Source organism: Lithobates pipiens, unplaced genomic scaffold, assembly GCF_037356315.1.
Source record: "Lithobates pipiens isolate NorthernLeopardFrog02 unplaced genomic scaffold, aLitPip1_a1.2 Scaffold_3, whole genome shotgun sequence".
Classification (NCBI taxonomy): domain Eukaryota; kingdom Metazoa; phylum Chordata; class Amphibia; order Anura; family Ranidae; genus Lithobates; species Lithobates pipiens.
This window is the reverse complement of record NW_027507790.1, coordinates 551916-613719: the sequence shown is the minus strand read 5'-3', so window position 1 is coordinate 613719 and position 61804 is coordinate 551916. Positions and strand designations below refer to the sequence as shown.

General features: G+C 42.3%; 2 protein-coding genes across 2 annotated transcripts; both read right to left on the bottom strand.

Annotated features, from left to right (window-relative positions):
* Positions 1-13031: 13031 nt before the first annotated feature.
* LOC143940080 (olfactory receptor 6B1-like) lies at positions 13032-42096 on the bottom strand. The gene is made up of 2 exons (XM_077461127.1): positions 41932-42096; positions 13032-15216 (listed from the first exon to the last, which is right to left on the bottom strand). The coding sequence occupies exon 2, from the start codon at positions 15214-15216 to the stop codon at positions 14269-14271; it is 948 nt and encodes a 315-aa protein (XP_077317253.1). The 5' UTR covers positions 41932-42096; the 3' UTR covers positions 13032-14268.
* An 18339-nt stretch (positions 42097-60435) lies between these two features.
* Positions 60436-61383, bottom strand: LOC143939927 (olfactory receptor 6B1-like). Its single transcript, XM_077461018.1, has one exon. The coding sequence runs from the start codon at positions 61381-61383 to the stop codon at positions 60436-60438; it is 948 nt and encodes a 315-aa protein (XP_077317144.1).
* Between the last annotated feature and the right edge of the window lie 421 nt (positions 61384-61804).

Here is a 61804-nt window from a genome sequence, read left to right as displayed (position 1 = left end):
GCCAGGCTCAGATGATTCCTCTACCCCACATGCAGTGAAGAGTCCTAAATAGGGTGGGGATGGGCCTACCTACGAGTTCTCAGAGCATCGCTGTCACAACATCCAAGGGCTCTCAGCCAACTGATACACCGCGGGAACAAAATAAAATGGTTCACCCGCTCAACAACCAGTCAGAAGCCACCAGTGTAGAGAAATCACCCACATGTCCCGCACCTCCACGAGGAGAAGCTCCACCCACGCACCAAAAGGTAGAGTCAAATAACCTGGGCCTCAAGCAGAGAGGAGGGCTAAGCCATGGAAACACAGATGTGTCCACCGAAGTTGGCCCGCTATGCAGCCCAAACAGGTTACCACACTATCAACCAACCCAGGATGGATCCCCACACATCACCCACATGAACAGACCCATAAATTGAAGAGGGAAATGATCAGGAACATAGGCTGTGCAAAAGCACTCACATGTAATTATATATATAAATATATATGCAGAAAATTGAAGACCTGCCAATCTCCACAAGAGGGCAGTGGCTGGCTGTTTACACATTGAGAACTCCTCATATGTCCATATGTATCCTTACAAGGGCAAAGAATCTAACACTATGAGGGTTTTTATTGTGTTTCCACATTCCACTTCTTCCATTAGGAGACATGATATCACCCCCTTGATGGCGGATACATGGTCATAGATCAATTGACAGAAATGATGTTTAGTCTTACCGACATAGTAGCTACTGCATACACTTGTCAAAAGATAGACGATACCCATTGTCTGGCAATTTGTAAAGTGCTTGGCTTGATGGCATTGATGGCATATACCATTTGGTAAGGTATGTGTCTTTCCGGGCCACAAGAATTTGCAGTATGAGCAGCTGCCACACTTATGGGTTACATAATATTTGCATTTGCACTGTCTGCCTTCCCTATTAAAGTGACTCTGTACCAATTGGTCCCGTTTTGAGGTGTTCCTACGGTAGACAATCTCAGCTTTATCCTTGATACAGTTTACTACCTGGGGGTCAGCTTTCAAAAAGTGCCAGTATTTATAAATACAGGCATACCCCACTTTTAAATACACAATGGGGTTGATTTACTAAAGCTGGAAAGTGCAAAATCAGGCTAATTTTTGCATAGAAACCAATGAGCTTCCAGGTTTTATTACCAAAGCTTAATTGAACAAGCCGAGGTTAGAAGCTCATTGGTTTCTATGCAGAAATTTTTTAAACATACTTTACTTTCTACATTTTACATGTATTGCACATATTATCTTGTTTAATGGTTGAATGGAAACAGGAAACAACAAACAATGCGTGAAAATCAAACATTATTCAATTTAAATCCTTTGAAAAAAGAAAGACTATCAAACCTTTAACAAAGTCTATCAAAATGTCTGGATACATTATTAAGTGCTTTAGGACTAGTAGCTGTGCATTCCTTATGATCCAGATCATTTTTACAAAAAACTATTGACCTATTGGTCTGCCAACAATTTTGTCATTATTTGTGTCAAAGTGATTTTTTTATATTTCAGGGGTGTGAAAAACTTTGCATTTCAGGAATGATTTCATTTTGCATTCATGTTACAGACAATCTAATAAGTAACATAAAATGTATTGATTTTTAAATCCTGACAAGTTATAAAACAATAAGTTGTTAAAACAATTAGCGTTACTGCAATTACAAAGCACACAAAGGACCCACTAATCATGGGGTGCTTTGTCGCAGTAAGTGGGCTTAAGCACCATATAACAATATGGTGTGACCAAATCCCCATATTTTTTGAAAACGTTCAGGTGTTTAAAATAGCCTTGCAGGAGTTAAATGTCATTTTTTTTGCATGTGTGCACTGTAATATTTTGTTCAACTTTATTTCTTTTCACACAAGAATATGAATCAAAGGAATTGATAAAATATAAAAAATACAACATTCATATATTAGCCTTAACATGGTTAGCAGGGGAAGGAATTATTCTGTAGCCAATTAGAGATAATATGGGGTTATATAGGAGGTTAATTACTCAAAAGAGTATTTATTTAAAAACAAAAAATAAAATAAAAATTATATTTTTTTACTTTACAGGCTTGCTGCAGCCCAGTTTGAGATTATATCAGAGAACAAATATGTGATCTGCACTAAAAGGGCTGCATATCTGTAACAAAGTTAGGCCTCATTCACACTGGCATACTATAGCAGGACACCTGTGCATCCTCGTGCATGCAGTCCCATTCATGTTAATTTTGATGCAGTGGCTGCATAGATACAGTCAGTTCTCCCAATTTGACTGCTGTGCGGGCAAACACAGCTCTCCAAAGAGCATTCGCTAAAATACTAGCGTGTGAATAAGGCCTAACTCTAATGATCACTGCACAAGGCTTATGCAGGGACCACGGAGGCACCATCTGCTCTGACTGGATCCTTAAGGACTTGTTCCCATGTGCGGTGACCTGTGTTTTTCCACACTGAATAAATGCAGGTCACCCTAGAAAACATAGAAAACAATTGTTTTTTATGTGCCCCATTGAAGCCATGATGCTGATGTGATATGCAGTGAGGTGCACTGTGGAGAAATGTAACATGTCACTGCATTGCAGCACAACACATAAGACACTATGGGGGTTATTTACTAAAGGAAAATACACTTTGCACTGCGAGTGCACTTGGAAGTAAATTCACTATAGATCCGAGGGGGACATGCAAGGAAAATAAAAAACAGCATTTTAGCTTACACATGATTAGATGATAAAATCAGCAGAGGTTCGTTTTGAAAGAGTATACATGCTAATTGATTGTTGATCATCAAAATAATCACAATAATACATATATAAAACATAAATATAAACAAGAACTATGTAAAACATTGCTATAAAACACAAATGTAAAATAGTTTTTGCTTGAACAGCTTATACAGCTTATATTATTTGCATGACACATCTATACAGTTTTCTTACCTGTCATGAATATTACTTAAAATATTTTTAAGCAAAATACCAATGCATTTGAGAGTTTGCTTGTGTGAACAGTTAATAAAATGTAATTATCTAGTATTCTTCCTACCACACTGAAGTAATAAAAAGGATATATGTAGAAATGATGAGATATAACTGTTCATTTAATAACAGAATCAACTAATTTCTGGCTTATGTTATATAGCAGCTATAGACTCCCATTGTGCATAACATGCCATCTAGTTTATCTCCAACAATCCAGCCATGCAAGGTCTTATGGGGTACTTTTATAATCACACAAACCATCTCTTTCTGAAGTTATTGTGCTGACTTTTCCCAATTGACCAAGTCTCAGCTGAATAACTTAGCCTTTTAAACTTTATTCTCATAATATATTAAAAGTAAATTTAAAACTTTAGTGTTCACAAATATGGCCATGTATTGACACAGGTATAATTTTTACTACATTCTTAGAAAGTTTAACTTCACTACTTTAAAATTTGCATGCATCCAAAAAACAGAATGGTGGCTTCAAATGAAAGCTTCTCAAGCAGGTATTTTTTTTTCTTTGAGAAAAGCTCCTTTATTGTGATTATACAATTTTTTCTTAATATGATGTTCACTGTAGTTTAAGATATTATCTATAGCAATGCCTTTCCTATAAGGCTTTCTATATTTGTTGGTATTCCACAGTCTCAGGACTTGTAGGAAATTAGTAACATGCTGTACAATTCCTACACCAGCCACTAAGTCCTGTAAATTTCCTCTAAATAGTGAATAAAATCTGTTTGCTGGAAAACTTTCTCCTAAAAGAAATTTGGTATTCTGATGTCACAAAAATATTATCATTTAAGAACTAAAAATGTATAGTCCAACAAGAATCTTAAACCAACCTATCATTTAATAAACAGCCCCAGATGCACGCCATTCCTAAATCATGAAAAAATAAATAAGCTGGGAAATCCATCTCTCTTAATTTTGGGAAGTCTAAAGTGTATGCATACCATGTAGCATTATGTCTAATACACCATGACACAGACTGAAGACCACCATTAAATACCTAGAACAGGGTCATATACAATCCTTGTCAACGGACTTCCTTAAGTTGAGATCTCTGAGGATGAGCTTCTCCAAGTGTATTTTCCAATTCTGCCATGGAGGAATATGACATATGAACAGAAGCCTTCACGGCACACATAACGGTACTGTCTAAACTGGACAAGGACTTCACATGCTGTGGAAGTCATAGACCAATATGCTTTCTCAACCTAGATATAAAACTTTACATCAGGGTACAGAATGCTAAATGCCTTACCTTCCTCCCATGATGGACCTCTCCTGATCAGGTGGGTTTAATCCCTGGTAGGACACCTACTACCTAGTAAAACATTCCTTTAGACACTCTACCCTAGCTTATGTACACAAACAACCTTAGCCTAAGTTACTCTTGTTACCGGAGGCCACTGCGAGTAAGCTGAAGCCAGTACTAGAGCAGTCTTCTCGCCAGTCGGGGACGATGAAGTGGGAAAAATTTCCAAGTCAGGGACCCAGCAGGACAGCAGAGGGGATGCTTGCGGAGCATCAGTGGGTGCCAAGCCAGGGACTCAGCAGGGAAGCGGGGGTGATGTTTGAGGAAGATACTGAGCACTATAGTGGAAGAACACAGGGGATCCAGTGGCTATTGGATATGAAGTCTAGTGAAATACTGGGAGTTCATTGAGTAAAGACCCACAGTGAGTGACTGTGGAGTAAGTGAACTGTTGTGTTGCCAATAGTTGAATACAAGTACCGTTAGTAACTGCTAGAAGATTGTTGCCAAGGGAGAAATTGATCCTACCTATACAGAAGTGGTGTCCGGCTGGAGGCCTTCACCTGTATAGCTGTTTTCCTATAGAAGTCTCGCAGTCTGCCAATTATCATTGCATCTACTTAGGGGTGTCCTGGTCCTAACCCTCTCTCCCTGTCACGTACCTGGTGGTAGAGTCTGGTATGCAGAGGAATGCCTCTCTTACACCTCTGACTCGAGGCGCCTGATAGAGCAGACAGGAGGCGCAGGAGTGCAGAGTCGCACGAGTGCCTGGGAAGGTTGCTAGTAGACGAGCTGGACTGGAACTACAGCAGGAACTGGAATGGACTCAGGAACAACTGTCAGACAGGAAGCTGAAGCTCAGGCAGGTGCAGACAGATGGACTGGAAGCATCGGCAAACAAGTCCAAGCAGGTGAACACTGGAGCAGGGTCAGGTGCAGGGAGGCTCGGCAACAGGCAGGCAGCGAGGTAGCAGAAGGAACAGGCAGGAACATGGTCTTGGGTACAGGCAGGTTTGGCAGCAGGCTGGCAGCGAGGTAGCAGAAGGAGCAGCCGGGAGCATAGGTAAACAGGCTGAGGTAAGATGCAGGCAGATAGCAGGGGTTGCCAGGAGCAAGTTGGGTAGGGTCAATTGGAGCAGGATACAGGCAGACGACAATCAGGAATCTCAGGTAAATGCTGTAGCCCAGACAGCACTGATGTAAGGGAACAAGGAGTTTAAATAGACTATTAGCACCAGAAGCGTCGGCGTGCGCTCGCACCTGTGCGCACATGTCAGAATTTTGTGCAACACTAGTGAACAGGCGCGTGAGCATAGGTGCGTGTGCACGTGCTTGCACAGCCCTTTTCAGTGGAGCATGAAGAACAGGGGACGTCTAAGGTCGCCATCTTGATTGCTGGCGTGCCCTTCCTAACACTCCCACAGTTCTGTTCAAGAGACAATAAATCTCTTTGCATTCAAAAAGTGTCTGGAACCCACCTTTTCATCTTGCAGTACACCCACCATGCCTTGTAACCCACTCTACACAGAAGGATGTCAGCTGTCCCTGACTCTGGAGGTCACCATTAGGCCTCTACAGGTCCCAGACTTTGGTACATTTATATCAAGTGGCTGGTGCTATTTTTTTAATGCTTTACTTTTCAAGCTCATATCGTAAATTTAATTATAAAATGGTGGTCTCATTTTTTTTATACTTTGTTAATTGTTTTTCGGCTACCAATGCACATAAATGAAACAAAATATGGATATGCAGAATTTTCAGTGCACCACAATACATAGTAGTGCATTACTGTGCCGTGTATTGTCTTGGTGATTGCGATCACAAAACTGTGTTTTCTGCACTTTACTGGAACTTTTTTGGAACAATACGATGTTAGTACAGTGATCTCCTCTGCTGTGCTATTGTGTTCTGACAGGGAGCCCCCCCGGCAGAAAACTTTGGTCAGCAGGTCAACAGATCTTTTTTGGCCTCCGTATACCCTGGCTGAATGTCCACCGATTCTATTGGACTGGGTGGCATTCAAACTTTGTTTACTAGGCTTAAGTGTCAGGTGTATGATTAACCAATTATAGCATGCAGGTGCTAATGACCATCAATTTCATATGTAGATTGAAACACAGTCATTAACTGAAACATACACATCTGTGCAGGAGGCTTAAAACTAGGTGAGGAACAGCTAAACTCTGCTATTAAGGTGAGGTTGTGGAAGACAGTTTCATGTCACAGGTCATACACAATGGAAAGACTGAGCACTGCAACAAGAAACAGCATTATAAGGTAGTTAACTCAATCAACAAGGTTTCTCCCAGGCAAAGATTTCCAAGCAGACTGGGGTTTCAGGATGGTTTCAGGATTCAAGCTCTTTTGAAGAACTGTAAATGCAGTGGTCAACCAAGGAAACCTAATGCAGAAGATGAAAGACAGATCATGCTTACTTTCTTTCAACATTGGAAGGTGTCCAGCGGTGCCATCAGAAAAGAACTGGAGGAAACCAGTGGGACCCAGGTGCACTCATTTACTGTCTAAAGAAGCCAGAAATTATATGTGTTGACTCATATGCTGATCTCTTTTAGAATAATGTGATCCTTTTGTGATAAGTTCCCCTGATGAAAGGACGTACCCAGTCTCGAAGTGCGTTGAACCCCTTGGACCACTACACGGAACCAGCTACAGTCTTTTACATACGCTCTTTTTATTGGTCTTTTTATTGTCTCAAATGTTGCCGTTATAGTCCCAATTGTACCAGGGGGTACTATTTGCGCTATAGAGAAGCCATAAGTGGTCTTCATGGAAGAATTGTAGCCAAAAAGCCATACCTCCAACGTAGAAACAAGGCTAAGTGACTCAACTACGCACGAAAACATAGAAACGGAGATGGCGGTTCCTTGCAAGTTTGGAACTGCATTTATGCAGATGGAGTTGGGGATTTGATCAGGATCAATGGTATCCTCAATGCTGAGAAATATAGGCAGATAGATATTCATCATGCCATACAATTAGTAAGGTGTGTGATTGTCCCTAAATGTATTCTTCAGCAGGGAAACAACCCCAAACATACAGTCAACCTCATTAGGACCTATCTTCAGCATAAAGAAGGATAAGGAGTCCTAGAAGTTTGGCCCCCACAGAGCCCCAATCTCAGCATCATGAAGTCTGCCTGGGAATACATGAAGAGACAGAACCATTTGAGGCGGCAGCCTACATCCATAAAAGATTTGTGGTTAGTTCTTCAAGATTTTTAGAACAACCTACCTTCCAAGTTCCTTGTGCACGTATACCAAGAAGAACTGATGCTGAAGGCAAAGGGTGGTCTCTCCAAATGTTGATTTGATTTGGATTTCTCTTCTATTCAATTTCCACGTCCTGTTTTGGCTATAAGACAGGAAGGGAAGGGGAATCTCCCCAATGAGGCGCAGATGGCAAAAAAATAAAGAGGTTATAACCCTCCCTTACTCAATCCAAAATGAAAAAAAAATAGCATTTAGCTACACTTTAAGGATCAATTAGCACTCAGAACTTTATATATATACAGTAGCGCTACAGCAGGGGTGTTCAAACTTTTTTCGAAGAGGGCCAGATTTGTGAACATGCACAAGGGCCGACCATTGAACCATTAAAATTCGGTCTGTGTGTTCGTCCGAACACTAATACACTGCCCAGCAAGAATTTTCTCGCCGTTGTCCTGCTCGTTACCGACACACAGATGAATGCTCTGCTCTTTAGGAGTACCATTAATTCTTAATGGTACCCCACACATTGGAAAACATGGGGTGCTTTTGGTGCAGTGCAATTTAAAAAAAAAAAGCTCGGGAACTTCTTTCCCTGCATTTTTGTGGGTAGGGAAGCCCATTGAAATGAATGGGCTGCCCTACATGCAGCATGCAGCCACACAGATGTGAACCAAGGGCTTGTTCACATGTCAGGTTGAAGAGGCAGTAAAATTACATGGTTAAGCTGTTTTTACCACCTCCAACTTCTCCCCCTTTAGCTGCAGAGGGAGCAGCTGGGGGTGTACACATGGTGTGGCTGCAGCTGGAGGTATACCCAGGGTGAATGGGCCTGCACTCCAACTACCCCGCAACTGTGTGGATTGCACAGTTGTGGTATTGTGATGCTGCATTTACAGGCTTAAAACAGGTGGTGAGGAGGCAACACAATGCCTCTTTACCGCCTTTCAAATGCCTCTCAAAAGCGATCTGTACATAGATTGCTTTGTAGAGGAGCAGCAGTCCTGGCTGCTATCCCACACAAGCCCTACAAAAGCAGTTTTGATGGTACAGGAATGGGGGGGAGGTCCGGATTAAAAGTAACATACACACAGACAAATGCAAGCACACACATACAGAGAGATGCATACACATACACACAGACATACATACAGACACATGCACACACATACAGACACATGCACACACATACATACAGACACATGCAGACACATGCACACACATACAGACATGTGCACACACATACAGACACAAGCACACACATACAGACACATGCACGCACATACAGACATGTGCACACACATACAGACACAAGCACACACATACAGACACATGCACGCACATACAGACACATACAGACACATGCACACACATACATACAGACACATGCACACACATACAGACACATGCACACACATACAGACACATGCATACACATACATACAGATACACGCACACACATACAGACACATGCACACACATACATACAGACACATGCACACGCATACACATACAGAAACATGCATACATATACATACAGACATATATACAGACACATGCATACACATTCATACAGACATACATACAGACACATGCATACACATACATACAGACACATGCATACACATACCTACACACGCCTACACATACATACATACAGACACATGCATACACATACATACAGAGATACATACAGACACATGCATACACATACATACAGACATATATACAGACACACGCATACACATACATACAGACATACATACAGACACACACATACACATACATACAGACACACGCATACATATACATACAGACACATGCATACACATACATACATACAGACACATGCATACACATACATACAGACACATACATACACAGACACACGCATACACATACATACAGACATACATACAGACACATGCATACATACAGACATACATACAGACACATGCATACACAGACACACGCATACACATACATACAGACACATACATACAGACATACATAAAGACACATGCATACACATACACACAGGTACACGCACACACACACACACACACACACACACACACACACACAGACACATGAATAAAGCACTTTTAAAACGAATCTAGTTTATAGCACAGTACTGTACCTTTCCAGTTTCCTCATTCAGCCGGGTACTGCACTGTAGGGGGAAGCAGAGAGCACAGCACACTCCCCTGCATTTTACTTTCACTTTTGAGGCTGACGAGCTTCTCACAGTGCCGATGTACAGCTTGACAGGGGATCGCTCATCTGACAGCCCTGATAGCCAGGCGGGCCGTTCAAAACCGGACCGCGGGCCGGACTTTGGACATGCCTGCACTACAGTAAATGCATTTGTTTGACAATATACACTTTGTACTGGCGCAAAAAAAGAGCTGGATCAAGGTAATCAGGGGTTAAAAACAATAAAGTCATAAACTTAATAGTCCGTGAAACATCCGTGGGTAGGAAGGAAGTTTTATGCACATATATATGTGTCTAAGCCCTTACACACACGGTCGGACATTCCGACCACAAAATCCATCAGATTTTTTCCGAGATTTTGACCGAATTTAGTGTTGCATACACACGGTCGGACAAAGTTGTCTGAAAATCCAATCGTGATGACGTTCGTTCGTTACGACGGGACTATGTTCAGGCTAGTAGCCAATAGCTTTGGTCTCGTCATTTGATCTGAGCATGCATGGCCCTTTGTCCGATTGGAATTCTCTACAAACGATCGGACAAAGTCCGATCGGATCATGTTGTCGGAAAATTTTATATCTAGCTCTCAAACTTTGTTGGTCGGACATTCCGACGGAAAAAGTCCGATGGAGCCCACACACGGATTATCCGACAACACAGTCCAATCGGACATTTTCCGTCAGGGCTAACAAGGATATGGTAGGTGGCAGTTATCCTCAGATTTTTTTGCCAACTCTGCTGAAGACAGAAAGGGGAATAAAAGGGAAGCGCCACCTCAGTGTAGAGATTAAAACATGCTTTTTTAGCGCAAGGATTAGGAACACTTACAGGATAAAAGTAGTTACGGCTAGGCAGGCAGAAAATAGACTATTCTCTGCCTGCCTAGCCCACCATATCCCATTCCTGTGATGTAATTTCCGGCCACTCCGGCCACATTCTACGTTGGTTGTGGTTCCTGCTGCCTGGTGGCCACAGGGCGCACAGAAGAATCTATCCATCTACACAGCCTGGGAAATGACAGGGAATCTGGAAGGATGCTAAGGCTTAACACCCCTATCTCCCTTGGTTTTTTATAAGTCTGAAAACAAATTTTATGCTGTAAGTGTTCCATTTTCTTGCCCTAATAAAGCATGGCATGCATTTGTTTGCATAAGGGTCGTAAGCAATCAGCAGTTTTTAAAGCTCTTTATATAATTTTAATATATGCATATTTTCACATATTGATTTGCATACACTTCAGTTGGTTGGGTACTTAGGGTACCATTTTTATTTTATCTGGGGAGTACTATACATTTTTAAAGTCTTTAAATATTATGGTCAATTATTACAAACATCATTTTTTAGCTTCCAGATTCAGTTACTCATGATTGGCAGCCTCATATCCTCCATAGAGGCCAAAAGAATTGATTTACTAAAGGTAAATATGCTGTTTATTTTACAAGGAAATTGTTTTTACCTTACAAGGCAGTTTTCCACTAGCATATTGAATAAGGTGAAGCTTTGCTGACCTTCATCATGCAATCATCTGCAGGCAAAAATACTGTTTTTTTTTATTGTTATTTCTTTGTACGTGATTGGATATTCTTTGTAAAGTGATTTTTTTCAACACATTTGCTAAGCTAAGGGAAAATTCCCTTGCAAATGAACAGCCTATTTGACTTTAGTAAATCAACCCCAAAAAAATAGCTGTTTCATACTATCTACGGCTTACACTGAATGCATTTTTAAGGCTAACACAGATGTAAAAAACAATGTAAATACAGTAGATAGCAGTATTTTCCAAAATATAAAATAAATATCCAATCAATTCTAACTGGATCATTATGTAGTTGTGTAGTCATTATTGTGGTATTTGCAACTATTGAAAAATAAAGTGTAATAAGCCACTACTCCCAATTTTTAAAACAGCGCCATCCCAGCTTATTGTGATATTGTTGCAGCAAAGCACATTCTTATGTTTAACCATTTGACCATGTGTCAGGAATTCTATTTTATGTAAGTGTCTTTAAAGTGGAACTTCAATCTTATTCGTGTAAAGGCTAAACCTACTCCTGCTCCCATTCTAAGCCTATTCTATCTAACCCTGAAAAGAAAAGATCTCAATAGTTACCTATTCTTAATCCACTTTGGTCTGGTCACATGATCAGCTGTTAGCAGTGGCTTCAATGTAGAGGAGAGTCAAACAACAACAGATGCCCCACAGTAAGCCTATGTCATCTCCCAGGCATTTGGAGCCATTGTCAGCAATCTCTTCTCTACACAGAAGCCACCGCTGGAGATATCATGTGACTGGGCTGGAGCAGCTCCAGAACTGGATAAGTATACAGTTCTTGTCTTTACAGGGTTTGATCAAATAGGCTTAGAATGGGATTTTGAATGAACTTGCACGCTAAAGAATAAGTTCATCTTTGTAAAAAAAAAAAATAATAATAATAATAATAATAATAAATACATATCTTTTTGCAGCTTAAAAAATTTGCATTTATTTTATTTTTTTTTCATTTTTTATTTTATTTATTTTTTACCTTTAGCCTGAAAAACATTGCACCAGTGATCAGTAGATGGCAGGTGCAATGCAGGGCTCTGGCAGACTGTCAGTGTAAGATGTCTGCTCATACCTCATTTTAGCCCTGTAGCTCATTGAGAACTACCAGCTAATAGCATACTTGTAATTCTCACATTTACAAAACTCAGTTGTAGTTTTAGTTATATAAAAATATCACATCATCTTGCAATATGGACTGTTAATTATACACACATCATTATATGTACTGATGATAGAGGACATTTATCCAATTACCTTTTAAAACACATCATAAAATTGTGCACATATCACTGCCCATCACATGTGTTTCCTGAAACACTTAATTAGTCATAAAACCACATATAAATTTAGTCTTGGTCCCCTATATCAAGGAGTGATAGACCCTTATTCTTGATGAACGTCTGGTAAAGATGTCAAAGGGGACCTCATGCAAAAAACAGCATTGGAATCCCCAATAATAAATGGGAACCCCATGCAAAAAAAGAAAACAGCACAGCAGACCCTTATCCAATGGCTCCCCATGTTGATGAGTTTAAGGGCTTCTTCTCCACAATCCTGGTACATTGGTTGTGGGGGTCTGCAGGTGGTGGATTATTGGAATTGTGTACCCCTGTTTAATAATAAGGGGACCCCCATACATAGTACCCCTACTCATTCACCAAAAAAAGTAAACACAACAACACAGCTTTTCACAAGTTCTTTATTTAAAAAGTTCACAATGTAAATCTAGAATGAAACACGTAATCCATTGATACAGATCCATGTCAACCATGGCTCACACAACCACCAAAGGAAAAAAAAGTGCAATCCATGTCCATCATTTGCTTGCTGCAAATGACAGCTCCAGGTCCCCATCGCTAAATGTAAACAAAGGGGTAGGTCTCCCAGGTGAAGTCACTGACTAAATATTGGCATGACCATATTTGGTCAATGACGCTATGGGGATTCCAGACACCTGGTATGGTTTAAAGGTGGAGGGGGGCCATTTTTCCACTTTTCTGGCCTACCAGGTTGTATGCTCAGATAAAAATCTGGTATGGATTTTAAGGAGACCTCACCCTTTTTTTCTTATGTTTTGCATGGGGTCCCCATTAAAATCTATACCAGAACAGAAGGGTTTCGTATTATCACTGGGGGGATTCCCCATGCCATTTTCAGAATCTCTGTCCCTTTGTTTACATTCCACTGTCCGGCAGGAATCCCCAGCTGTCAGATGGCACCCTAACAACCATCCATAGGGGAAGCTGTCTACATGTTTTAATGCATTTTGTTTATTTAAAGTGAAGTTTCACCCAAAAGTGGAACTTCCGCTCGTTGTACTCCTTTCCCCCTCCGGTGACACATTTGTCACCCTTCGAAGGGGGGGACAGGATACCTGTCTTTCACAGGTATCCTGTCCCCACTTCCGGGAGCCTGAACCATGGGTATTTTGCATCATCGCTGGGGCTCTCTCCTCCTCCCCCCTTCTTCCCTTGCCATTGGGCCAGTAGGAGAGAGGAGTGGAGCCTCGCGCATGCGCAGTAGGTTTCCCGGCTTGAAGCAGTAAGGCTTCAGTGCTGGGTTCCCTTGCTTGCAATGGAGGTGGCATGCTCCTGACAGCTGATGAAAACATCAGCTGTGGTGCCAACATCGCTGGACTCCAGGACAGGTGAGTGTCCGATTATTAAAAGTCAGCAGCTGCGGTATGTGCAGCTGCTGGCTTCTAATTTTTTGCAGTGTTGGGTGGATCTCCGCTTTAAGGTTTGCAAGTTTCTAATGTTAAATTAAAAGTCAAGTGCTGCACAAAGGAGTTAATTTACTAAAGGCAAATAGACTGTGCACTTTGCAAGTGTAGATGCTTCAGAGCTTAGTAAATGAGGTAAGGCTTCACTTTGCAAAGAGTACCCAATCACGTGCAAGGAAAAGAAAACAGCATTTTTTCTGGAATATGATTGGATGATGGAAGTCAGCAGAATTTCTGCTCATTTACTAAGCTCTAGAGCGCTGCACTTGCAGAGTCAATTACTACACACAGTTGACTTTTCATATCAGTTCCTGTAGACAAGTTTCTCAATGGCTGCTTTCACCTCTCTGTTCCTTAAGCAGTAAATAATTGGATTGATAAAGGGTGTCACCACTGCGTAGACAACAGAGACCAGTTTGTTAGAATTAATAGATTGAGCCTTACTTGGTCTAGCATACATAAAAAGAGTGGTTGAATAAAACACCATGACAACGACCAGATGGGAGCCACAAGTCGAAAATGCTTTTTTGCGTCCAGTTGAATTTCGAATTTGACAGATAGCAGACAATATACACAAATAAGAGAGGCAAGTGAGTAAAAGTGGCACCAAAAGAATAACCAGAGCAAGAATAAAGTCTACAAGTTCTGTTAATGTCATATCTGCGCATGCAAGATTAAGTATAGGTGACACATCACAATAAAAATGGTTGATGATTACTGAATGGCAAAACGTTAGCGTAGAGATAAAGTAAGTCTTTAGAAGAGAAATAGCCAAGCCAATAAGCCAGGTAGAAAGAGCTAGAATAAAGCAGAAGTGCCAGTTCATTATAGTCTGGTAATGTAAAGGATTGCAGATTGCCACATATCGATCAAATGCCATAACAGTTAATAAAGCACACTCCGTGCAGCCCAGGTAAAGGAAGAAAAAAAGCTGGGACATGCAACTAACATATGAAATCGTATTATTTCCATTTAGAAATATAGACAGTAATTTAGGGACAGTGACTGTCACATACCATGTCTCAAGGAAGGACAGATTCCCCAGAAAGAAATACATTGGTTTATGTAATCTGGGACTGTAGCAGATTATTATGATGATACAAAGGTTTTCTACAATGGTCAAAATATACATGAAAATAAATATGAAGAAAAATAGCATTTGAACAGGAGGGGAACTGGGGAAACCCAAAATAATGAAGGTACTGATGCCATTTGTAAAATTTCCCTTTACTTCCAACTCCAAAGATATCATCTGGAAGAGAGTAGATTCAAGTAATGTATCAGGATTCAGTATACGTATAGCAAAGATTGAGGTAAATTACAGTCTTTTTAAAGAACATGTAAAACCAAAGCTATTTTTGTACAGGTCTTCCTAAATGTTTTATTTGTTTGCTTATTTGTCCCACTTAAGTGATTCAGATCATCTAATAAATTTTAATATTATACAAAGATAACCCGAGTATATACAAAATGTATTTTTAAATGATGATTTCATTATTAAGGGAAAAAAGCTGTATGCAACTGCCAGGCCCTATGTGAAAAAATACCCCACCCCCCCCTTGCGTAATCATGAACGGATTGTGATTAACCATATTTTTTGGAAAGCTGCATTAAATTTTACTTGCCGCATCCTTGCCGCATTACTGCCAGACCTGTTGAATGAAGAAATCCCTTAAAAAGAAGCTGTCTGAAAATGTGAAGCACGCTAAAAGATCTCAAAAGGCAATACACCATGCTGGAATCTAAAGAAATTCAAAAACAGATGAGAAACAAAGTAATTGCTTTGTATCAGTCTGGAAAGGGTTACAACACCATTTCTAAGGCGTTGGTGCTCCAGCAATCCACGGTGAGAGCCTTTATCCACAAATGGAGAAAACTTGGAACAATGATAAATGTTCCCAGACTAGCAAAACTACTCCAAGAGTACAACGACAAATCACCCAGGAGGTCATAAAACAACCCAGCATAACATTTAAAGAACTGCAGGCCTCATATGGCTCAGTTAAGGTTAGTTTTGATAATTCAACAATTCGAAAAAGACTAGGCAAAAATGGCCTCCATGGTAGAGTTCCAAGTGGAAAGCCACTGCTGACCAAAAAGAACACAAAGGCTCATCTCACAATTGCCAAAAAAATCTTGATTATCCCCAAGTCTTTTGGAAAAAAAATTGTGAACTGATGAGACAAAAGTTGAACTTTTTGGAATGTGTGTGTCCCATTACACCTGGCATACAACTAACACAGCATTTCATAAACAGAATGTCATGCCAATAGTAAAACATGGTGGTGTTAGTGTGATCGTCTGGGGCTGCTTTCCAGCTACAGGACCTGGAAAGCTTGCCATAATTGATGGAACCATGAATTCTGTGCTCTACCAGAAAATCCTGAAGGAAAAAGTCCAGCTATTTGTGACCTCAGCCTCAAGGGCACTCAGTGGGCGCGAAGTGGCCTAGTCAAAGTCAAGAATTAAAATTGATTGAGATACTGTGGCATGACCGTAAACATGTCATTCATTCGCGATAACCCTCCAATGGGGCTGAATTAAAATAATTCTGTAAAGAATTGTGGCCCAAAATTCCTCCACAGCGATGTGAAAGACTCATTGCCAGTTATCACAAACGCTTGATTGCTGTTGTTGCTGCCAAGGGTGGCACAGCCAGGTATTAGGTTTAGGAGCAATTACTTTTTTAACATAGGGCCAGGTTTGGACAGTTTTTTTCCCATAATAAATTAAATTGTCATTTGAAAACTGCGTTTTTTATATTTACTCGTGTTATCTTTGTGCAACATTAAAATTTGTTTGATGATCTGAATCAAATAAGTGTGACAAATATGCAAAAAAAAGAAAAAGTTAGGAAGGATGCAAATACTTTTTGTTAGAAAAGTTTTAAATGTTTGTGTGACTATTAAAAAAACAATAACCCTGAGACTGATTTTTAATCCCACTTTTGAGCACTTTGTATTAACTTGCTATATTGTTTGCTTTAACTAACTCTACAGTAAGTTGTAGGATGATTAAGCTTAACTATATATGGTAGCATAAGATTGTACAGCAAACACTAATTAGCCAAATAAAGTACCATCTTGTACCAGGCACGCTATCTGTGTTTCCTCAGCTAATAGAAGCATAGAGGCTGTATTATTGTAGGTATTAGGAGGGGATATACATTCCTTTGTGTGATTCTTACTGCATCCTTTGGCTTGTGAGCATCACCCTTTTGTGTGACACATCTAGAATAAATTGTCTACTTCTCAATACATCTGGAGTTTGACTGATCACAAGAGAAGAATAAGCTTAACATTTTTGGTCCTTCGATGCCGCAAACAACTAGTGTGTATTTGGATTAGATGGCTCAGACAAAACTTCGGTGAGTATTGGACTTCGAAGCTCACTGAGAATTAAAAGTCCCCTACCCAACGTTAGTGGTGAAATAGGGGCGGGGGCCTAAGATCCGGATCCACTGTCTGTTTTCGAACTTGCGTGATCCAGTCCTCTGGTGTTTGAGAGGTAAGATCATTTAAATTATTCTTAATTCTTTCTAAGAGTCCCTTCTTCTCTTTCTGTTTGATTCTGGTTTAATGTGTTGTAATTGCCGACATTGGTATTGATCGTATAATACCTAGATGATCCAGTGCTCATAGACAGAGACACTTAGGGACGTTGTCTAAGGTAAAAAATTATGTCATCCGCTGTCCAGGACAGATAAAAAAAAGATTTGAGGTATACCGAACGTCAGAGGTTGATTGCTTACGCCATCAGAGGTTGAATGCCCGACGATTTAAGCACTATTTAGTTAAGTGATCTAGAAAGATCGCAAGGCTAACTTTTTTCTGTGTGTTCATTTTCTCCTTTCTCATGTTTAATCTTTCTGTTGATGTTGCAACCTTATTGAACAACAGTACTGCAGAGATAAGTTTTAATTATTTTTTTGATTCTCCCTATAGTGTGGGGAGTTCTTCTTGTATTTCTTGTATTCCTATTGTTACCATGTGCTGAGGATCACCATCCCAGTGTTTTATAGGTTAATGAGAGACCCGACTAACACTGACAATGGGGAACAGTCTCTGTAAAAGAATGTCTTGTGCTTGCTTATGCTGCTGCTGTATCCCTAATGTGCCATTAGAAGGAGATAAGAAATGTATGCATAGCAAAGATCCTTCAGTATTGTGCCAAATGGGAGGAGAAGTTTGGATTCAGTAGTAAACTAACTGTAAAAAAGTGTCAGGATTTGTTGGATAAACTTAAATTGTTATTATTATTTTATTATTATTATTATTATTATTTTAGCATGCCATGGTGTTAAAGGAAGCACATGGCAGAAATTGTTGATGGTTAAGAGGAGGTGGATGGGAGACATGAAGGTGGATTACACTGTGGAGTGAACAGAATGTTGTAGAATTATTATCAGGTGGCTTGATGAATGTGAGAAAAGAAAAGGCTGAGGATGTTTTGGATTACTTTAAATGTGTCCAGTCCAGAGACAGTATGTGACCGAGTTCTAATTTTACTACCATAAGGAAACAAGGATTTGAATGGGCTTTGCTAACAGTAGTGTGCAGTAGTATTGAAGCCCAGAGAGAGGAGAGATGGTCAAGAAGGTGTTTCTCGGAAACAAGAAAAAGCAGATGGCCTGACAGATGTAGCAGAAGAGAGGGAGATGATGATGGATGACTAGCAAGGCAGCATTAACCCTTTGAGCACATAGAGGTTAATTTGTGAAAATATTAGGACTTTCGGTGGGAAAGAAAGTCTAAATAATAGTCTTAAAGTAAATATGTTTTGGATATGTTACTTTTAGAATTCACAGACATTCAACTGTGAAGTGTTAATGAAGCAATGCTGTTTATATTTTGGGTCCATTTTTAAAGTTAAAAGGCTAAGTTCTGAATCAGAACATTAATTAAAAAGAAAAAAGTTCTATTTTGAGACCCTGTGGATTTCACTTGGAACCAGAGAATAAGGGGAACAATACAAAAGGGGGTTCAAGTTTTCTTAAATTCTGCTAAAATATTGGGGTCTGAGGAAAAATATTCAAAGATATATGTGTGTATGTATGTGTGTGTATATATATATATATATATATATATATATATATATATATATATATATATATATAATCTATATGTCAAATAATGAAAATGATGCTAAGAAACATGTTATGTCTGCATACTTGGTGGACTTATGGACTTATATTTGAATAAATGAAAGAATATTGTTTTTAACAACTCCAAGGTAAGGAAGGCGATTGGTAGTTTGATCTGTGATCCTGTGCTCATTCATGTTAGATAAAGAGTATCCATTTTCCCCCGCCCCAGTTCAAGTGCAGATAGGACACCCTCACCGCCCTCCTTCTGCACAACCAAAGAATGAGGTGAGTTCCTTTTTTATGGAGTGGCTGTCTACTGATTACATGAATGAGTACAAAATTGAACCTTTAGAGATATTTTAGACTTTAGAACATTAAATGAAGGTATGAAATAATGTAGACTACACAGTCCTTAGAGACAAAGACAAATGATGTCCTCCTTGGGTATGACAAATTTTTGTAGAGCCTGGATTCCCGGGTATTCCATGCTGATGGCCCCGTTGGTTTAGGCAATACATGGGAGCCCTATGGCCCCCCAGGATGCTATAAATTGGAGTGAGGAAACAGAGGCGGCTTTTACTGACCTAAAACAAGTCCTTTCTTGTTCATCAGTGCTAGCTTTACCAAACAATGACAAACCTTTCGGACAAACAGTAGACTCAAGGGAAGGTCACATGACATTGGTACTTACACAGTTACATGGCGGGCACCAGAGGCTGATTGCTTACTAGTCTACAAAACTAGACAGTGTAACTAGAGCACTTCCACCCTGTGTAAAGGCAGTGGTAGCTGCAACTGAAACAGTTAAGGCCTCAGCATCTATAGTGCTACATCACCCGCTGACACTTAAAGTACCACATGCAGTATCTGTTATCCTTTTACAACAAAAGATATCACATTTGAGCCCAGCATGACACCTTTCCTGTATGACAATATTTTTGACACCTCACTTAACAATACAGAGATGTACTACATTAAACCCATCCACACTAATACCACTTCCTTGTCATGGTCATAAACATGACTGTACTGCTGCCATCAATGAAAAGGTACTGCCACAAAGTGATTTCAAAGATGTACCGTTATCTAACCCTTGTCAGCGAAATTTGGCCGTACGCAGAGCACACAGCCAAATCTCCTGTTTCCCATTACAATAACATTTCTGTCTTAATGATAAAATACATTACCTTTCAACCCACTCATCCAAGTATTCAGACATCACCCGCATTCCTACATACTCATCTCAGCCTGGCTGCTCCTCAGCAGCAACACAGGATGTGAATGACTATATAAGGACAATACAATGCAATACAATACAGAAGAAGGTGGTGTCTTCACAGACAGCCAATCAGACATTTGTTTTCCTTCAAAAGAACCAATCACAGACATGTATACATTCAAATAGTCAATGATGGAAACCATACAAAACCAATGAACGATGACTACAATTCCGTTGATAGAAATCCTTAATATACATTGTTCCAGAGAACAATGTATATCTGGATTATTCTACACCTCCTTGTGGATGGAAGGTTATCCACAGATGTGCGCTGCATATCCCCACATGTGGTGATCAGACACAGCAGAGACAATGAGCGCGCATCCACCCACAACCAACCCTTGCAGAGCAAGCATATACCCTCAGACGATTGTCTGTATAATGCACAGGGGCCCTTTCGCTGGCGGACATACTCTCACTCTGCAAACACCTCTTTCCAATCCCAGGAAGTTATCTACTACCTAACGGATCTCAACCAGCGTCAGTCTGCCCCAGTCAGCTCTTTAGAGTGGGCCAGGGGAGAACGAACACAGGGGGACTTATGACAATACATATTAAAATGCATCTTCATAAAATTTTCCACAACAGCTCCTCCTCTTTGTCATATGATCCCATGTGTCCCTCGATGAATTTGAATCTTCTTCTTACACCTGGCCTTACAGTCCATATGAGTCCATAAAAAGGAAAACACGGCTTGACATGTAGACTCTGTTCTTCAGGAGAGATGACATGGTGAGCTGTAGTAGTTGCTGGTCGGTCTGGGATCCTCTGTGTCTTGTCGTGTTTGTGGGTCAGGCTTCTTGGGCGTCTCATTAAGCAAAATGCACTCATCTGCTTGGGCACTGGTCATGCATCCAATCAGGCAACAGGAGCACCTCATCACGGCATATAGAAGGAATAGAAACAAAAACAACATAAGTAAATATACCCCTACTTCCTTCAACTATGAACTGCTGCAAAAATAAAGATTAAATGCCCACAGATTCCCAGACCCTTAAGAGGATTTCAACCTTCACTAGCTATAGCTCTGGCTTTGCCTTTTAGGTTTTTTTAGCCTTATCCATATGGGCCTGACCCAACCATGTGTCCTGTTCGCTTTCTTAGCTAGTTGGAAAATACACTTTAAAAATATAAATAAAGATACTTCTCATCCTTGTTGTCTCGTTCTTCAATCTTCTTTACAACGACCCAGTCACCTGTCACAAACTTGGCTAGAATTTGAGTAGTTAGTATTAATGGTTTGAAAAATTGTCATTCTCACCACTCTCATCTACCCTTTTTCCTCCTCATTACAAACTGGAGGAAGACATGCAGGGTTTAGAATGGTGCAGAAAAAAACTGTGAAATAGCCTATGATACCTTGGATGATAATCCAAAAACATGCAGGTAGGTTAATTGGCTTCTGTCCAAAACTGGCCCTAGTATATGAATGGTGACCTTGGATTGTGGGCTCCTTGAGGGTAGGGACCAACGTGAGTGTGCAATATGCAGGGATAGGGGCAATTGTAGACACTCACTCAGGTTGAACTGGATGGACTGGTGTCTTTATTCAACCTTACTAACTATGAAAACTATGAAAACCTTTACACTTTCAGAAACTCGTTGGACCTGAAAAGATACTTAGAAACAAAAGTTATTACTCTGTCCTTCATAAACAATACAACATTTGTGTACATTGGTAAATTGTCAATGACATTTCTCAAAACCGATAATAACTAAACCCTATGTAACCCTTACTTTCACGTTCTTACTAAAATACAACACCCACGACACGTAAGAGGGCTGCCGCTGTGGGTTCAGACATCTTCTTGTTACTACATACAACATGAGAATACTAAAACCTGAGACAAACACTTAGATACAAATGTGGGGGAGACATTTCATAGCTCCCAATCAAAAATGAAAAATGAAAACGACCAAATGGAATTCTGCCTTCACTCTTAGCGATAGAAAAAAATACATACAGTGGGAAAGACATGAGAACATATAGACATGAGAATATATAGAATATTGTATGGGCCAGCCACACAAAGTTCTAAAACGGGCATGTGAATTTTAACCACAGTTCCTCCTCTGAGAATCACAAAAGCAAGTACTACACATCCATCAATGCACTCACCATTACAGATTTCTGAAGCCATAGTCACGCTACATCAACTCCAGAGGGATACCCAAAATAGTGTCCTTGGACCACCTATGTAAATCTTTAAAGGGGTCTAATGGCCTTAGCCCCAAAACTAGGCTCTTTATGTACTGTGTAGCAGTCTGACTGTGGGAAGCCTCCAATCCTTCCCTTGAATGGACCTCCTAGTGCCCATGGCGATTCGAATCAGCTTATTGTCTTACCCCTGCATCCGGGGAAACCATTGCATCTATTTTGGGGAGCACCGTCAGGTGCCATCTTCTGCAGTGGATCGACGGACTACATCTAGTCCCCCAATTCAAAACCTCATCCGAGGTGTTATCACCCCCAGAATTAGGACTCTACCTCTCACAGTGTATGCATACACAAGCGTTTCCGCTGTACGCCCACACACTGCATCGCCAGATTAAGCTGCACAGAAAACACAATTACGCACGCTTACTCTACAGAACAATGGGGCTTCTCTCTGTACCTATATAATACAACAAACAACATGGATGCCCCCTGTTTGCTGTATTACAGTATAAAGCTAAAAATGTAAAACACTTTTTCAAATGCCAGTGTTTTCCCATTGTCCTTCCAAGCACAAATCAGAAGACCCCCAGCTCCTCCCACCAACTTCCTGTGGATACATCAAAATGCTGTAAGCATGAACTGGTTCATTTAAATATCAATGAACGGGAAGGGGGAGGGGGAGGGGAAGCCTAGTGTCATATGCAGGATATACCATACAAGCCTAAAAAATCAATGAATTGCCCTCTGAGAAACTCCCATACATTTGTAAAATAGAAATAACACACACCGCTGTGTACAAAAACTCAGTTAAAGCTAGTTTCACTATCCACTGAAACCCAGTGCAAAGTAGAGATTTCCACTGAAAACCAAAATTCAATACAGAAAATGCAATAGCTTAACTGAAAAATCATGTAAAAAGTACAAAAATAGAATTCACTTAAAAGGAAATGGCGCCTAGAGAGTAGGTGACGGCCCAGAACACATGGCTACACACACAAAGGAATTGGAGCAGTTTCCACTCTGGGATGATTTACAAGCTGAAAAGCACAAAAGCTTAACTGAAAAATCATGTAAAAAGTACAAAAATAGAATTCACTTAAAAGGAAATGGCGCCTAGAGAGTAGGTGACAGTCCAGACCACATGGCTACACACACAAAGGAATTGGAGCAGTTTCCATTCTGGGATGATTTACAAGCTGAAAAGCAGGGCTCGAGTGCTGCGGGAACGCATGGGAACGGCGTTCCCGTACTATTTTCACAGCGGGAACGCCGTTCCCATTAGCTATCTGAGCCGGGCCGGCTGAGGCTATGCAGCGCGTAGTCCGCGCCGCTCCTCAGCCGCCGAGTGACTGTGCGTGCCCACGCCGAAGTCATGTGACCGGTTGCTAGATGCGGAGCGGCCCCTGCCTAGCAACCGGTCACATGACTTCGGCGTGGGCACGCACTGGCACGAGACCGTCAGTGTGACACACGCGCGCCGGACTGTCCTCCCGCTCCGGCTCCCCTCTACCCAGTGCCTCCTGTGGAAACAGCCGCTGCACTTTGAGTTTACCAGGAGGTCAGTCACTAGTAGTGTTTAAGTAAGTTGCATTCTGCAATACTCATCCATACTGCCAATACTCATCCATACTGCCAATACTCATCAATACTCTGCAATACCCTGCCAATACTCATCAATACTCTGCAATACCCCGCCAATACTCATCAATACTCTGCAATACCCCGCCAATACTCTGCAATACATACCCTGCCAATACTCTGCAGTACCCTATCAATACTCTGCAATACCCCGCCAATACTCTGCAATACCCCGCCAATACTCTGCAATACCCCGCCAATACTCTGCAATACCCGCCAATACTCTGCAATACCCGCCAATACTCTGCAATACCCCGCCAATACTCTGCAATACCCCGCCAATACTCTGCAATACATACCCTGCCATAACTCTGCAGTACCCTATCAATACTCTGCAATACCCCGCCAATACTCTGCAATACCCCGCCAATACTCTGCAATACCCGCCAATACTCTGCAATACCCGCCAATACTCATCAATACTCTGCAATACCCTGCCAATACTCATCAATACTCTGCAATACTCTGCAATACCCCACCAATACTCTGCAATACATACCCTGCCATAACTCTGCAGTACCCTATCAATACTCTGCAATACCCCGCCAATACTCTGCAATACCCCGCCAATACTCTGCAATACCCTGCCAATACTCTGCAATACCCCGCCAATACTCTGCAATACCCGCCAATACTCATCAATACTCTGCAATACCCTGCCAATACTCATCAATACTCTGCAATACCCCGCCAATACTCTGCAATACCCCGCCAATACTCTGCAATACATACCCTGCCATAACTCTGCAGTACCCTATCAATACTCTGCACTACCCTATCAATACTCTGCAATACCCCGCCAATACTCTGCAATACCCCGCCAATACTCTGCAATACCCCACCAATACTCTGCAATACCCGCCAATACTCTGCAATACATACCCTGCCAATACTCTGCAGTACCCTATCAATACTCTGCAATACCCTATCAATACTCTGCAATACCCTGCCAATACTCTGCAATACCCTATCAATACTCTGCAATACCCTGCCAATACTCTGCAATACCCTGTCAATACTCTGCCAATACTCTGCAATACATACCCTGCCAATACTCTGCAATACCCTGCCAATACTCTGCCAATACACACCCTGCAATACCCTATCAATACTCTTCAATATTCTGCCAATACTCTTCAATATCCTGTCAATACTCTGCAATACTCTGCAATACATACCCTGCCAATACTCTGCAATACCCTGCCAATACTCTGCCAATACACACCCTGCAATACCCTATCAATACTCTTCAATATTCTGCCAATACTCTTCAATATCCTGTCAATACTCTGCAATACTCTGCAATACATACCCTGACAATACTCTGCAATACCCTGCCAATACTCTGCCAATAAATACCCTGCCAATACTCTGCAATACCCTGTCAATACTCCACAATACGCTGCCAATACTCTGCCAATACATACCCTGCCAATACTCTGCAATACCCTGCCAATACTCTTCAATACTCTGCCAATACTCTGCCAATACTCTGCCAATACTCTTCAATACTCTTCAATACTCTTCAATACTCTGCCAATACTCTGCCAATACTCTGCCAATACTCTGCCAATACTCTTCAATACCCTGCCAATACTCTGCAATACCCTGCCAATACTCTGCCAATACTCTGCCAATACTCTTCAATACCCTGCCAATACTCTGCAATACCCTGCCAATACTCTGCCAATACTCTTCAATACCCTGCCAATACTCTGCAATACCCTGCCAATACTCTGCAATACCCTGCCAATACTCTGCAATACCCCATCAATACTCTGCAATACTGTGCCAATACTCTGCAATACCCTGCCAATACTCACCCTGCAATACCCTATCAATACTCTTCAATATTCTGCCAATACTCTTCAATATCCTGTCAATACTCTGCAATACTCTGCAATACATACCCTGACAATACTCTGCAATACCCTGCCAATACTCTGCCAATAAATACCCTGCCAATACTCTGCAATACCCTGTCAATACTCCACAATACTCTGCCAATACTCTGCCAATACATACCCTGCCAATACTCTGCAATACCCTGCCAATACTCTGCCAATACACACCCTGCAATACCCTATCAATACTCTTCAATATCCTGCCAATACTCTTCAATATCCTGCCAATACTCTGAAACACCCTGCCAATACTCTGCAATACTCTGCCAATACTCTGCAATACCCTGCCAATACTCTGCCAATAAATACCCTGCCAATACTCTGCAATACCCTATCAATACTCTGCAATACTGTGCCAATACTCTGCAATACTCTTCCAATACTCTGCAATACCCTGCCAATACTCTGCCAATAAATACCCTGCCAATACTCTGCAATACTCTGCCAATACCCTGCAATACTCTGCCAATACTCTGCAATACTCTGCAATACTCTGCCAATACTCTGCCAATACTCTGCCAATACTCTGCAATACATACCCTGCCAATACTCTGCAATACTCTGCCAATACCCTGCAATACTCTGCAATACATACCCTGCAATACCCTGCCAATATTCTTCAATACTCTGCCAATACTCTGCAATACCCCACCGCTACTCTGCAATACATACCCTGCCAATACTCTGCAATACATACCCTGCCAATACTCTGCAATACCTACCCTGCCAATATTCTGCAATACCCTGCCAATGCTTACCCTGCCAATACTTACCCTGCCAATACTTACCCTGCCAATACCCAGACATACCCATCCATGCTCAGCCAATATTACAGTGGGGGAGATGTATATTGCAGTGGGTACTATATGGTGGTGGCATTTTCACAGGTTTTTGCAAATTCAATAATTATTTGCTGATTCGAAAAATGATCCGATCCATGACTCTGATCCGAGGAATGATCCGATCCATGAGTTTTTTGATCCGTTGCACCCCTACCAGTTTTCCTCCGTGTCCCCCTCCGTTCTGCTGTCCCCTCCGTTCTGCTAATGTCCCCTCTGTTCTGCTACTGTCCCCCTCCAGTTTTCCTCTCTGCCCCCCTCCAGTTTTCCTCTGTGTCCCCCTCCATTCTGCTACTTCCCCCCTCCGTGAAAACACCTGCTTCTCTGATGAGGGCACTGTTATGGGGACACTCTGATGGGGGGGCTGTCTGAAGGGAACCCCTGCTCTCTGATGGGGGCACTGACAAAGCTCCATTTGATGGGCACTGATCAGGCTGCATTGATGGGAACAGATGAGTGAGTGGCCTGGGGCCTGAGCTCCACTTTGCAGAAACAATACAGGCAGACTGAGAAGAGGAGCTCCGGGCCGGCACACTCAGCATGCCCGACCTCCCTCCCCTGCACAGACCAACACATGTGTGGACATCTTGCGGCAGAAGGGGCCCCACATATCGCAGCTTACATAGAGACATAGTGCAGAAGGGGCCCCCAGTCATTGCAATCCCCTGCGAGGGAACCGTTTTCACACATTTGTGGTGGTTTTTTATTAGTATAGCATACAGCTTAAATTATTTTGTTACATCTGTTCTAGATTTATTTAAGGCATGTGAATTTTGGAGGTGTCCTTGTAAACTGGTACTATAAATGTTGCAGTTTATTTGTTAAAGGAGTATGATTTTATATATATATATATATATATATATATACACACACACACTTTTTTTGTATTTTTGAAGTGGGGAATCTTGGGTGAGTGCCAGGCCAGCACCCTGAGACCAGCCATGCCAGCACCATGAGACCAGCCATGCCAGCACCATGAGACCAGCCAGGCCAGCACCCTGAGACCAGCTAGGGAACTACCGAGTACCCTGAGGCCAGCCAACCAGCACCCTGAGACCAGCTAGGCCAGCCAGCACCCTGAGACCAGCCAGCACCCTGAGACCAGCCAGCCAGCACCCTGAGACCAGCCAGCCAGCACCCTGAGACCAGCCAGCCAGCACCCTGAGACCAGCCAGGCCAGCACCCTGAGACCAGCTAGGGAACTACCGAGTACCCTGAGGCCAGCCAACCAGCACCCTGAGACCAGCTAGGCCAGCCAGCACCCTGAGACCAGCCAGCACCCTGAGACCAGCCAGCACCCTGAGACCAGCCAGCACCCTGAGACCAGCCAGCCAGCACCCTGAGACCAGCCAGCCAGCACCCTGAGACCAGCCAGGCCAGCACCCTGAGACCAGCCAGCACCCTGAGACCAGCCAGCCAGCACCCTGAGACCAGCCAGGCCAGCACCCTGAGGCCAGCCAGGCTGCTTATTTTACACCATTATTGTATTCATTGTTACAGAAATGAGCAAACGAAAAAGCAGCATTACAGATTTCTTCATGAAGGCATCCAGTAAGAAATCTCATGCTGATTCTGCAAGTTGCTCAACTCAGGCTGAGCCTTTGCTTCAGCAAGCGGTGTCCGCTGCAGAAACTACACCAGTCAGTGAATCGGTTGTTGACTTCATTACCGATGTGGCTGAAGATACCGCTGCCAATGCCAGTGATATCATTGTTCTTCCGGAATGTTGGGACCAGAATCAGTGGATAGAATTTAATAAAAAGAACCCTTGGCTGTTTGTAGAAAATGGTCTTTTAGGGTGCAAATTGTGTCGTGAAATTAAACACCTTGGAGTGTCTGTTTCACAGGGTGTATCCATTTCCAAAGAATGGAGCACTGGTACAATTACTCCATATGGCAAAACCAAAAAAGATATGTTGACCTCACTGCGTAAAAAAATCCACATACATCGGATTTCAGAAGCACATGTAAAGGCAGGAAATATCCAAGCAGTATCCAGAAAGGAGATACTGCAATCCAATATTGCAGAACAGCAGAAGCATAAGTTTGTGTCCACCACTAAAGTCTTTCGCACTGCCTACTTTTGTGCGAAAAAAAATCGCCCTTTCACAGACTTCCCAGATCTTATCAGCTTGCAAGTTGCAAATGGAGCTGACTTAGGAAGTATTCTCCATAGTGAGTACACAGCCGCACAAATAATAGATTGCATTGCTAGTGAAATGAGGAAAAAGCTTTGCAAAGCAGTTGTTGAGCAGGCTTCAAAAATTTCTGTTTATATTGATGAGTCTACAACAGTTTCTACACATTCAGTGTTAATCGTTTATATTCGTGCCTCTGTTAACGGAAAAGACCCAGTTACTTTTTTTCTTGATTTGCTTGATTTGCCTAAAGCAGATGCACAGTCTATTGAAGCCACTCTTCTAGCTTGCCTTTCTAAATTTGGATTCAGTGATGACTTTCTTGCCAAAAACTGGATTGGTGCTTGCAGTGATGGTGCAAGTGTAATGCTTGGAAGAAAGTCAGGTGTTTTGGAACGACTCAGCCAAAAATATCCACAGCTTGTGAAATGGCACTGCTTGTGTCATAGGCTTGAATTGTGCATTTCAGATACAATTCATTCTATTCCTGGTCTTCACCATCTCACATCATTTTTTGAGAAGTTGTATGCTGTGTATCATCAGTCACCGAAAAAACTGGCAGAGCTCTCTGAATGTGCAAAAGAATTAGAAGTACAAATTCTTAAAATTGGAAAAGTTTTTTCAGTTCGATGGGTTGCTTCAAGCCAGAGAGCTATACGAGCAGTTTGGGAGTCGTATCCTGCACTACACAGTCATTTCTTGAAAGCAAGTTTGAGCTCAGCTCATAACAGTCAACAGAAATCTCTATTTAGTGGCCTTAACAAGGTCTTGACATCAGAAGATTATTTGTTAAACCTTGCAGGGGTTGCGGATGCTGTTCAGGAAATGGGACTGCTATCTGAAGCTCTACAAAGAGATGACATCACACTTCCACGAGCCTATCAGCTGATTAATCGTTCAATTCGTGCAGTTGAAAAAATGAAAGACATGCCTGGTAAACATCTGAAAGAAGTCATGGAATCGCTGGAGAAAGGGAATTTCAAAGGTGTGGCCATGAATACAGAGAGTTCAAAAGGCCAAGTGAAGATAAACCTCCCTCAGTTTTACCAAAGTTTGGTGGATAATTTGCGCTCCAGACTCTTTGCTTTAACTGCAAGCAACAGACCTGCCACTTCATCACAGTCAGGTGAATTTGAAAGTCTTGTTTCTGAAATTGACATCCTGAATGCACAACGCTGGCCAATCAATGTGGACAGTCCATGGTTTGAAGGTGAAGTGAAGCTGGAGCAGCTGTGCAAAAGATTCCGTCTCAGCTATTATCCATCCATCTGTGAAGGTTTCAGAGACTACATTGATAATGGTGGTGAAGAGATTCCTGAAAAGCTGAAACCAGTGGTGACAGCAGTTAACAGTCTTCCAGTGACATCCGGTGATTGTGAAAGGGGCTTCAGTACAATGAATTTGGTGATGTCACCCATTAGGAGTGGGCTTGGCATTGAACGGCTATCTTCTCTATTGTTTATTAGTCTCATTGGCCCCCCTGTGCATTTATGGGATCCTTTGCCATATGTCACAAAATGGCTGACCACACATCGCAGCGCAGATGATAATAAATCTCGGAAAGTTGATAATCTTAAACGCCAAGTACAACGTTATTCCTGTTTGTGGGATATTTTCTAATGGGCTGTGTAACAGAATTTGGAACAGGGTGTATTTGTGGTAGAAATTCCCTGTGAGGGAAAGATCATCACCCATTGTGTTGATTGTTTTGTTTGACACGTTAGTTTGTTTTTGTAAACTTGCACTTTACAATAAATGTTGTACTGTATTTTCTTTGAAGTATATATGCATATGAGCGTACTTTTTTTTTTTTTGGTGGGGGAATGGATCTTGGGTGGGAGTTCCCACACTTTTTTTCCCAGGACTTGACCCCTGCTGAAAAGCACAAAATACTTAAAACTGCACCTCTTAAAATGGCCGCCGACCATGACCTCATGGTGATTACAACAATAGCCAGGCCACCACAAAATTACGATTTGCCTACCAAAACCAAAATCCAATATAAAAATCGCCACTCTTATACAGAAAAAAAATGATAAAAAGTACAAACAGCTAACCTACAATAGCTTACATTAAATGATGCCTAGAAAGGAGATGGTGGCTCATGTCACATGGTTTCACACACAAGGGAATGGTGTCTGCACCTTCCCCTATAGGAAGACTCAAAATGGCCACCGACCCTGGTCACATGGCAGACAACAAAAGCTAGGCTAAGACAAAATGGTGCATTTTCCCACCAAAACATCTCCCCACAAAACTGACTACACATTTGCAAATGCACACTTAAACATAGACACACAGTCCAGGAACAGTTCCACTAAAAACTATGTAAAAAGTACAAACACAGAAAAAGGAAATGATGCCTTAGACTGTGCCTCTATAAACCAAAATAGCAATTCAACCAACAACACAGTGCACACAAAATGGCAGCTGGGACAAACGAAAATGACATGGCCACATGCTGCCTACAAGAAAAGCCAGGCCACAACAAAATTACGATTTTCCCGCCAAAACCAGCACAAGCTTCCCTATTAGCCAAATTTTCTTCCCACACAAACTGACAAAAATGGGACATCACATTTAACACATAGACAAACACTTTAGGCTAACTCACATTTAAAAGTGTTAGTTACATGAAAAAGCACAACTTAAAACATACACTTCTTATCCCCACCTAAAGTTCATATACTCACTGTGGCATCAACTTCCATAACAAGCCATTGAGACATACAATGATGTTTGCTCAGAACATCAGTTCCCTTCCCACAGGGCTTAGCCCCTTCAACACAAAACATTTTCCTATTGTCCATAATCATGCCTGCCCCTCCTCCACTGAACCTCATGTTAGCTAGCAGGTATTTTCTCAAATAAAAACTTTCAATCACACACACACAACACAATGTCTCCATTTCTCATTCAGTTTCTTACACAAATTCAATATAGTCAGTTAAACGCTCTACAAAACTCATGCAATCTACTTGTCCCATACATAGGTAAAAATCTAAATTCATCCATTTCTCACATGCATTACAAACTTGTTACACAGCATGCAGTTTCACATACACACAAGCTGATCCAAATCACACACACATTCTCACACACAATCAAACCGGCAGTATTATCTCAAAAAGACGAAAAAATGTGTCCCTTGTGCAAAGCAGAACCTCCCCAGCATATCACATAGCTGAATGATCCAATTGCAAAAGGAGGTTCTGTTTACTCCTACCTGGCTCACTACTGATGTCAGCGAAATTTAGCCGTACGCAGAGCACACAGCCAAATCTCCTGTTTCCCATTACAATAACATTTCCGTCTTAATGATATAATACTTTACCTTTCAACCCACTCATCAAAGTATTCAGATATCACCCGCATTCCTACATCCTCATCTCAGCCTGGCTGCTCCTCAGCCAGGCCCCTCTGGTTCCCCATTAAAGAGACATCCCCAGCATTCTTACATTCTCCAATCGATCAGCATGTCTGACCTCTCTGAGCTGAGCAATCTGCTTTTATTTACATTACAGCAGCAACACAGGATGTGAATGACCATATAAGGACAATACAATGCAATACAATACAGAAGAAGGTGGTGTCTTCACAGAAAGCCAATCAGACATTTGTTTTCCTTCAAAAGAACCAATCACAGACATGTATACATTCAAATAGTCAATGATGGAAACCATACAAAACCAATGAATGATGACTACAATTCCGTTGATAGAAATCCTTAATATACATTGTTCCAGAGAACAATGAATATCTGAATTATTCTACACCTCCTTGTGGATGGAAGGTTATCCACAGATGTGCGCTATGTATCCCCACATGTGGTGATCAGACACAGCAGAGACAATGAGCGCACATCCACCCACAACCAATCCTTGCAGAGCAAGCATATCCCCTCAGACGATCGTCTGTACAATGCACAGGGGCCCTTTTTGCTGGCGGACATATCCTCACTCTGCAAACACCTCTTTCCAATCCCAGGAAGTTATCTACTACCTAACAGATCTCAACCAGCGTCAGTCTGCCCCAGTCAGCTCTTTAAGGTGGGCTAGGGGAGAACGAGCACAGGGGGACTAATGACAATACATATTAAAATACATCTTCAGAAAATTTTCCACAACACCCTGACATGAAACTTTTTGTTGATGGCTCCAGTAAGAAAAATGGATATGCAGTAGTGACACAGGATGACATTTTGGACGCTAGGACATGATCACAACATTATTCAGCAAAAGTAGCAGAACTTGTAGCACTGGCAAAAGCATGCCTACTATCATAAAGAAAATCCGCAACCATATACAATGACAGTCAATATGCCTTTTCAACAGTACATGTTTTTGCACAACAATGGAAAATCAGGGGGTTGGTCACCTCCAGTGGTAAACCAATTTCACACACAGACCTCATGCTAGAATTCTTAGATGCAATACAGTTACCAAAAGAGCTTGTAATCTGCAAATGTCACACAAAATATACAGACCCCATCTCAAAGGGAAATAAAAGGGCAGATGAAGCAGCCAAAATAGTGGCAAAAGAAACACAAATAATAACAGAACGAGAAATCCATAGAGATAGATCATACAGTCCTTACTGATATGCAGCAGAATACACCCCCCGGGGAGAAACGATATTGGAAAACAAAAGCTTGCACAATAATAGATAACATCTACATGTCACCTGATTGAAAATCGGTATTGTCAAAATCCCTGTTTAGGCATGCAGCAGTATTGACACATGTAGTAACTGATGTGTCAAACAGAGGGATGACTGAGATATTTATTTAAGGTATGTACAGCCTATGGCTTCACTATCTACTAAAAAAAAATATTTTTGCTCTCAATGCATTATATGCTCAAGATACAATGCTCAGGGAGGCGTAAGACCACAGGAAGGGAAGTTCCCAACACCGCAATATCCATTCCAACACATTTGCATGGATTTTATTGAATTAGACAAATGTGAAAGGAAGAAATATTGTTTGGTAATCAGACACTCAGACCAAATGGGTGGAGAAATTCCCGACAGGAAGTGCATATGCACAGACAGTGATAGTGGACCTCATTTTGTAAATAAAACTATACAACATTTGACAGAAGTGATGAGAATTAAAGTGAAATACCATTGTGCTTATCATCCCCAATCAGCTGGATTGGTGGAAAGACATAATGGCATTGTAAAAAGCAAACTGAGAAAAGCTATGGAAGAAACAGGTAAAAATTGTACTGCCTACTAGTAGCTGTGACCAGTATATATATCACACCCACAAAAGAAGGTTTAAGCCCATTTGAAATGATACATGGGGGTCCTGATGACCTGAAGACTTGAGGGAGATTACACACTAGATGTATGATTATCTATTTTTCTAACCTACAGGCCCATATGACTTGAGAGGCGTAAGCCTTCCTCTGAGTCCATGTCATTTGGTAAGCCTCCTCTCCCCTTCTTTATCACGGTGGTGGTGGTATTATTCTACACATCAGAAGTTGAATTTCACATTTTTTACATCACCTCAAGGTTGGAATTGTGATTGATATTACACATTTCAAGGACTGTTAGACGTTCACTTGATGGACTGTATATGTTAAATTAATTTTATTTACTTTAACCTTTTGTGTGCATGAGGTTCATGCACTCTTCCACCTGGGAGTAAGATCTCTTGATATATAACGGAATTTACACATATTTTCTCCTTTTTTTGAAGTGTATGTAATTATCTTTGCTTGAATTACTGACTTACTGGTTCATGTGGTTTGTTGCCACCTAAGTGCCACACTTTTTTGTTTTAATTTTTGCATGTTACTGTGCAGTCTTCAGTAGTGTTGGCAGCTGGGTAGAGCACATCTTTTCACAGCACAGTATTTTTTTACACCTTTATTCCTTGGTTCGGTAAATGGACTGGACTTATCCATCATGCTTGATCTCAATTGCTATGGCTTTGGCCGTTTTGGTAACTTGCGGATGCTGCTGCATTCCCTGTATTCGAGGTCTTTCACAAAAACTGATTGAAACTGCAGTCTCAAGAACATTGTATCAAACCCTTTCTACCTCTGAGGAGACTTATGTGGACATTGAAGCTCAACTTAAAGCGGAGGTCCACCCTAAAATGGACCTTCCACTCATCGGATTCCTCCCCCCCTCCGGCGCCACAATTGGCACCTTTCAGGGGGGAGGGGGGTGCAGTTACCTGGAAAATCCAGGTAACTGCACCCTCTTCCGGGCTAGCTCTCTGCGGAAAGGGGCGTACATTACGCCCCTTTCCGCAAGTGCCCGCCTCCTTCCGCAAGTGCCCCGCTGCCTGCTGGGAAACACACAGATCCCAGAGGCAGCGGGGACCGTCCACATTGCGCAGCGCGGCTCGCACATGCGCAGTAGGGAACCGGGAAATGAAGCCGAAAGGCTCCATTTCCTGATTCCCATAACCAAGATGTCGGCGGCAGCACTCGAGTGTCGATCTAGAGATCGGCTTCGGGTGCCGACATCGCGGGCGCGCTGGACAGGTAAGTGTCACTATTTTAAAAGTCAGCAGCTGCAGTATTTGTAGCTGCTGACTTAAAAAAAATAAAATAAACGCGGAGTCCCGGCGGACTCCCGCTTTAATGACATACAGTCTGAAAGTGTATAACACAGGGGCTATCATCGAAATGTATTGAGATAAAATAGTCACACAAAGAGGAGGGAATGTTAGAAAAGTTTTAAATGTTTATTGTGTGACTATTAAAAAAACAATAACCCTGAGATTGATTTTTAATCCCACTTCTGAGCACTTTGTATTAACTTGCTATATCATTTGCTTTAACTAACTCCACAGTAAGTTGTAGGATGACTAAACTTAACTATAAATGGTAGCATAAGATTGTACAGGAAACACTAATTAGCACAAATGCCTCTGAACATCCATCCTGAACTCATTTTTTTGCTTTACAAAAAATGCTTCTCAACTTAAAGTGGTTCTGCACCTAAAAAAAAAATATTAAAAGCCAGCAGCTACTAATATTGCAGCTGCTGACTTTTAATAAAATCACACTTACCTGTCCCAGGGTCCAGCGATGTCAGTGGCAGATGACGAGTGATTGCTCCTCCCGCTGCTGCCCCCGCCGCCATCCTCTGTCAGGGAATCAGGAAGTGAAGTGTTGCGGCTTCACTGCCCGGTTCCCTACTGCGCCTGCGCGAGTCACGCTGCGCGTCTCTTCTGGTCCCCGCTGTGTCCTGGGAACTGTGTGTTTCCCAGAACACAACTGGGGGGTGGGGCATCTGCGGGGGTCTGCGGTGGTCTGCCCGGAAGTGGGTGCAGATACCTGGATTATCCAGATAACTGCACCCCCTCCCCCCTGAAAGGTGCCGACTGTGGCACCGGAGGGGGGAGGGATCAGATTAGCAGAACTTCCCCTTTAGGGTGAAGAACCGCTTTAACTGCCTATGCCTAGAAATGACTATAAACGACCCTGTGTACATGTACTAATAAGATAACATAGAGGAGAGTTCAGGGGCAGCTGAAAAAAAAGTCCATCTGCTCATAAACTTCCGTTTACCAGGAGCAGTGTACATGAAGACTTAGCTGAATGATAAGGGAGGCACAGTGGTGTAGTGGTTAGCACTCTCACCTAGCAGTAAGAAGGGTCACTGGTTCAAATCCCAACCATGACACTACCTGCCTGGAGTTTGCATGTTCTCCCTGTGCCTGCGTGGGTTTCCTCCCACAATCCAAAGACATGCAGGTAGGTAAATTGGCTTCTGTTCAAAATTGGCCCAGGGATATGAATGGGGACCTTGGATTGTGGGTAGGGACCAACATGAGTGTGCAATGTACAGGGATGGGGACAGTTGTAGACACTCACTCAGGATGGACTGGTGTCTTTATTCAACCTAACTAACTATGAAACTATTAAGTAGATGTCGGCCTTATTTATCATTTTTAAATTTACTATTGTGCTGCAGTTAGGGTTATAATGTCACATGCTTCTAGCCTGCTGGAGATCCAGAACTTTGCTTAACAAAAAGCACTGAGGTCCCTAGCTCCCTGAACTGTGCTGTTAATCTGAGCACTTTGCAGGGGAACATGCCAAACCAATAGAGACCTGGACTTTTGTAATCTGTATTAAGCAGTGGTCTAGATCTCAAGCATTCTGGGCATTTTAACACATACTGCGGCACAATAGTCCATTAACTAAGAATACAATTTTCACATTTATTTCTTTTCGTGCAGCCCGACTGCATTATGTTAAAAAATTGAGGCTTCAAATAGGCTTTAAACATTTGTCTGCTTTATTCTGAAGTCGTTGTATCCTTGGAGAATATTAACTTCACTTCTTGCTCCATAGACACAAGAAAGGTAAGATGAAATTTCTATGAGATAAGGCAAATCCCCTCTAAGGCAGTTGACACTAGAACAAGTGTTCCCATTGGAAGTTGTCCCCAATTCAATTTTATCCCTCTCTTTTGGTACTAGTGTTAATGGACACCGGGACACATACAAAAGGCAAATGTCTCCATTGGACATGCCCACAACAAGAATAAACTGACAGAGATTGTATCCTTTCTCTAATATATTAGATATATATTTCTCTAATATATTCAAAAAAGTTTGCATTTTAGGTACTTGAAATACAAATTAGGGTGCCCACAGACTAGATGGGTTAAACTGCAGACACTGCAATTGACAAAATCACCAAGAAACATTGAAGAATGTTTACTCCCTAGCTAAGAAACAGCAACTGCATGATGCCTCAGTAGGCTGGCCAGTGATTTAGCAACTCAATAGGGAAAGTTAAGTGATCCCTTGGCAATGGTGGCATCTGGGTGGACAGCTTTGGGAAAGACCTAAGTTAGATAGGCTCTGAAAATGGCATAGAATTGCTGCATCCTTTGTGGATGGGCTACAAAAACTGACCCATTTTGCCTGTGCACTAGGGGTCTAGGAGGGTGGCAACCCAGTAGTCTTTAATTTTTGTTGTGAAGGCATGCATCCACATGGAGAGTAAAAGAAAATTGTGAGGAAGGCCTCAAAGGAGGGCCCTAAATTGATGGACAGTATATGTTTGGTACCTCATCCTGGAAAATAGAATACACAAATAATCCTAACATGCTAGATTGGAAGGACTTTAACAGTATAAAATGGTTAAAAAAAATATCCAAAAAGTTTATTTATACAAGTTTAAAATATAGGACATAGAAATGTGCACATGTACCACAAACATGAAAAGAAACACAATGTAATGCTCCTCTTAGTGTTGATTCTCATCAACCCCACTGCCATAGGGGATAAGAGACTCGCTGTAGCTTCAATGTAGTTACGCTTCACAGGTCATAGCCCACTTCTTCAGGAAAATATATTGTAGCTGAGCATTAAAATAAGAATGTTGTAAACATAAATTTCAGTCTCAATTCATCAATAAATGTAATGGCTCAATCATTTATTGCCACATACCTCAGAGTTCAAACAGAGACATTAATTGAGTCACAATATATGGTCCTCCTACAGCCAGCCGCTGCCAACCCTCCAGTCACATGGGGTAGTCCAAAGATAATTCTTTATGGATACTAAGCTCCCATTCACAATTGCAAATGAGCATCTAGAAAAATATCATATAAAGTTCCCTAATACCAAGTGTAACTAGTAGGATACCATAAATCCAAACAAAACTATGTATAAAGATACCAGGGCAAAAGGATAACCTACTGTGGGACCCTTTAAAATTACAAACTACACCCCTACTCCCCAGTTTGAGAAACACGTCTATTAAGGTTTCTCTTACTGCATATGGTTGTTAGCAGTAGCAGGGAAATTACCCACAAGCCTTATCAAGCCCTCATATAAAGGGTCAAACGTATCAGAGAATAAAATGTGCATACAAGTACGTCCAATGTCAAACACTTACCCACAATTTTTGTGGTGTTGGATCCACTAGCCTCGTGTTGGATGTATAAAATGTCAGAGGTATAGTGCAAGATGGCAGAACAGGGGTCCCGCCGGTTGTTCCCTTGGGCCAGGCTCAGATGACTCCTCTACCCCACATGCAGTGAAGAGTCCTAAGAAGGGTGGGGATGGGCCTACCTACGAGTGCTTGGAGCATCGCTGTCACAACATCCCAGGGCTCTCAGACAACTGATACACCGCGGGAACAAAATAAAATGGTTCACCCACTCTGCAACCAGTCAGAAGCTGCCAGTGTAGAGAAACCACCCACGGGTCCCACCCCTCCATGAGAAGAAGCTCCACCCACTCACCAAAAGGTAGAGCCAAATAACCTGGACCGCAAGCAGAGATTAGGGCCAAGCGATGGAAACACAGATGTGTCCACTGAAGCTGGCCCGCTATGCAGCCCAAACAGGGGACCCCACTATCATCCAGCCCAGGATGGATCACAACACATCACCCACATGGACAGACCCGTAAATTGAGGAGGGAAAGGATCGGGAACATAGGCTGTGCAAAATCACTCACATGTAATTATATATATAAATATATATGCAGAAAATTGAAGACCTGCCAATCTCCACAAGAGGGTAGTGGCTGGCTGTTTACACATTGAGAACTCCTCATATGTCTGTATGTATCCTTACAAGGGCAAAGAATCTAACACTATGAGGGTTCTAATTGTGTTTCCACATTCCATGTCTTCCAACAGGTGACATGATATCATCCCCTTGATGGCGGATACATGGTCATAGATCAATTGACAGAAATGATGTTTTTTAGTCTTACCGACATAGTAGCTACTGCATACACTTGCCAAAAGATAGACGATGCCCATTGTCTTGCAGTTTGTAAAGTGCTTGGCTTGATGGCATTGATGGCATATACCATTTGGTAAGGTATGTGTCTTTCCGGGCCACAAAAATTTGCAGTATGAGCAGCTGCCACACTTATGGGTTACATAATATTTGCATTTGCCCTGTCTGCCTTCCCTATTAAAGTGACTCAATTGGTCCTGTTTTGAGGTGTTCCTATGGTAGACAATCTCAGCTTTATCCTTGATACAGTTTACTACCTGGGGGTCAGCTTTCAAAAAGTGCCAGTATTTATAAATACAGGCATACCCCACTTTTATATACACAATGGGATTGATTTACTAAAGCTGGAAAGTGCAAAATCAGGCTCATTTCTGCATAGAAACCAATGAGCTTCCAGGTTTTATTACCAAAGCTTAATTGAACAAGCTGAGGTTAGAAGCTCATTGGTTTCTATGCAGAAATTTTTTAAACATAGTTTACTTTCTACGGTTTACATATATTGCACTTATTATTTTGTTGAATCGAAACAGGAAAAAATAAACAATGCGTGAAAACCAAACATTATTCAATTTAAATCCTTTGAAAAAAGAACGACTATCAAACCTTTAACAAAGTCTATCAAAATGTCTGGATACATTATTAAGTGCTTTAGGACTAGTAGCTGTGAATCCCTTATGATCCAGATTATTTTTACAAAACAATTATTGGTCTATTGGTCTGCCAACAATTTTGTCATTATTTGTGTCAAAGTGATTTTTTTATATTTCAGGGGTGTGAAAAGCTTTGCATTTTGGAATGATTTCATTTTGCATTCATGTTACAGACAATCTAATAAGTAACATAAAATGTATTGATTTTTGAATCCTGACAAGTTATAAAACAATTAGTTGTTAAAACAATTAGCGTTACTGCAATTACAAAGCACACAAAGGACTCACTAATCATGGGGTACTTTGTCGCAGTAAGTGGGCTTAAGCACCATATAGCAATATGGTGTGACCAAATCCCCATATTTTTGGGAAATATTCAGGTGTTTTAAATAGCCTTGCAGGAGTTAAATGCCATTTTTTGCATGTCTGCACTGTAATATTTTGTTCAACTTTATTTCTTTTCACACAAGAATATGAATCAAAGGAATTGATAAAATATAAACAATACAACATTCACATATTAGCCTTAACAAAAGCAAGAAAGAAGTATAACTATGGTTAGCAGGGGAAGGAATTATTCTGTAGTCAATTAGAGATAATATGGGGTTATATAGGAGGTTAATTACTCACAAGAGTATTTATTTAAAAACAAAAAATAAAATAAAAAATATATTTTTTACTTTACAGGTTTGCTGCAGCCCAGTTTGAGATTATATCAGAGAACAAATCTGTGATCTGCACTAAAAGGGCTGCATATTTGTACCAAAGTTAGACCTCATTTACAGGGGGCATACTATAGCAAAACACAGGTGTTCATGTCAATTTTGATGCAGCGACTGCATAGATACAGCCAGTTCTCCCAATTTGACTGCTGTGCGGGCAAACACAGCTCTCCAAAGAGCATTCGCTAAAATACTAGCGTGTGAATAAGGCCTAACTCTAATGATCACTGCACAAGGCTTATGCAGGGACAATGGAGGCACCATCTGCTCTGACTGGATCCTTAAGGACTTGTTCACATGTGCAGTGATTTGTGTTTTTCCACACTGAATAAATGCAGGTCACCCCTAGAAAACATAGAAAAAAATTGTTTTTTTATGTGCCCCTTTCAAGCCATGATGCTGATGTGATGTGCAGTGAGGTGCACTGTGGAGAAATGTAACATGTCACTGCATTGCAGCACAACACATAAGACACTATGGGGGTTATTTACTAAAGGAAAATCCATTTTGCACAGCGAGTGCACTTGGAAGTAAATTCACTGTAGATCCGAGGGGGACATGCAAGGAAAATAAAAAACAGCATTTTAGTTTGCACATGATTAGATGATAAAATCAGCAGAGCTTCCTTTTGAAAGAGTATAAATGCTAATTGATTGTTGATCATCAAAATAATCACAATAATACTTATATAAAAACTTAAATATAAACAAGAACTATGTAAAACATTGCTATGAAACACAGATGTAAAATAGTTTTTGCTTGAACAGCTTATACAGCTTATTTGATTTGCATGACACATCTATACAGTTTCCTTACCTATCTTATCTAGTATTCTTCCTACTACACTGAAGTAATAAAAAGGATATATGTAGAAATGATGAGATATAACTGTTCATTTAAAAACAGAATCAACTAATTTCTGGCTTATGTTATATAGCAGCTATAGACTCCCATTGTGCATAACATGTCATCTAGTTTATCTCCAACAATCCAGCCATGCAAGGTCTTATGGGGTACTTTTATAATCACACAAACCATCTCTTTCTGAAGTTATTGTGCTGACTTTTCCCAATTGACCAAGTCTCGGCTGAATAACTTAGCCTTTTAAACTTTATTCTCATAATATATTAAAAGTCAATTTAAAACTTTAGTGTTCACAAATATGGCCATGTATTGACACAGGTAAACTTTTTAGGACATTCTTAGAAAGTTTAACTTCACTACTTTAAAATTTGCATGCATCCAAAAAACAGAATGGTGGCTTCAAATGAAAGCTTCTCAAACAAGTTTTTCTTTTTCTTTGAGACAAGCTCCTTTATTGTGATTATACAATTTTTTCTTAATATGATGTTCACTGTAGTTTAAGATATTATCTATAGCAATGCCTTTCCTATAAGGCTTTCTATATTTGTTGGTATTCCACAGTCTCAGGACTTGTAGGAAATTAGTAACATGCTGTACAATTCCTACACCAGCCACTAAGTCCTGTAAATTTCCTCTAAATAGTGAATAAAATCTGTTTGCTGAAAAACTTTCTCCTAAAAGAAATTTGGTATTCTGATGTCACAAAAATATTATCATTTAAGAACTAAAAATGTATAGTCCAACAAGGATCTCAAACCAGCCTATCATTTAATAAACAGCCCCAGGTGCATGTCATTCCTAAATCATGAAAAATAAATAAGCTGGGATATCCATCGCTCTTAATTTTGGGAAGTCTAAAGTGTATGCATACCATGTAGCATTATGAGTAATACACCATGACACAGACTGAAGTCCACCATTAAATACCTAGAACAGGGTCATATACAATCCTTGTCAACGGACTTCCTTAAGTTGAGATCTCTGAGGATGAGCTTCTCCAGGTGTCTTTTCCAATTCTGCCATGGAGGAGTATGAGATATGACCAGAAGCCATCACGGCACACATAACGGTACTGTCTAAACTGGACAAGGACTCCTCATGCTGTGGAAGTCATAGACCAATATCCTTTCTCAACCTAGATATAAAACTTTACATCAGGGTACAGAATGCTAAATGCCTTACCTTCCTCCCATGATGGACCTCTCCTGATCAGGTGGGTTTAATCCCTGGTAGGACACCTACTACCTAGTAAAACATTCCTTTAGACACTCTCCCCTAGCTTATGTACACAAACAACCTTAGCCTACATTACTCTTGTTACCGGAGGCCACTGCGAGTAAGCTGAAGCCAGTACCAGAGCAGTCTTCTCGCCAGCCGGGGACGATGAAGTGGGAAAAACTTCAAAGATTTCCAAGTCAGGGACCCCACGGGACAGCAGATGGGATGCTTGCGGAGCATCAGTGGGTGCCAAGCCAGAGACCTAGCAGGTCAGCAAGGGTAACGCTTGAAGAGTATCTGGGAGTTCCAAGCCAGGGACTCAGCAGGGAAATGGGGGTGATGTTTGAGAAAGATACTGAGCCCTAAAGTGGAAGAACACAGGGGATCCAGTGGCTATTGGATCTGAAGTCTAGTGAAATACTGGGAGTTCATTGAGTAAAGACCCACAGTGAGTGAATGGGGAGTAAGTGGAGAACTGTTGTGTTGCCAATAGTTGAATATAACTACCGTTAGTAACTGCTAGAAGATTGTTGCCAAGGGAGACAGCGATCCTACCTATACAGAAGTGGTGTCTGGCTGGAGGCCTTCACCTGTATAGCTGTCTTCCTATAGAAGTCTCGCAGTCTGCCAATTATCATTGCATCTACTTAGGGGTGTCCTGGCCCTAACACTCTCTCCCTGTCACGTACCTGGTGGTAGAGTCTGGTATGCAGAGGAAGGCCTCTCTTACACCTCTGACTCAAGGCGCCTGATAGAGCAGACAGGAGGCGCAGGAGTGCAGAGTCGCACAAGTGCCTGGGAAGGTTGCTAGTAGACGAGCTGGACTGGAACTACAGCAGGAACTGGAATGGACTCAGGAACAACTGTCAGACAGGAAGCTGAAGCTCAGGCAGGTGCAGACAGATGGACTGGAAGCATCTGCAAACAAGTCCAAGCAGGTGAACACTGGAGCAGGGTCAGGTGCAGGCAGGCTCGGCAACAGGCAGGCAGCGAGGTAGCAGAAGGAACAGGCAGGAACATGGTCCTGGGTACAGGCAGGTTCAGCAGCAGCCTGGCAGCGAGGTAGCAGAAGGAGCAGGCGGGAGCGTAGTCAAACAGGCTGAGGTAAGATGCAGGCAGATAGCAGGGGTTGCCAGGAGCAAGTTGGGTAGGGTCAACTGGAGCAGGATACAGGCAGACGATAATCAGGGGTCTCAGGTAAATGCTGTAGCCCAGACAGCACTGATGTAAGGGAACAAGGAGTTTAAATAGACTATTAGCACCAGAAGCGTCAGCGTGCGCTTGCACCTGTGCGCACATGTCAGAATTTTGTGCAACACTAGTGCACAGGCGCGTGAACATGGGTGCGCGTGCACGTGCTTGCAAAGCCCTTTTCGGTGGAACATGTAGAACAGGGGGACGTCTAAGGTCGCCATCTTGATTGCTGGCGTGCCCTTCCTAACACTCCCACAGTTCTGTTCAAGAGACAATAAATTTCTTTGCATTCAAAAAGTGTCTGGAACCCACCTTTTCATCTTGCAGTACACCCACCATGCCTTGTAACCCACTCTACACAGAAGGATGTCAGCTGTCCCTGACTCTGGAGGTCACCATTAGGCCTCTAGAGGTCCCAGACTTTGGTACATTTATATCAAGTGGCTAGTGCTATTTTTTTAACGCTTTACTTTTCAGGCTCATATCATAAATTTAATTATAAAATGGTGGTCTAATTTTTTTTTACACTTTGTTAATTGTTTTTCGGCTACCAATGCACATAAATAAAACAAAATATGGATATGCAGAATTTTCAGTGCACCACAATACATAGTAGTCCATTACTGTGCCGTGTATTGTCTTGGTGATTGCGATCACAAAACTGTGTTTCTTGATCATACATCACGGGACACAGGAGCTTCATTACATAGTGGGTTATATAGGCACCTCTGGTGATTGGACACTGGTTGACCCCAATTAAGGAGAATTCCTCCCCTATATAACCCCTCCCATATGGGAGGCACCTCAGTTTTTTCGCCAGTGTCTATGGTGGTTGGTCACGTAAAACTTTAGCTCTATGCAGGTCCCTGCAGGGGCCTAAGGGCTACAACAAACCGGATCCATACCTCGGGCCGATATTTGACTCCCAAGATGGTATGGTACCTGGGCCTCGTCAGCCGAAGAAGCGAGGTTTGGCCTGTAAGTCCTCTCCTTTGGAAGACTGGGCTCTGGGAAAACCAGACTTGGTGTACTGTTTACACGGAGCGCACGAAAGTTTCTGGCAGAGCTTTTTACATGGTCCAGGTAGGAGGCTCTTCCGAGAAAGAGCCCCAGATAAACCTGAAGGTTGGCTAACACTGCCCGCCGTGATGGGTGAAGGCTGGAATTTGTCTGGTTCAGCAATTCCTGCGGCGGGGACAGGTAAGGGAAGTTAATCCTTTATATTATTATATGATGGATTTCTTCATTGTGAGTAGTTGTATGTCTTACCTGGTTTCCACCACTAGAGGGAGTGAGAGCAGCCTGATGCATACTTACATGCCTTTCAGTACACACGCTCAGTGAAGCCTGGTTCTCCAGCTGTCTCACGTCTCCATTGCAATCCCTGCCACAACAAGGTAACACAGGGGTCCCACGTAGTCTGGGGGTCCCACGCAGCTCCGGTGGAGTTCTCCTTTCCCCCCTGGATCCCGTGGTCCTCATGCACGCACGCCGGGAGCATTCCCGACCTAATGGAGGAGGGGGGAGTGTGGTTGTGAGCCGTGCACGTTGGTGTGCACGGCGCTGTACTGTGCAGGCGCCAGGTGGCAGTTTTTAAAAAGCCCAGAGCGTCAGGGGGCTGTAAGTGGAGACACAGGAGCTGTGGGCAGTAAGCATCTGTGGGGATTGGATCCAGGCAAACCTTAGACACCTACTCAGCATCAGGTTGTGCAGTTTAACCACTTCCCGACGAGCGCACGATGATGTACGTCGACAGAATGGCACGGGCAGGCATATTGGCGTACAGGTACGTCCAATATTCGATGCCGCCCTGCCATCGGGAGCGCGCCGGCGGCGGCGCGCTCCCGCGCTGGTCGGGACCCCCGTGAGTCCGGTCGCGGGACCCGCGAACTCGATCGCCACGGGCATCCCCGCGATCGTCTCACGGAGCGGCCGAATGGAGGAAATGCTGTGTAAACAACATTTCTCCATTCTGCCTAGCAACTAGTGACGCTGATCTCTGCTCCATGTGATTGGAGCAGAGATCAGTGTTCACTAAATGAAAGCCCAACCCCCCCACAGTTAGTAACACACCCCTAGGAACACTTAACCCCTACACTGCCACCCACTGGTTAACCCTTTCACTGCCAGTGTCCTTTACACAGGAATCACTGCATTTATATAGCAGTGATTACTGTATAAATGACAATGGTCCCAAAAATGTGTCAAAAATGTCCGATGGGTCCCCCACAATGTCACAGTCACAATAAAAATCGCTGATCGCCGCCATTACTAGTAAAAAAAAAATAATAAAAAATATTAATAAAAATGCTATAAAACTATCCCTATTTTGGAAACGCTATAACTTTTGCGCAAACCAATCAATAATCGCTTATTGCGATTTTTTTTACCAAAAATATGTAGAAGAATACGTATCGGCCTAAACTGAGGGAAAAAAATGTTTTTTTATATATTTTTGGGGGATATTTATTATAACAAAATGTAAAAAATCATGCGTTTTTTTCAAAATTGTCGCTCTATTTTTGTTTATAGCGCAAAAAATAAAAACCGCAGGGGTGATCAAATACCACCAATAGAAGGCTCTATTTGTGGGAAAAAAAGGACGTCAATTTTGTTTGGGAGCCATGTCGCACGGCCGCGCAATTGTCAGTTAAAGCGACGCAGTGCCGAATCGCAAAAAGTGGTCTGGTCTTTGACCAGCAAAATGGTCCGGTCTGCAAGTGGTTAAGCATATATATTTATTGTGAGACTTTAAGCACAACTGCTTTGTAGCTTAGGACTATGTCTCCTCGTAAGAGGGTCTCAGGGGGAGGTAGCAAAGGCACTGGTAAATCACCGCCTAGGTCCAGGGGTTCTAAAAAAGTGCCTGTAAGTTACCATCCCCCCCTGCAAGACTGGAGCCAGCCTCTCAAGACGAGTCAGTGCACCTGTCAGGTTTTGCAGCCTCTCCTAATGTCCCAGCCCTGGTTTATGTCACCGAGGACTCCCTTAGGGCTACATTGGAGGGTTTTGAAGGGAGAATAATGAATTTTATTTCTGCTTCCCTGAAAGATAGCAGGAAAAGGGGTAGATCCCCTCCCTCTGCTGAAATTCCTCTCTCAGATGATTCTTCTGAAAATGAGGAGAGATCCCTGTCTGGGGACAGGGATCATGAGCAGTCGGATGAAATAGAGGAAGAGGAGAGAGTCCCCTCCTCCCAGGCACTCAGAAAACAGGTGCAGTATTATACTGAATTGGTCCGTACCACATTCAGAATGCCTGCTGCTGAAGTCGCTACGTCCTCTGTTTCTTCCCTGGGAGTCAGGAAAGCCCCACAGACTGCCTATTCCTTTCCAATCCATCCCTTAATGGATGAATTGTTGTATAAGGATTGGGGACATCCCGATAAACTGTTTGCTCCTCCTAAAAGGTTTTCTATGCATTATCCTCTGGAGGAAAGTTTCACCAAGAAGTGGGAGGTCCCATCTGTTGATGCGGCTGTTTCTTGCGTGAATAAAAACCTGACTTGTCCCTTGGATAATGGCAGGTATTTAAGGATCCAACTGATAAGAAGCTGGAAACCTTATTAAAAGCCTCCTTTTCCATGACTGGCGCTGTGGTGCAACCTACAGTCGCAGCCGTGGGGTTGTGTCAGTTCCTTAAGGAACAGGTTAAGCAGATGCTTGGGCTCCTTCCCAGTGAGGAAGTAAAAAATTATGCAGAACTGCCTCATATTCTGTGTTTCATGATTGATGCGATTTTGGATTCTGTCCAACAAGCATCACTTTGGCCCTCATGTTGGTACACATACGAAGGGCCCTATGGCTAAAAAATTGGGCAGCTGAGCTGTCATGCAAGAAGCATTTGATTGGGTTCCCGTTTAAAGGGGAACGTTTGTTTGGAGAAGAATTTGACAAATTCGCCCAAAAAATTTCAGAGGGTAAATCTACTCTCCTTCCAGTCAAAAGGAGCAAGTGTCCTGCATTCAGGCATGCTCTCTCTCCCGGAGCATCAAGCTCTAAGCATTGGCGACGGCCTTCTCAACCCTCCTCTAGAGGAAAGGCTCAAGGCCGAGCCCAGGGACAGGAAAAGACTTGGGGGCGAAAGCCTGCCAAGCAGAGCCCAAAAGCTTCCTTGTGAAGGGGCGCCCCCGCTCGGTCGAGTGGGGGGAAGGCTCCTGCGATTTGCAGGAGCCTGGCGGTAAGAGATCCGGGACAAGTGGTTTATCTCTTCGGTATCTCTGGGCTACAGGCTAGAGTTTCAGGAGATTCCACCTTCTCGCTTTCTAAGGTCAAGGATCCCCAAGGATCCAGTAAAGCAAAAACCGCTATTTCGGGCCTTAGATCACTTACTATCCCAAGGGGTGATAGTAGAAGTGGACCCAAAAGAACAGGGTTCAGGGTTTTACTCAAATCTCTTCACCGTTCCAAAGCCAAATGGAAGTGTCAGACCAATCTTAGATCTGAAGGATCTGAACCGGTTGTTACACATCTGGTCCTTCCGAATGCAGTCAATCCGCACTGTGGTCTCCTCCCTGCAAGGGGGAGAATTTATGGCATCAATAGATATCAAAGATGCATATCTCCATGTGCCAAATTTTCCCGCACACCAAACATTTCTAAGGTTCGCGGTAGAGCGGCGCCATTTTCAATTTGTGGCCTTGCCGTTTGGGCTTGCTACGGCCCCTCGAGTCTTCACAAAGATTCTGGACCCTCTCTTAGCAAACCTAAGAGCTCAGGGTATAGCCATCATGGCTTATCTAGACGATTTGCTTCTCATGGAGAAAACAGCAGCGTTCCTGAACTGCAGTGTCACCAGAACGCTAGAACACCTGGAACGCCTAGGTTGAATCATAAACCTAGAAAGATTGTCCCTACAGCCTTCCACCAGGTTGGAATACCTGGGCATGATCATCAACACCGCTCAGGGCAAGGTGTTTCTTCCAAGGTCAAAGGCCATTGGGGATCTTGTGCGCCTAATTCTGGGCAGAAGATCTTACCCCATTTGGTTGTGCATGAGACTGTTAGGGAAAATGCTCGCCTCCTTCGAGGCCGTCCCATTCACCCAGTTCCACTCAAGGCCTCTGCAAATATGCATCCTTGCGGATTGGAACAGGAAGCCCAAAGCCTTGGATCTTCCTATGCGTCTATCCCCAGGGACACGCAAAGTCTCGTCTGGTGGTTACAAACCAAGAATTTGCTGAAGGGCAAAACTTTTCTTCCTCTTCCATGGAAGATTATCACAACAGATGCCAGCCTGTCAGGCTGGGGAGCAGTATTGGAGGAGACGTGCTCCCAGGGGAATGGTCTGCGATCAAGAAGCTATTGCCCATAAATATCTTGGAGATCCGGGCAGTTTATATGGCTCTCATAAAGTGGTCTTACAGACTACGAGGTCTCCCAGTTTGGGTTCAGTCCGACAATGCCACAGCAGTGGCTTATATCAATCACCAGGGCGGTACCAGGAGTCTGGTGGCCCAAAAAAGAGGTGAATCGCATACTTGTCTGGGCAGAAAAGCATGTTCCGTGTCTTTCTGCAGTCTTCATTCCAGGAGTGGAAAATTGGCAGGCGGATTTTCTGAGCCACCAGCAGTTGTGCCCAGGAGAATGGGCTCTGCACCCCAATGTGTTTCGGAACATATGTCACAGGTGGAGTACTCCAGACGTAGATCTGTTTGCATCCAGGTTCAACAGGAAACTGGACAATTTTGTGTCAAGGACAAGAGATAAACTTGCTCAGGGGTCAGATGCTCTGACAGATCTCTGGGATCAGTACAATCTGATCTATGCCTTCCTCCCGAGCCCGCTTCTGTCGCGGTTCCTGGGAAGAGTCAAGAAGGAGACAAAGTCGGTCCTTTTGGTGGCCCCGGCTTGGCCAGGCGACCATGGTACGCAGAGATCATGAAGTTGGCAGTAGGCAGGCCATGGATCCTCCCTCTCCGGCCAAATCTGCTCTCACAGGGTCCAATCTACCATCCTGCTTTACGCAGTCTGAATTTGACGGTTTGGCTGCTGAGACCCACATTCTGAGAGACCGTGGCCTTTCGGGGCCAGTCCTTTTTACTCTGGTCAATGCCAGAAAGCCGGCCTCCAGGCTTATTTATTACAAAATCTGGAGGGCATGTTTCCTGGTGTGAACTCAGGAAATGGCATTCTAGAAAGTATGTCATTAGCAGGATCTTGGCCTTTCTCCAGTCAGGCCTAGAAATGAATTTGGCCATAAGCACTGTCAAGGTGCAGATTTCGGCCCTGTCAGTGTTTTTTTCAGAAGCCACTTGCATCGCATTCCCTGGTGCGGGCTTTCATCCAGGGGGCCATGCGGATAAGACTGCCAGTCAAACCTCCGGTATGCCCATGGGATCTGAATTTGGTTCTCTCGGTTTTGCAGGGGCAACCATTTGAACCTTTGCATCTGGCTTCATTAGTTCATTAGTTCTCCTGACTAAAAAATTGGTCTTCTTGGTAGCCATATCCATGGCTAGAAGAGTATCAGAGCTAGCAGCTCTTTCTAGCAAGGAGCCGTATCTAATTATTCATAAGGACCGGGTGGTCATGCGTCCCAACAGGTCCTTTCTACCTAAGGTGGTTTCGGGATTCCATTCGAATCAAGATGTAATCCTACCATCCTTTTTCCGCACCCACAGTCCGCAGAAGAAGAATCTTTGCACACTTTGGATGTGGTTAGAGCAATCAGTATTTATCTTCAAGCAACTGCTCAGATAAGGAAAACTGATTGCTTGTTTATTTTGCCGGAAGGCCCTAGGAAGGGCCAGGCAGCATCAAGATCCACTTTCTCAAGGTGGATTAGACAGGTTATTTCTCAGGCCTATAGTGTAAAGGGGAAGATTCCTCCTTTTCAAGTGAAAGCGCACTCTACTAGGGTTGTAAGTGCTTCTTGGGCAGTGCATCACCAGGCCTCCCTGGCTCAGATCTGTAAGGCTGCAACTTGGTCATCAGTCCACACATTCACCACATTCTATCAGGTGGATGTCAGAGGGCAAGAGGATATCGCCTTCGGGCGCAGTGTACTGCAGGCTGTAGTTTAGATCCTCCGGTCCCTCGCGGTCTATAATTATGATCTGTGTCTCCCTCCCCTCAATCTGAGCATTGCTATGGGACATCCCACTATGTAATGAAGCTCCTGTGTCCCGTGATGTATGATCAAGAAAATGGGATTTTTATATACAGCTTACCTGTAAAATCCTTTTCTTGAGAGTACATCACGGGACACAGGGCTCCCGCCCCTCTTGGGTTTTACGTGGTTTCTTATTGCTTTGCTACAAAACTGAGGTGCCTCCCATATGGGAGGGGTTATATAGAGGAGGAATTCTCCTTAATTGGGGTCAACCAGTGTCCAATCACCAGAGGTGCCTATATAACCCCTATGTAATGAAGCTCCTGTGTCCCGTGATGTACTCTCAAGAAAAGGATTTTACAGGTAAGCTGTATATAAAAATCCAATTTTTCTGCACTTTACTGGAACTTTTTTGGAACAATACAATGTTAGTACAGCAATCTCCCCCGCTGTGCTATTGTGTTCTCACAGGGAGCCCCCCACCAGAACACTTTGGTCAGCTGGTCGGCAGATCTTTTTTGGCCTCCGTACACCCTGGCTGAATGTCCACCGATTCTATTGGACTGGGTGGCATTCAAACTGTGTTTACTAGGCTTAAGTGTCAGGTGTATGATTAACCAATTATAGCATGCAGGTGCTAATGACCATCAATTTCATATGTAGATTGAAACACAGTCATTAACTGAAACATAAACATCTGTGCAGGAGGCTTAAAACTAGGTGGGGAACAGCTAAACTCTGCTATTAAGGTGAGGTTGTGGAAGACAGTTTCATGTCACAGGTCATACACAATGGAAAGACTGAGAACAGCAACAAGACACAGCTTTATAAGGTAGTTAACTCAATCAACAAGGTTTCTCCCAGGCAAAGATTTCCAAGCAGACTGGGGTTTCAGGATGGTTTCAGGATTCAAGCTCTTTTGAAGAACTGTAAATGTAGTGGTCAACCAAGGAAAGCTAATGCAGAAGATGAAAGACAGATCATGCTTACTTCCTTTCATTGGAGGATGTCCAGCGGTGCCATCAGCAAAGAACTGGAGGAAACCAGTGGCACCCAGGTGCACTCATTTACTGTCTAGAGAAGCCAGAAATTATATGTTTTGACTCATATGGTGATCTCTTTTAGAATAATGTGATGCTTTTGTGATAAGTTCCCCTGATGAAGGGACGTACTGAGTCTCGAAATGCGCTGGACCCCTTGAACCACTACATGGAACCAACTACAGTCTTTTACATACGCTGTTTTTATTGGTTTGGTGATGTTATACACCATTGTTTTCTTGTCTACTTATGTCTAAAATAATAGCTATATATTTTAAATATTGTCTCAAATGTTGCCGTTAAAGTCCCAATTGTATCGGGGGGTACTCTTTGCTCTATAGAGAAGCCAGAAGTGGTCTTCATGGAAGAATTGTAGCCAAAAACCATACCTCCAACGTAGAAACAGGGCTAAGTGACTCAACTATGCACGAAAACATAGAAACTGGGGTGCAGAAAAATGGCAGCGGGTGCTCTGGACTGATGAGTAAAAAATGTCAATATTTGGCTGTAGCAGGTGGCTTTTTGCTCACCCAATGAGTGTCTACAGGCAACAGTGAAGCATGATGGAGGTTCCTTGCAAGTTTGGGACTGCATTTCTGCAGATGGAGTTGGGGATTTGATCAGGATCAATGGTGTCCTCAATGCTGAGAAATATAGGCAGATAGATATTCATCATGCCATACCATTAGTAAGGCATGTGATTGTCCCTAAATGTATTCTTCAGCAGGGAAACAACCCCAAACATACAGTCAACCTCATCAGGACCTATCTTCAGCATAAAGAAGGATAAGGAGTCCTAGAAGTGTTGGTTTGGCCCCCACAGAGCCCCAATCTCAGCATCATGAAGTCTGCCTGGGAATACATGAAGAGACAGAACCATTTGAGGCAGCCTACATCCATAAAAGATATGCGGTTAGTTCTTCAAGATTTGTAGAACAACCTACCTTGCAAGTTCCTTCAAAAACTGTGTGCACGTATACCAAGAAGAATTGATGCTGAAGGCAAAGGGTGGTCTCTCTAAATGTTGATTTGATTTGGATTTCTCTTCTATTCAATTTTCACTTCCTGTTTTGGCTATAAGACAGGAAGGGAAGGGGAATCTCCCCAATGGGGCGGAGATGGCAAAAAGATAAAGAGGTTATAACCCTCCCTTACTCAATCCAAAATGAAAAAAAAAGCTACACTTTAAGGATCAATTAGCACTCAGAACTTTATATATACAGTAGCGCTACAGCAGGGGTGTCCAAACTTTTTTCAAAGAGGGCCAGATTTGATGAAGTGAACATGCATAAGGGCCGACCATTGAACCATTAAAATTCGGTCTGTGTGTTCGTTCCGAACACTAATACACTGCCCAGCAAGAATTCTCTTGCCTTTGTCGCACACAGACGAATGCTCTGCTCTTTAGGAGTACCATTAATTCTTAATGGTACCCCACACATTGGAAAATATGGGGTGCTTTTGGTGCAGCGCAATTTAAAAAAAAAAGCTTGGGGACTTCTTTTCTTGCATTTTTGTGGGTAGGGAAGCCCATTGAAATGAATGGGCTGCCCTACATGCAGCATGCAGCCACACAGATGTGAACCAAGGGCTTGCTCACATGTCAGGTTGGAGGGGCAGTAAAACTACATGGTTAAGCTGTTTTTACCACCCCCAACTTCTCCCCCTTTAGATGCAGAGGGAGCAGCTGGGGGTGTACACATGCTGTGGCTGCAGCTGGAGGTATACCCAGGGTGAATGGGCCTGCACTCCAAATACCCCGCAACTGTGTGGATTGCACAGTTGCGGTATTGTGATGCTGCATTTACGGGCTTAAAACAGGTGGGGAGGAGGCAACATAATGCCTCTTTACCACCTTTCAAATGCCTCTCAAAAGCGATCTGTGCATAGATTGCTTTGCAGAGGAGCAGCAGTCCTGGCTGCTATCCCACACAAGCCCTACAAAAGCAGTTCTGATGGTACAGGAATGGGGGGGGGGGGTCCAGATTAAAAGTAGCATACACACAAACAAATGCACGCACACACATACAGACACATTCATACACATACATACAGACAAATGTACACACATACATGCAGACACATGCACACACATACATACAGACACATGCAGACACATGCACACACATACAGACACATACATACAGACACATGCACACACATACAGACACATGCATACACATACATACAGACACATGCACACACATACAGACACATGCATACACATACAGAAACATGCATACACATACATACATACACATGCACACACATACAGACACATGCATACACATACATACAGACACATGCACGCACATACAGACACATGCATACACATACATACAGACACATGCACGCACATACAGACACATGCATGCACATACATACAGACATACATACAGACACATGCACATGCATACACATACAGACACATGCATACACATTCATAGAGACATACATACAGACACATGCATACACATACCTACACATGCATACACATACATACATACAGACACATGCATACACATACATACAGACATACATACAGACACATGCATACACATGCACACACATACAGACACCCGCATACACATACATACAGACATATATACAGACACACACATACATACAGACATACATATATACACACGCATACACATACATACAGACATGCATACAGACACATGCATACACATACATGTAGACATACATACAGACACACGCATACACATACATACAGACATACATACAGACACATGCATACAGACATACATACAGACACATGCATACACATACATACAGGCACACGCACACACACACAGACACATGAATAAAGCACTATTAATCACTTGCAGACCGGACCATTTTGCTGGTCAAAGACCAGACCACTTTTTGCGATTTGGCACTGCGTCGCTTTAACTGACAATTGCGCGGTCGTGCGACGTGGCTCCCAAACAAAATTGACGTCCTTTTTTTCCCACAAATAGAGATTTCTTTTGATGGTATTTGATCACCCCTGCGGTTTTTATTTTTTGCGCTATAAACAAAAATAGAGCGACAATTTTGAAAAAAACGCATTATTTTTTACTTTTTGTTATAATAAATATCCCCCAAAAATATATAAAAAACATTTTTTTCCCTCAGTTTAGGCCGATACGTATTCTTCTACATATTTTTGGTAAAAAAAATCACAATAAGCGATTATTGATTGGTTTGCGCAAAAGTTATAGCGTTTACAAAATAGGGATAGTTTTATAGCATTTTTATTAATATTTTTTTATTATTTTTTTTTTACTAGTAATGGTCGGCGATCAGCGATTTTTATTGTGACTGCGACATTGTGGGGGACCCATCGGACATTTTTGACACATTTTTGGGACCATTGTCATTTATACAGTAATCACTGCTATATAAATGCAGTGATTCCTGTGTAAATGACACTGGCAGTGAAGGGGTTAACCAGTGGGTGGCAGTGTAGGGGTTAAGTGTTCCTAGGGGTGTGTTACTAACTGTGGGGGGGTTGGGCTTTCATTTAGTGAACACTGATCTCTGCTCCAATCACATGGAGCAGAGATCAGCGTCACTAGTTGCTAGGCAGAATGGAGAAATGCTGTTTACTCGGCATTTCCTCCATTCGGCCGCTCCGTGAGACGATCGCGGGGATCCCGGCGGCGCGCTCCCGATGGCAGGGCGGCATTGAATATTGGACGTACCTGTACGCAAATATGCCTGCCCGTGCCATTCTGTCGACGTACATCGTCGTGCGCTGGTCGGGAAGTGGTTAAAACTAATCTAGCTTATAGCACAGTACTGTACCTTTCCAACTTCCTTGTTCAGCCAGGTACTGCACTGTAGGGGGAAGCAGAGAGCACAGCACACTCCCCTGCATTTTACTTTCACTTTTGAGGCTGACAAGCTTCTCACAGTGCCGATGTACAGCTCGGCAGGGGATCGCTCATCTGACAGCCCTAATAGCCAGACGGGCCGTTCAAAACCGGACCGCGGGCCCGACTTTGGACATGTCTGCGCTACAGCAAATGCATTTGTTTGACAATATACACTTTGTACTGGCGCAAAAAAAAGAGCTGAATCAAGGTAATCAGGGGTTAAAAACAATAAAGTCATAAACTTAATGGTCCATGAAACATCCGTGGGTAGGAAGGAAGGTTTATGCACATAAATATCTGTCTAAGCCCTTGTACACACACAAAATCCGTCAGATTTTTTCAGATAGATTTTGTCCGAAACTAGTGTTGCATACACACGGTCGGACAAAGCTGCCTGAAAATCCAATCATTCGGAACGTGATGACGTTCGTTACGATGGGACTATGTTCAGGTTAGTAGCCAATAGCTTGGGACTCTTAATTTTATCTGAGCATGTGTGGCACTTTGTCTGATTGGAATTCTCTACAAACGATCGGACAAAGTCCGATCGGATCATGTTTTCGGAAAACTTTATATCCATCTCTCAAATTTTGTTGGTCGACATTCCGACGGAAAAAGTCTGATGGAGCCCGCACACGGTCGGATTATCCGACAACACGGTCCAATCGGACATTTTCCGTCAGAATGTCCGACCGTGTGTACAAGGGCTAACAAGGATATGGTAGGTGGCAGCTATCCTCAGAGTATAGCCAACTCTGCTGAAGACAAGAAGGGGGAAAAAGGGAAGCGCCACCTCAGTGTAGAGATTAAAACATGCTTTTTTAGCACAAGGATTAGGAGCACTTACAGGATAAAAGTAGTTACGGCTAGGCAGGCAGAGAATAGCCTATTCTCTGCCTGCCTAGCCCACCGTATCCCATTCCTGATTCCTGTGATGTCATTTCCGGCCACTCCGGCCACATTCTACGTTGGTTGTGGTTCCTGCTACCTGGTGGCCACAGGGTGCACAGAAGAATCTATCCATCTACACAGCCTGGGAAATGACAGGGAATCTGGAAGGACGCTAAGGCTTAACACCCCTATCTCCCTTGGTTTTTTATGAGCCTGAAAACAAATTTTATGCTGTAAGTGTTCCTTTTTCTTGCCCTAATAAAGCATGATTTAATTTCTACACTGAGGTGGTGCTTACCTTTTCTCCCCCTAAATACATTTGTTTGCATAGTGGTCGTAAGCAATCAGCAGTTTTTAAAGGTCTTTATATAATTTTAATATATACATATTTTCACATATTGATTTGCATACACTTCAGTTGGTTAGGTACTTAGGGTACCATTTTTTTTTTAATCTGGGGCGTACTATACATTTTAATTTTTAAAAGTCTTTAAATATTATGGTCAATTATTACAAACAGAATTTTTTTGTTGTCTCTGTCCCTGCCTGTCTGTGGAATTACAACCACTTTTTGTCCCTCTGACACCTTTTCATTGGGATACAGACAGCAATAACACCTGACAACCTATTCTCATCATACGGGCTTTAATAAAAAATGTTTAGAACATGTTGTGTACAGAAACATTAATATTATGTTGCATATAGAATGAATGAATTTGGCTACTAAAAGAAGAAAAAAACATTTTTAGTTTTCAACTTAGATTACAATATACCAAATGAATATCCAACTAATTCTAACTGGATCATTATGCAGTTGTGTAGTCATTATTGTGGTATTTGCAACTATTGAAAAATAAAGGGTAATAAACCACTACTCCCAATTTTTAAAGCAGCGCCATCCCAGCTTATTGGGATATTGTTGCAGCAAAGCACATTCTTATGTTTGACCATTTGACCATGTGTCAGGAATTTTTATTTATGTAAGTGTCTTTAAAGTGGAACTTCAGTCATATTCTAGTAAAGGCTAAACCTACTCCTACTCCCATTCTAAGCCTATTCTATCTAACCCTGTAAAGAAAAGATCTCAATAGTTACTTATTCTGAAGCCCAGCCCATGTGACTGGGCTGGAGCGGCTCCAGAACTGGATAAGTATACAGTTTTTGTCTTTACAGGGTTTGATCAAATAGGCTTAGAATGGGATTTTGAATGAACTTGCACGCTAAAGAATAAGTTCATCTTTGTAAAAAATAATAATAATAATAATAAATACATATCTTTTTGCAGCTTAAAAAATGTGCATTTATTTTATTTTTTTACATTTTTTATTTTATTAATTTTTTACCTTTAGCCTGAAAAACATTACATCAGTGATCAGTAGATCTCAGGTGCAATGCAGGGCTCTGGCAGACTGTCAGTGTAAGATGTCTGCTCATACCTCATTTTACCCTTGTAGCTCATTGAGAACTACCAGCTAACAGCGTACTTGTAATTCTCACATTTACAAAACTCAGTTGTAGTTTTAGTTATATAAAAATATCACATCATCTTGCAATGAGGACTGTTAATTATACACACATCATTATACAGTATGTACTGATGATAGAGGACATTTATCCAATTACCTTTTAAAACACATCATAAAATTGTGCACATATCACTGCCTATCCCATGTGTTTCCTGAAACACTTAATTAGTCATAAAACCACATATAAATTTAGGCTTGGTCCCCTATATCAAGGAGTAGACACAAGGTCCCAGCAGTCTGCAAATAGGCAGGGAAAATAGACGGAAATAGACCCTTATCCTTGATGAGCGTCTGTTACAGATATCAAAGGGGATCTCATGCAATAAACAACATCGGAACCCCCAATAAAAAATGAGAACCCCATGAAAAAAAAGAAAACAGCACAGCAGACCATTATCCAATTGCTCCCCATGTTGAAGAGTTTAAGGGCTTCTTCTCCACAATTCTTCTCCGCAAATTACAGATCCAGGTCCCGTCACTAAATGTAAACAAAGGGGTGAGTCTCCCAGGTGAAATCACTGACTAAATATGGACATGACCATATTTGGCCAATGATGCCATGCAGATTCCATACACCTGGTATGGTTTAATAGTAGAGGGGGGCCATTTCCCCCTTTTCAGGCCTGCTAGGTTGTATGCTCAGATAAGAATCTGGTATGGATTTTAAGGAGACCTCAGCCTTTTTTTCTTGTGTTTTGCATGGGGTCCCCATTAAAATCTATACCAGAACAGAAGGGTTTCATATGATTACTGGGGGGAATCCCCATGCCATTTTTTTCATAATCTCTGTCACTTTGTTTGCATTCCACTGTTCGGCAGGAATCTCCAGTTGGCAGCTGAATGGGTAAGGTAGGTCCATCCAGCAGTCAGTAGGCATCCGAACACCTTTCAGAGGGGAAGCTGTCTACATTTTTTAATACATTTTGTTTATTTAAAGCAGAGTTCCACCCAAAAGTGAAACTCCTTCCCCCTCCGGTGCCACATTTGGCACTTTTCGGGGCAGGATACATGTCCTTCACAGGTATCCTGTCCCCACTTCCGGGAGCCTCAGCCGCGGGTATTTTGTGCCATCACTGGGGCTCCCTCCTCCTTCCCCGGCTGCCAGGCTAGTAGAAGGGAGAAGTGGAGTGGAGTGCATGTGCATTAAGGTTCCCAGTGTGAAGCCATAAGGCTACACTGCTGGGTTCCCTTACTCACAATAGAGGCGGCATGCACCAAACAGCTGATGGAAACATCAGCTGCGGTGCCCACATCGCTGGACTCCAGGACAGGTAAGTGCCTGATTATTAAAATTCAGCAGCTACAGTATGTGCAGCTGCGGGCTTTTAATTTTAGCAGCGGTGGGCGGACCTCCGCTTTAAGGTTTTCAAGTTTCCGATATTGAATTAACAGTCAAGTGCTGCACAAAGGGGTTAATTTACCAAAGGCAAATAGATTGTGCACTTTGCAAGTGCAGATGCTCCAGAGCTTAGTAAATGAGGTAAGGCTTCACTTTGCAAAGAGTGCCCAATCATGTGCAAGGAAAATAAAACAGCATTTTATCTGGAACATAATTGGATGATGGAAGTCAGCAGAGTTTCTGCTCATTTACTAAGCTCTGGAGCAGTTGCACTTGCAGAGTCAATTACTACACACAGTTGGCTTTTCATATCAGTTCCTGTAGACAAGTTTCTCAATGGCTGCTTTCACCTCTCTGTTCCTAAAGCAGTAAATAATTGGGTTGAGAAAGGGTGTCACCACTGTGTAGACAACAGAGACCAGTTTGTTAGAATTAATAGACTGAGCCTTACTTGGTCTAGCATACATAAAAATTGTGGTTGAAAAAATCATGATGACGACAACCAGATGGGAGCCACAAGTTGAAAATGCTTTTTTGCGTCCAGTTGAACTTCGAATTTGAATGATAGTAGACAATATACACAAATAAGAGAGGCAAGTAAGTAGAAGTGGCACCAAAAGAATAACCAGAGCAAGAATAAAGTCTATAAGTTCTGTTAATGTCATATCTGTGCATGCAAGATTAAGTATAGGTGACACATCACAATAAAAATGGTTGATGATTACTGAATGGCAAAACGTTAGCTTAGAGATAAGGTAAGTCTTTAGAAGAGAAATAGCCAAGCCAATAAGCCAGGTAGAAAGAGCTAGAATAAAGCAGAAGTGCCAGTTCATTATAGTCTGGTAATGTAAAGGATTGCAGATTGCCACATATCGATCAAATGCCATAACAGTTAATAAAACACATTCCGTGCAGCCCAGGTAAAGGAAGAAAAAAAGCTGGGACATGCAACCAACATATGTTATTGTATTATTTCCATTTAGAAATATAGACAGTAATTTAGGAACAGTGACTGTCACATACCATGTCTCAAGGAAGGACAGATTCCCCAGAAAGAAATACATTGGCTTATGTAATTTGGGACTGTAGCAGATTATTATGATGATAAAAAGGTTTTCTACAATGGTCAAAATATACATGAAAAGAAATATGAAAAAAAATAGCATCTGAACAGGAGGGGAACTGGGGAACCCCAAAATAATGAAGGTACTGATGACATTTGTAAGATTTCCCTTCACTTCCAACTCCAAAGATATCATCTGAAAGAGTGTAGATTCATGTAATGTATCAGGATTCAGTATACATATAGCTAAGATTGAGGTAAATTACAGTCTTTTTAAAGAATGTGTAAAACCAAAGCTATTGTTGTACAGGTCTTCCTAAAAAAAATATTTGTTTGCTTATTTGGCACACCTAAGTGATTTAGATCATCTAACAAATTTCTATATTATATAAAGATAACCCGAGTAATACAAAATGCATTTTTAAATGATGATTTCATTATTAAGGGAATAAAATCTGTCCACACCTGCCTGACCCTATGTGAAAAAGTAATCCCCCCCACCCTTGCGAAATCATTAATAGATTGTGATTAACCATATTTTTTGGAAAGCTGAGTTAAATTTTAATTGCCATATCCAGGCCTGATTACTGCCAGACCTGTTGAATCAAGAAATCACT

Coding starts and splice junctions, on each gene's coding strand:
- LOC143940080 (XM_077461127.1), bottom strand. CDS start 15,216: ATGATATCTTTGGAGTTGGAAGTAAAGGGAAATTTTACAAATGGCATC.
- LOC143939927 (XM_077461018.1), bottom strand. CDS start 61,383: ATGATATCTTTGGAGTTGGAAGTGAAGGGAAATCTTACAAATGTCATC.